Genomic DNA, 60,948 nt, shown 5'->3' with positions numbered 1-60,948 from the left:
TTCATAATGTGAAATCAAGTAAATGACTCGAAACCGAAACTTTACTAAGTCTACTTGGCTCTTCTGATGGGTCACCAGTTTGTAGCATTGTTTTTTTTTAAATGGTGGGTTCTCCTCTAAGTGTGCAAGTTCCCATGTTTTGCACGGTGTGTGGTGGTCCGTGGAGCCAGAGTAACCATATCTCACGGGGCTTGGGTGGGAAACGGGCATATAAGAACAAATTGGCCACAGAGCCATATTCCCCAACTGGACACTGTCTAGGTTGTCAGTGTTTGCTTTGGGCTACTTTTCACCAACTGCTTTACAACCAATGATAACTATTTAGAAAAAATACCTTGTGGATTGTAATATAAAAGTATTTAAAAAAAAATAAGCAACCACTGATTTTAAAATATCTTTATAGATGAGCCTTTACATTTTTATTTTTTTGAGCATTATTTTAAAAAAATCCATTCCTAATAAAAAGTCATAAAATCTGCCAAATTGTACTGATAATTCTGTGGTATTTAATGACTTATTATATTGAGTCATTATATATGAATTCATTATTATATTTGTATTTTTTTTCTATAAATGTTTTTTTAAATTAAAGTTTTTGTTATTCTCTTTCTTTTTTATTTTATCCATTTAGTCTATTGAGTTCCCCAATTTGTAGTAACTTCTTTGGCTACTTTCCTCCTTGTAAGGGAGCCATCTAGTGCATGGTTAACATCAGAATGAGGACACACAGGCCATCTCGTCTCTCAGTTCATCTTCATCTTTGCAATGTATTGATTCTTCGTCGCTGTAAAAAAGACCTTGGTTGGTCATGTCCTCTCCACTGGGCCGACCGGTACTCCCGGCCCAACTTCCTTTTCGACTCTGGCTGAGCAGGTCGCTGGCTGCGCTCTCCATTTCGTCTATAGTCATGTGACAGGCATCGGCAATCTCACGTTTGGCAAAGGCTACAAACTTGGGGTCTCGTGCGTACAGTCCCAGGCCCTCTGATATCAAAACCTGTCAACACAGAATTCGTTACACATGTCGTATTCTAGGTTCCTTATTACCTACCATTCCCATTACAAGCTAGGCCTCTACAGGGAATGGTATATACCAGGGGTGTCCAACCTGTGGCCCTCCAGCTGCTGCAGGACTACATCTCCCTTACTCCTCAGCCAGTCCCTTAGCTGTAATGTAATCATTTTGGTTTTATCTCTACTCACCGCTTCCACCAGGCTGTCAGCACTGCCTCGCTTTTCCGTCAGCCTTGGCCCTGGCACGTGGAGCTGGGTGTAGGTGCAGTAAGGAGACTTGCTCTCCTCCTCCCTGTACCAGTGAGTGCATGGAATCGGAGGCAAGCTGCTGTCCTCTTCCACCAAGATCAGAGGGGCATATAGAAGGCGCCCGCGTTTGGGGGGATTTGCCCAAGAATGAGTACCGGTGGAGGTGTAAGTGGTTCTATCCCAGGAGTCTGAACTTCCATAACCCTGAGGACAAACGTTCATGCAGATTAGAGTAGTAGTTAAATTGGTTACCAATCTTTTATACCAGACAATATGTTATACTAGGTGTTCCAAAATACTTAGCCAACAAAATGCAGGTAACTATAGATAAATATAGATTTACTCTATACACCATAAGTTAAACAACTAAAACAGTATACTCATCACATACAAATCCGGGAATTGCCTTATAATCTTGCTACACAATCCCTGCCATCATACCTGGCCTCTTGTTCTGCATGGTGGAGCATTTTGATGATATGTTCCTGGGATAGGGATATCATCGCAACTTCCTTGTCTCTTTAAACACTGGATACCGAAAGCAGATTTGCTACCTGCTGGGAAAACATTTTTCTGGAGTAATACATCATTGAAGAGTTTAAATCAATTGTACCGATCATGGTGACATTGGCAGGGATGATTAGAATATGAACGGTATGACTTAAATGCTACATACCTGGAGTGGGAGGCAACAGTCTCCTACGTGGGGGTGCTCTTGCCTCCAGGGTGCCATTAGCCTGTTGTCCAGATAGAGAAGATGTCTGTGGGGCCGTGGCATTTATCCTGTCTTCTGGTGATGCTGAACGTTGTAGAATGTCTTCGAAACTCTGCTGCCTGGATACAGAAGGAAAGAGATGAAGGAAGAGAATAATAAAGAAAACAATAGATAGGATGAGGAAATTGAAACAACATCTAAATGGGCCAGTCTGGTATGTGGTAACATTGGAATTCAAGGTGTATTTTATACTGTAATAGGTGAGAAGGGCCATTGTGGTCATTGACGGATGATGTATTTGAGAGTTGCACTTATCATAATAGTGTTAAAGGCAGCCAAAATGTAGGTGTCCAACTGTTGTAGAAGTTCACCTCCAATGGGCATTTGTCAGCCCTTGGTTGGATGAGAGCCCTTGGTTTGATCATGGGGGTTGCAGTTCATCAACAGCTGGAGATGTACCTGTTGGCGAATCCTGACATAAAAGCTGTCTGTAACTGTTTGACAAGAGTCTACATCGCAGCTCCATGATGGGGTATGAAGGTCAGAGATTCCACATCTCACAACCGAGCCTGCCAACCCTCATTCAGTGTCATGTGCATGTCACTAAACCATGATGAATATTCGATTGGCTAATAGATGCCAAGCTTAAATAGTATACCTTTCAGTTTCATTGCCGGGGTGCAATACAGGTGAAGAGGTCTTAGATCTTTGCTCATCCTCGGTGGCAGTCTCCTCCTGTTCATGTACAGTCGGGGGAATACAACTCCCATCTGAGCTCCTTCTAGGAAAAAATAAATAAAAGCTCTGTAAATTTACTGGATAATAGGCTGTAAAACAGCATCACAAAGTCTTGATCTACCGGGCACATTACATTGGATGACTCTATGGGGGGTTTTGTGTGCAGAATGCTAAAGTGGCGTATTTGAAGCCTTTTGTCCATTCTACCAAGGTGTTCGCATGTGGTGTATGGCAACACATGTATGCCAGCCTCGGCTCACCTGCGTGTACTCTGTTGCCTTTTCTTGCCAGTTGTCATATTGGGTGGAGGTGGCAGCAGGCTGTCTCTGGAACCTCCACCAGAACGGTTCACTAGAGATGATCGCCTAGATGTTGGAGGCTGCGCATCTTTTCCTCCTATTCCGGTGGGGTTGGTAAGAGACAGTAGAGATCCAGAGGATATATTTTCAGTGCCCAGCGCTTTCGTATTTTCACAGACACCATCCTCTGTAACCTAAAAACACAACATGAAGACATAATTAATTTGCGACGACCTCGATGTGATACATTTACTGAAAGGGAAAGTAAATTGGCAAAGAATTATAACACTTATTTCACAAATGCTGCCTCTCCTGTCTCTTGAAAAACATGGCACCAGGGCATTGACTTGCTTGCAGGGCCGGCCCGACAATGGAGCTGAGTGGGGCAACCGCTCCAGGCGGCACTTTTGAAGGGGCGGCACTTTGCCGCCCCACGCCCTTTTTTTTTTTTAAAGCGAAAGAGAGAGAAAGGGGCGCCGAGTGGTTTTCGCTTACCAAGCTGTCAGTACCCGCTCGGCACCCCTCTCTTTCTCCTCTGCGGCGAGTCTCCCTGTTCGGTCTCGGTGCCGGCTTGTAATGCTGAGTGCCGGAATGAGTGCCTCAGACTGAACAGGGAGACTCGCCGCAGGACTGCTGAAAGGTAAGTAAAAGGGGGGGGGGGCAAGGCCTAAATCAAGGTACCAGATAAAAAGGGGGGGCTCATAGTTTCAGATTGACGATCCACTCAGGTTTTTATCTCTCATCATATTTAATGCCCTTTAAGCAAGACCAACATCAACACGTCAACAGAAATGGTCTTCAAAAAAGGTACCAGAATGTTTGAGCAGCAACCTCTGCTTACCTGGCGTCCAACCTCTCGAAAGGCAGAAAGATCGTCTTCTTCCAGCTCACAGGATAAAGCTCTGCGAATTTCAGAACCAAGATCCTGCAGGCTCCGCAGTCCGGCCTGTGAGAAAAGTGTTTTAGGTAACACATTCATTGTTATAGTCAACTGACTGGAACACGTGACTGTAGAAATGTCTACGGACCAATGTTAGTATTGATTTATTAGGTCCCAATATATCTCGATTAGACAATCCGAGGGCGCCCACCTGTAATGTTGTTGAATTGCTTGGCAAGTTCTCTGTCCCAAGGAGACCCTTCTCTTTCCTGCGCCGAAACTTACGAAAGTAATCTTGGATCAGGAAAGTGGCATAAAACTTTCCCACAGTCACCTCCTCCTCTGGGATATAAAATAAACACACAAAATGTATATAAAAGCTGTATATAAAGATTTACTCAAAGTATGCATGATGAAAGACGAAACAACGTGAATATGGGGGGACGTCTTTTGCATTCTGCAGTCCTTGAAGTTTGCCGTCACAAGCTAAAATCAAGTTACATTTTATTTCTTCTGCATATTATCCGTGGACGTTTCAATCGCATCCCCAGAGAAGAGTTAGGCAAATTGTGCCTAATACCCAGCAGCAATGGGCAAATTACAACTCCACTGATCATTGCCAAAGCAACTGGATAGCGGTGGATTTCCCAAGGGTGACACAAAGTATCCACTAATTGGAGTCTATTTCATACTTTGGACTAAAGATAAAGGGTGAGCTGCCATATTCATATTATTATATACTGTACCCAGTCTTAACATTTCACCTAGAAATGTGCAATATACTGGTTTTGGTTCCTTGGAAGGATATGATGCTGCAGCGTTTACAATTAAAGAATTATTTCTTTGTTGAAATACAATTTCCCTGTTTGACTGTAAAGTCCTTCTTTGTCGAGGCCTGAGTGGGACTGTTTTCTTAATCGCGCTCCCGCCCTCTCCCACCCTCTCTCACTGAATTTCTGACCATTACCACCCGCTCCCGCAATGTGTGTGTTCCACTCCTGCAACATATGTGTCCAATCCCGCCCCCTCCCGCAAACATCATTCAAAAACATTAATTCACTTATTCATATACTCATTCATTCCCTCATTCATAGATACTAATCATTCACAGATACTCATTTAGTCCCTCAATCACGCATACTCGTTCATACAAACTCCCCCACCCCCTTACCTGAACTGCAGATTTCCCGCGCACTCCTGCAAGGCTGCCTTCGAAATGCTCGCACACAGCGTCTCTTCTCTTGTCCCTCTGGAACACAGCAGAGTCATGTGACGTGATGTAAATTCACGTGACTCCGCTGGGTTCCTGGGCGAAACAAGAGAAGAGATGCGGTGTGCGAGCAACATGAAGGCAGCCTTGCAGGAGTGCGTGGGATTACTGGGACATGCAGGTACATTGTCTGACTGCCAGCTCCCACCCGCAACACCCGAAAAACCACCCGCACCCACAAGTTTTTTGACGCAGTCCGCTAACCTCATTGACAACTCCCTGTGACATCTAAAAGCCATATGCCGCGTAAGATTATGAAAAGCTACATACCCTTGATCGCCAGACACACACAGTGAGGTAATTGAGTGTCTTCCTAAAGCAGATCTGATTATGAGTCCCTATTTTGAACTGACCTTCAGGAGGTGGGATAACCTCATCCAGTATCTTCTGCTTGGTCCTTTTCCAGATCTTCTTGATTACAGCTCTCAGTTCCTCATTAGCAGCATCCAGATTTCCTAAGAAATAGAAACTTATGATTTTAGGACAAAGAGGAGCTATAAAAGTGCTAACCATAGTCTGAATGATGGCTGAGGCTACCAGTGAGTTTACAAACACTACCCTTCTAGGCAGTTAGCAGGCACCACTTAGCTTCAGGTCTCTTCTTCTTCTTTATCTGCTGATAGTAGTTTTGGTTTACACTGCACTGTCCATCAAACCTGACAGCAGGTTGTTTAAATGGGCTATCCCAGCTTTGGGACTTTGGGACCCACACCGGACCTCCATAGTGAGCTGATGGTTGACTAGAGTTGACTATGGAAACTTATCACCTTTGCAGACATTACTTATAGCCAGTGCTTCTAAAAGAAGAGCTAACAATATTAAATTGGGGCTTGTACCTTCAGTTTTGATCCTTAATGAGGTCCGGACTAGGGCAAAAAGGGTGGCATTAAAGGTCACAGTCCCATCCGAATTCAGAGGCATATTCATGGCAACCAGTCTCTGGGGAGGCAATATAAGGTGGGTTATAAACACGTGTGAGAAATATACTTAGATTAGGATGAAGTAAATATCTATGAGCTTATATGAATTTTGGAAACAACCATACAGCACAGATGTACAGATCGTTTGGAGATGTACAGGTCATTTTGGAATTATATATCTAGCCATCAACTTTCATAATCCAAAGGAAACATTTCACAGTTGGACTTCGCCTAATAATTGTCCCAAGGATCAGCTCTTCCATGCACTTTTTCCTGTAGCGTCGGGAGTTCACAGGAGGTGCAGCTGCAATTTTGCTGTCACACACAGATGCCTCAGATCTGTAAGTCATTTGATGTGGCAACAATGCCATATCCCGTCACCCCGTACACAACAATGTATGAAGATCTGTGTTATCAGATGCATTAAGTTCCCACTCTTGAACATCAAAGGTGCCTCCTAACCTCATTTCACCTGCTAGGAGAAGAAGGGAAACCGACCAGCTAGGGGTCCTGCTGTAATAACCTACTGATAGCATGTATTCCGCCAAACGAGATGCACAATCAGAGCTTGTAGACCTCACCTTACATGCCACACGATGTGGGCACAGTTTGCCAAATCCAAGAGGAGGCTGAATCCTGCGCAGCAAGGTAACCACATCCAGGTGTTTGATGCGGCCCCTGGGAAAAGAAGGCCACGCCACGATTAATCATTCCTTTGGAGAATGCAGGTGATGATGGGTATACAGTGTGAAGAAAGATTCTATTCTTGAGATCTGATGGTGGGGATGCTAGGAGTTTGTAAGTTGTGATGGCGTTATTTCTTAGGTACCACTTACTTGGCTTCTGGGTCGTACTCAGACCAGATTCTCTTAAACTCATCCAGATGATGAGGGCCCAGGATAGACCAATCTCTCGTGAGGTAATCAAAGTTATCCATGATGACAGCCACAAACAAATTTATAATCTGTGAGGGAAAAAAGGACTCAACCAACATAAAGCGATACATAGCTTGTACTTAAAAATATCTAGATACAATTTTATTTTTTGTCCGGCACTGACACTTTACTTACGGAGTGACAAAGCGAATGCCCCAAACACTCACCAGAAATGCGCAGAGCATGAAGAAGCTGATGAAATACACAATAGCAAAGTTACTGCCACATGTAAATTCCTCTTCCGGAGCAAAGTCAGACTCAATGTCACATCGTTTGCCGGGCAAACTGGCCAACATGATCTCCTGCCATGCCTCTCCAGTCGCACACCTAGGAGAATGTGAATGCACATCTGATTGAGCTGTGGAAATCTGTCTGAAGCACAATTGTTTAGTCAAGTGTGGGCGCCAATCTTTTTGTGCCTCATAATATCCTTTTTTTTGTTTTACATTAAGTTTGGTAAATGCATGGAATCTCTATGTCATTCTCTCCTACAAAAATGGCCTCCAACCATTACAAGCAGCCATTTACAAACATTTCGTTGACTACATAGGGTCATTGGCTGCACAAGGAATACATTTAAATTAATTTTTGAAGGCCTAATTATACCATTGGCACCAGAAATTTGATTGTCAACCACCTTCCAGCCTGGGAACCATGATTTTACTGCTTTAAAACACACCGCAGCTCACAATAATGTGTATCGACAGCTGTCAACATGCACGGTGGTCTTTATCCATTACAGGTGTTGGGAGGGATCTACCTGAGATGGTTCGGAGAAATACACAAGGATAATTCAATACTGCATGGCAGACGCATGAAACGACCATTTGTAAAAATGTCTCTGTCTGTAACAGTAGGCTTTTCCAAAACTGACATGTCTCCATTACCATGAAGTCAAAAATACCTGAAGAGGAGCAGAACGGCTTGGGGGAAGGTTTGGAAGTTGTTATTTCTGTTGATTTGAGTCCCATCTTGCATGGCGATTTTACCAAATGTCTGTACGTGAGGAAAACAAAGAAGACTTGTCAGTAAAATCGCTGGCCTTTCTACAGAAATCAATAATATAATGAGGATAATTTTATACACATGCCAGTTTTTAACACATGGAATGAGTAGACTAGTCACTATGTAATCACATTTACCTTCCATCCATTCACATGAAACCATATTGTATAGTATGATCAAAGCCATTTGGCTGTCTGAGATTGCTGCCTAGTGGTCCACGACAACATGTCACAGTATGGAATATCATCAATGATACTATGGTCAGACTCAACAGAACATGGATGGCTCACCTGCATACCGATGACGGCATAGATGAAAAATATCATAGCAATTAGCAAGGCAACATATGGCAGAGCCTAGAAAGAGGGAAAGGAGGATCAGTCACTAGAAGTCACGAGAAGCAAAGACACAGCTGTTGGCCATTAGTGCCCGGAAGAGAAATGTGTTCCAAAAGGGTTAATAATGTGATGAAGGCATGTTGGTGTAAGGGTTAATTGTTGAAGAAAGATTGCATAATGTTTTTCAGCTATTCTCTGTATAAAAGTATAATAGGAGCTTTAAACCAAAGGGATGTCATATAGAATGATACCCCGTGCTGCTGAGCACAGCTAACACTGACCTTGGACTTGGGTATCAGGATGTTGACAGGAGATGGAGAGCAGTATCTGATTTTTCGCTAATTAATGGATTTATGAGCATGTAGACTGATAAATATATATAGTAAATGTTATATATGGGCGACCCTTCCAGCAAATGGTGAGACTGTGCCATTGGCTATTCTTACCTGGTACTTATGATAAGAGGAGCTAGTAGTAGGCCCAATATACCCCATACTATAATGTCAACTTATGGGTACAACCATGGGGCCAATCGATCCTACCCAAGCTGGTTGAAGATATTGCACCTATAGTCATATGAGATGTAAATTTGGTCCTCATTGGAGTACTCTGTGTCCTGTCTCTTACCTGAAATGATTTAATAAATGTCCACAGCAGGGTCCTGATACCTTCTCCTTTACTGAGCAGTTTCACCAAACGCATCACACGAAACAGACGGAAGAATGTTATGGAAATTCGGGAGCTGTCCTCGGAAGTCTAGGAGTAAAGTGGTAAAAAAGACATACATTAAAAATAGTGGGGGTAAAAAAAAGAATATGTGGTTGGTGTAGAGGTGCATATGGTGAATTTAAAATAGTAGGAAGTTAATTATACATGATATCACGGCTTCATAATGATCAAGGGCCATGTGTTTGAGCATTAAAACTTTTGGGTATTAAATTCTACAACTGATTGTTAAAACCCTGAATAATATGGTTGTTAATTGAGGAAATGTCAAGCTAAATCATGTTTTAGGGGTAAAACCAGTTAAGATGTGGAATTGACACCCAACCCAGTTTTCACATTGGAGTTGATATATTTTACAAGATTAAGACACTGATTTAGAGGTTTGGGAACGCCGATAAACTTATGCTCCCAACGGAATGTCAGAAAGGATTATGACGTGTTAGTCGCCTAATCACACTATATAATAGATCTATGACGTATTCAGTATACAATGATGCAGGCACCTCTGGTTTAAATGGTAAGTAATGCTGGCACATACCTCTCCAACATGCCATCCATTCTGAGAACAGACAGACGTGGACAATAGATGAAGGTGGGATGTATCATAAATTCATGACAATGATGAGTCCATGGATGCACGAGACAGGAGAGCAAGAACAGAAACAGAATTTGCTGCTGCAAAAGCCTTTAATCATTGGGTATTTACTTATTAGCAGGGTGTAGAGACACTAAATGGATAATAAACTCACCCTGAGTTGATCTGGTGACACTAAAATAATCACAAGCAGAGCTTGGGGTCCAAAGTTGACCTTCTTCCTTGGGACCTTACCAATGTCAATGAAAGCAGCTCTGACAGCTCCCCTGCGTAACTCAGGTCAGGGAAACCGTTAACCAATGCAGGTTTAGCAGGTGGACCTTTTCCAGAGCCGTAGAGGCTCGCTTTCAGTGAATTTGGGGATAATATTGAATGGGAAATACACACACGTTTAACCAACAAGGAGCTTGGTGTCCTTAAGATGAACCGAACACAGATATTATCTTTCCCCACAATGTCATATTTTTCAGAAATAAGTAAAACATATGATTTAAAAAAAAACCACAACATTTCTAAGCTGGAAGTATCCATTATCTGCTGCTGCTATGAGTTCTAGCTGATTCTATTCCCAGCCTTTTCAAATACCCAGGGACTTACATTGACCTCAGTTACTGCAATATCCACAAGGCTGCCCACCACAATGAGAGCATCAAACGTGTTCCAGGCATCACAGAAATAATGCTAAGGGATAAAGACAGAGGCGAAAAAATTCAGAGAGAGAGACCCACATAGAAAGGAAGAAAGCATGAGAGAGCGAAGATCAATAGTGAGGCAGGATTAAAGAAAATACAGAGGCAGAGAAAGAAGTGGGATAAAATCGAGTCGCTAACAGCACACATTGCCGCGATATACAGAATACTTATTGTATTCATTATTAATAATCTTATAGATAGTGTTTCAACTACTTCAGATAGGATACCTTGGCCTAATATCATTCTTGAATGTATCTGTTTCCAGGTTTAGTTTTAAGAGTCGATACTATTTATTTGGGTGATGGGTTGGTGCATGCAAACCATGCAAAGAATATACCTAAAGGATGTTCAAAATCAGGCCATGGGATTCCAGAAGAAGCTGGGCGTTGTGGCCCCCAACTGTACAGAAGCTTCTGGGGCTATATATAAATTAACGTAATGTAATGGCAAAAAAATTGGTTTCCTCTATAGCCAAGTAATTTCACAATAAATGCTTCAGCTGGCACTGATAGCTAAAATGGCTACACGCCGTTACACACGCATATATTAACACATATACAATGAGCTTGTTTAAGCTGATTTGTATATTTAATAAGATGTAAGAGGTTAACCACGTAACGGTCGTACAAACCAATCTAGATGCATGCAGCGGGCGGCAGGGCCATTTAGAAGTCAATGGTGGACCAGGAAGACAACAAAGCAAAGCTCGTGTCACACCCAACGCAAAACAACTCTTATTAATGCAAATCCCAGTGAACCCTCAGAGCATTTATCAGGCGTAGAGAACATATTGTTTAGTTTTGTAACATTTATCACTGAGGGCAGGGAGATGTGACCCGGCCACAAGCTCTTCCTTCCTTCTTTCCTTCCGATCTACAGCTCGAAATGCCAAGGACATGCTTCCAATGATTATCATAAAGCCACACGTTTCCCTAAAGCTCTCGGATTTCATATGAACAAAAAAGTATCTAATTTATAATTCATAACAAGGTACATATTCGGAATAGGGGTTCAAAAGTAGAAACCCTTAGTAGATACACGCTGGACTGCTGCCTCTACCTCCCCTTATTACAGACACATTAAGAACTATACAGCCACGACCAAAGATCGTTCATCCATCAGCCAGCCTGGTACTGACCTTGGGTCTGAAAGCGATGAGTTTCAGCACCATCTCTACGGTGAAGAGTCCAGTGAATACCATGTTCAGAATATCCATGGCATAATTAAAAGGCTTTGACTGTTCATAATGCTAGAAGAAAGCATAGGACACAAGGGCAGTGTTACAGGATGATCGGTTCGTTTATAAAACCATCAAATACTTCAGAGCATACGTGATATAAATCACTCTCTAGACAATATCGATACCCAGAACCCGGACTGCTTCGCCTAAACAAACTAACGTAAGAATAATCGGAAAGCAGTTCAATGTCAATATATCAGCCGAATATCCAGAACACACCAAATCCATTTACATTGCAAATCAATTTAATAAATATAAAAATATTCCAGAAAATCACATATTACACTGCATCACACACATAAAATATATTACCGCAATACACACATTAATCAGCGATACACTCAACACAGTATAGACAAAAAAAGCTCGGAGGCAACCTGTGAAGAAGTGATAAGGAGTGGAGACCCGGGATACCCCCCGACATTTCGGCAGAGAGCCTCTCTCTCCTTATCTCTACCTTACGGGTTGCCTTTTGAGCTCTTTTATATACTGTGTTAAGAGTGTATCAGTCTCTAGTAGAATGATAAAGGGAAAGAACTTATGGCTGTAAGATAATTCAGAGCCACCATCGTGTTGATATATAAATATATATTTTTTATATTATAGTGTTAGGATTTTATTTTTTTATTTATAATTAGCGCTAGGGGCTATTGACAATTAAATACATACGAAGGTCAAACACAATAAAAGTAAATTGACATATCAAAATTTAGACATTGTTTATAAAGAGGTTTATTAATGAATTCATGGTCGGTGTCTTTCATGGAAAACAGACACGTGTTCAGATTCAGAAGGTCTTACCTGCATGGCAAGGGCGATTGTGTTGAGAAGAATGAGCACAAACATGATGTATTCAAAGCCGGTAGAGTTGACCATGTACCAGACCTTGTACTGGTATTTCTGCTTGGGGATGTATCTGCGCAGGGGCTGAGCCTTCAACGCATATTCTACACACTGACGCTGGGGAGCGAGAGAACAAAGGGGGAGTTAAAGGATTACTGAGCTGAGTGTACACTCACAAGACTATGAATTAAGCAAATCAAGAACTCTATGGATGGGGAGTAGGTGGCAGAGGGATATATGGAATTGGACATGCCAAGGTCATACATACTTGCCTCCTATGACTGAAAAAAGTGATTTATGAGAAATCCAGACCTGGCAGAAGTGAACTCATGTTACAATAATACAGAAATTACAACACATGTTGGCTAATAAAATGTATGTATATCAAGCTATAGCCTAAAGTCAAGAAAAAAACTTTACTTATCGAGTAACCAGATGTAGTGGAAAATAATATAGCGAGGGGATCGTGTTGGACAGGGATAGAACCTATTAAGCCAATGGCTTATTCTTATTGATAGTCTATAATGGATTAATGAGGTCAATATGCTGTTCTGGGTGACTTGCTTTGCGAGTAGCCAATGTTCAGTTTGTAGCAGACACCTGGTTCTTGTCCAGCTCGCAGTTCTTATACTCTTGTTCTCCTTGAGCTCTGAAGGTGATGATCACAAAGCCAACGAAGATGTTCATCATGAAGAAGGCAATAATGATAATGTAGACAATGAAGAAGATGGAGATCTCCACTCGGTAGTTGTAAATTGGCCCCACATTCTCCCCGTTGGCATCAATGGCTTTGTACAGAAGCCTAAAAGCAGTAATTGAAAGTGAATCTCACATTTATATTCCAAATTCATAAAGCAGCTTGATGCCAAGGAACACTCACAAACCTTCAGGTGCACTAAAAATATTTCTAAAAAACCAGAAGGTCTGGTTTTGGAGAGGTGAAAGAAATATCTGCAGTCCCAGTTCCTCACCAGCTGTCGTGTATTTAGAAATACAGAGTCCTCCACATTAAGCAACCATAATTTCCGCAGAACTAAACTGAATTTGTTCTGTATTTAGCACTCTCCACCACCATTTCTCCATTCTGTCTTGATGATGATGGCCCACACTGATTTGGTTTGCCAAATGACCTAGTTCTCCTCCAGATGTCTACTGCAGACGCCAACTGACCTCTTCACCACACAACAGCCTCTCTTACCCTGAGCCCCGACACTAACTGCCCCACGCAGACTTACGCTGGCCAGCCTTCGAAAGTGGACACAGTAAAAAGCGCCATCATGCCAGAGAGGACATTGTCAAAGTTGAAGTCACTGTTGTGCCAGATTCTCTCCCGTACCATGGGATGTGTGACATCCCCATCTTTATACACAATGAAGGTTCCCCTGTTAAAACACAAGGTGAAGATCCGTGAACCGGTGTACATTGTGCAGGCGCGTGCAGATGGGTGGTGTTGTGGCAGGGAACTTACTTGCACTCCTCGGGACTGTGTTTGGCCTCATCTGTGCAGCTGTAAAACTTTCCCTGCACAGAAATCTCAGGATTAATACAAGTTCCCTTATGCAATTAGAGCAACTGATCATTCTTTGATGCAGGAACACAAAGAAGAATTATAATATAGGGGAGCACACCAGTTACCATGAAACAACATATAAAAGAGCGGAGGATTTGATGAAGAAATAGCCTACAAAAAAAACCCTCAAAACTACATGAAAGAAAGTAAGAACAAAAAGAATAACAAGAAGCTTTTGGCTACAACACAACTATACCACTACGGGCTGTGCTGTGTCACATAACTATGGAACAAACATGGACATACCTACAGATAATGGATTCGGGACATGTACCCAAGCCTACGCTGAGAGCTTTGGATTTAAAAAATCAGCCCTGAGAGCCACACATTAGTCTCACCTTAAAGAGCTGCACACCTATACAGGCAAACATGAACTGCAACAGGGTGGTCACTATCATGATATTCCCAATAGTGCGGATAGCAACAAAGACACACTGAACCACGTGCTGAGGAGAGAGAAGATTGTACGATGGTAACAGTGTCAACAATAGAACAACAAAGACACCACAACCAGCATGAGGCACACACATAAAGAAATCACTCAAACAAAGTCTTATACACCTTTAGGATTCTAGCTCTGTTTTCACAGCAATGTGTACGAGATCTTAGAGATGGTAGTGGTCACACTTTACATAATTTAGGGTTTTTTACCTTCAGACCCTTGGCTCTGTTGATAGCCCTGAGTGGACGTAGCACCCTAAGAACTCTCAGTATTTTTACAACCGAGATGGCACTGGAGCTGCAAGATAGTTAGGATACATACATGGTCAGGGACCCCAGGGTACAAGGAGACAGCATGTTCAGGATTATGTTAGTTCTAGCCTTTCTACAAGTATGAGAGTATAAAACTAGGTCCTAAGGAAAATGATGACAGTTCCTGACTCACTGAATCCCAAAGGAGATGAGAGACACGCTAACCACTAGAAGATCCAGAAGATTGAACCAGTTCCTGCAGAAGGAACCCTTGTGCAAGAAGGCACCGTATGCAGTCATCTGGAGAGAAGAAACCAATAAGTGAGATCATTAAAGGCTTGGAGGTAACTCAAAGTGAACATTGTAATTAAGAGGGACACAGAGACTGAGAAAGTTACTCACAGCAAGAGAGAGAGAAACAAGAGTGTTATTAGTCAAGTTGATGTTTGACTTCAACTACTCTTTAAGGTAGGCGTTCTATGAGGGAGTGATGATTGGGATGATTATTCTTAATTATTCTTGCCCACCGACAAGGGATTAAAGAAAGAGAGATTTGTACTATTGAGAAGCCATTCAGAACCCAGTTGTAGGTCTATTCAGTGACCATAATAATAATCTCAAAATATTTATCAAAAGGGGACACAAGTGGACAGTCACTACATGTTTTTACCTTGCAGGTATACATAGGGTGTGCTCTAGGGTTAGATGTAGCCAACTCGCTATAGACATTTACTTCAATAAATAATCCTTTCTGTACTCTTTGTATAGGCTTTCTATGAAGTCTGCTCTACTAATAGACAGGATTGTCTAAAACACATTGTCTTCTTTTATTACAAAGAATCAAAGAGAAGGGGCAAACTAATAAAATGGAAGGTATATTACCTTGGAAGGATGTGGATGCAGGAAGGGAGGAGGGACACTAACTGAGGAGAGGACAATGAGGGACACTTGGTATTATCACCTTCAGTAAAATCTCCACTGTGAAGATGGAAGTGAAAGCGTAGTCAAAATATCCCAAAATCTGTAAACACAGACAACACGTAAGGCAGATAGATGAGCGGTGAATCCTGAATCTTAATATAATGTGTCATATTTTGCACTCACATGGTTACGGAAGGAGTGCGCTCGGATCGGATCTTCGGCTGCCAGCGAGATGCTGCTAAGGATGATGAAGACCAGAATAAGGTTTGTGAAAATATGGTGGTGGATAAGTCGGTGGCAGCCTACACGTAGCCTGCAGAGATGTGGAACAGAAATGTAAAATGAGACAGCGGGGGGAAAGTCAAGGCAGATAAGGGAAAAAAGAGGAAAAGGTCTAGGTTTTCAGGTATAGTGTCCTGTGTTTTGAGATAACTTTTGTTTGCTTTCATACTTAATTAAACCCTCATAATCTTTAATCCACCCTAAAAACGCAGAATTTTATATACTGGCAAATTATGTATAAAACTCAGTTTTGAACGCTTAAGGAGTACATGAAATGAAAGCTAAATATTAGAAATAATTAGAGAATGGAGAGAAGAACAGGAGAGAAGAACATGTAGCGGTGCAGAGAGAAGAGTGATGCAGAGGTACTCACAGGTTGGTGTTACTGAGAATGAAGAAGGCGCTGCCCTCTGGAATTGGAAGTACCTTCTCCTTAGGGGCAAACTCTGCAAGTTTATCCAGGTGAGAATCTGGGAGGCTGCCCTCCTCATCCTCCTCTTCCTCAGCTGTGAGATGCGGGAGGACCAGAGTTACAGACGTTGGGAAAACCCTTCGCTTTTTAACTGCTTCCATGTCAGATTCACACACTGCCTTGTTTAACCCTTTCTATGGCAGATCCATGTGGATCACAGATAACCCATCCTACAAACTAATATACATAAAAACAGATGGCTGGGAGGTGGTCTGGTCATCCCCAGGTATGTAGAGAATGACCAGACTCAGTATATATATATATATATATATATATATATATTGAAGAGGAGCAGCGGCCAGGAAGGTAGGTATTGCCACAATAAGCATTGTAATCCGAAGACCCTAGAATTGGCCCAGCTTGCAAAACATAAACCCTTCTCTGTAGATCTATGAACGGTGATGCTATTTCCATCCCAGATCTATGCCACGTATTGTCATTAAACCCCTTCATAGGCTTAAAGCCCTTCATTGTGTCTACTATTCTCTGGTGCACTCACATGCATCACTACCCTCTTCATCCTCATTTTCCTCCTCGCAGGTAACCTATAAAATAAGCACAATGGGTACAGCCATGGAAATCTTGTGAATTTCATTATGATTGTATAAATGGCAGATATAGATTTAAACAACCTTCATAAGTAATGTTACCGAATGAGGGACAACTGAATCCTGGGACTTAAATGCCATATATTGTCAGTGGGAAAAAATAAACCCGGAGGCTATAGGTCTACTGATACTACACCCTTAATAACGTAAATGTTATTTAATTTGGTAAAGCTTCCAGATTTTTACTATATCAACAGAATGTGTTACATATTGTAACACCATTATAAGTTATCAACGGTTAACAAGGCAGAATTCCTAGCAGTCAATACTGTACTTTCACGATAATAATGCTGGGCATTCGAAGAAGAACGGTCAGGTGATCTTAAAGGTGCTGTTCCACTTAGACAAAGTCCTAAGGTCACATCACTGGCAAACTGTACCCATATAACTATAATAAAAGATCTGCTCTTGTGAACATATAGGATTCCGAGTGTTACCTTTACAGAATTTTCTTCCTTTTTCCCTGTTTTCTTTCCTCCCCTGCAATAACAAAACAAATCACAAATTATAGGGCATCTGCAGCTTCCGCTCTACATTTTTTTTTTTGCATATTGACCAAAGCTGGGAAAAAATGCAACCTGGACCGCAAACACAGTGAATTTGAAAAAATGTTGAAAATTAAAGGTTTCCTTAATAGATCGACTTCTATCACAAACACCACACTAAGTAATAACTAAGCTTTGGAATAGATCCTTGGAAAAATAAGTACATACTATCAAAGTCAATATGGTTTCAACTCAGCAAGCAATCACTCTTTGGCTTAGTGAATAGGACCCAATATAAGCTCTCATCTCATAAGGAAGAAAGAAAATCCTTTGAAGGTGAAGAGAGATGGACCTGATTGGTGGTAAAACTTTGAGCAGTCAGTAATAATAACCCATAAATCATATTTGTTTAAAGGAAAATTTAAGCTTTGAAACCTAATATCTATATTTCAGGCTGACATCTTGGGAGGCAGCAAAGAGATGATGGACAGAGATGTTGGACAGATTGTGTTCCATGGACAACAGACTACACAGCACCCTACAGCTGTAGATAAAACTTTTTGTAGTTTGCTGTAGGCTGCATAGTAATAAAATAATGCAAAGATATACATGCGCAATGCATGCCGTTGTTCTCACTTCTTGTCCTTGCTGTTGATGTTGTCACCATCGGCCAAATTGTCCACAGCGATAGCCAAGAAGACATTCAGTAGAATATCTACACAGGAATGTCAAAGAAGTAAATAAAGAACGTAAAAACATTAAAATTCTAAGCAAGGGTTACAAACCATGCCTCCACTCGGATCTTGCTTTGGACAAAAATCGATGCAATTATTGAAGAGTAATATAACGTCAAAAAGGATACAATTTCCGCATATAAAGAGGATGATGAAATAGACACAGACGAGCATTCCCGGAAAAAATGGTCCTCCGTACGCCATGATTCCGTCATACATCACTGCGTTCCAGTCCTCACCGGTCAGGATCTAAGTGAAACCAGATCAACAGAGATGGAGAAAAAGAAGTTCTACGTCCCATGAAAATTAAATACATCTTTTTGACAGGGTAAGAAACAGTAATTATGTGCAGTACTGATGATCTGAGTACAGATCTAGAAGTGGTCATTGTGGGCAGCCATGTGATACTTTGGGTACACTCCAAACGCAAACACCACTTTGAGCTGATTCTTTATGGCAATGCTAATGAAGTCTTACTTATGCTAATTAAGTCCCTTTCCCTGTAGACCTTAATTAGTCAGAAGAGATTGTAAAGCTTTTTGACAAATGCTAGAAAATAGATGCTTACAGTAGAAAGAGAAAATTATCTTCCAGTGCCAGTAAAGTCCAAAATAGTCAGATTTCATTAAAACAATCAGTAACATTTCTTTTCATTGTATTGTTAGTTATTTGTTACAAAGTTTCTTTGAACTTTATCGTAAGTGATAGGCTTAACAAATGGGCAGTTATAAGTGTTCAGACAGCTTTTAATGGAAGACTTGAGAATTCTGGGGGTCATCACCTGGAAGACAGTGAGTAGAGCCTGGGGAAATGTGTCAAACGTGCTTCTCTTGGTCTGTGTCTCATCAAAGTTGAATTTCCCCCCAAAAAGTTGCATGCCAAGCAAGGAGAAGATGATGATGAAGAGAAAAAGGAGCAGCAGCAGGGAAGCAATAGACTTCATAGAGTTCAGTAGAGAGGCAACAAGATTACTTAACGATGCCCAGTGCCTGTAGGGTGAAGAATGAGGAGAAGTAAGACGAAGAAAGACATCCCATGCGATGTAGATACTGTATTCTATTCACACTTGTCTAGAAATGCCAACATGGTCATATCTACACACAGTCCCACAAGACAATATAATGTCAGGGAGCTTTGTTGAAGGATAAATATTAGCATTTCTCCATTGACAATTTAAAACGGGTCCCCAAACTCAATTCTTAAGTAGATACTACAGTTGCCAGTAAACATGGTGGCTCACTGGTGTCATTATGAAGAGATCTAGTGCCATAAAGAGCCCATGTACTAAGACTCAGATCTTATGATCTCCTGTGTATTATAAGATGTCTGACAATCATGAGGAATTACCTAACAATGGGGGGCATCTCTTATTTTGCTTGTACCGGTTATATGTGTATTGTGCTTTATTTTACATAGATGTCTAGCAAGGACAGGCAAAGTGTTCGGCTGACCTTGTGACTTTAAAGATCCTTAGTAGGCGCACACATCGCAGCACGGAGATGCCCAAAGGGGACATGATGTGAAATTCCACGAGGACTGTCTCCAGAATCCCACCGCACACCACAAAGCAGTCAAAACGATTGAAGAAGGACATAAAGTAGGCATGGAATCCTAAACTGTACAGTTTGAGCAACATCTCCAGGGTGAACAGTGAAAGCAGGACTTTGTTGGCATAGCCTAAGCACAGAACAGACATTTATAGATAACTTAGACAACTCTTTGGGGATTTGAATGGTACAAAGCAGTCTGGCGAGATAAAGAGCTATATAGAATACTTCCATGGACCAGAGTATTGTGGGCTGTCTCCATAAAACAGGGACAACAGGTCATCATATCGTTCCCGCATGCTTACCTTGTATCTGAGTCAGCCATTCCGGCTGGAGGTAATGTTCAGATGCAATAGTTAACGTGTTAAGGAAAACTAAAATCAGGACCATCCAGTAGAAGGTGACGGATTTAACAGCCTGGCGACACTTCCGTCTGAACGCCCGGTTCCAGCGTTTGAACCTGCGGCTGTGAGCAGAGAAGAGGCGACAACTGAAATACTGCCTTCTGAACTGCAGCGCCCATTACTACAAATAAGTTGGCCACCATTGATCTATCGCTGAATCCCCGCCGATCATATAAAAAAACACTCACCAGCATCCAGTCTGGGAAATCTTACTCCTAGGGACAGAAGCAAAATGATGTCAGGAGGACCATGAGGCGGAGGAGGAAAATGCTTCATTATTTTAGTACATAGACCATATATGTTGGATTCTGCTTCATAAAACAACAGGTGAGCAGAGCTGGAGTTTTATAGGTAGTATTAATACTCACATGGACAGGGAGCAGAGCTGGAGTTTTATAGGTAGTATTAATACTCACATGGACAGGGAGCAGAGCTGGAGTTTTATAGGTAGTATTAATACTCACATGCACAGGGGCAGAGATGGAGTTTTATAGGTAGTATTAATACTCACATGCACAGGGGCAGAGCTGGAGTTTTATAGGTAGTATTAATACTCACATGCACAGGGGCAGAGCTGGAGTTGTATAGGTAGTATTAATACTCACATGCACAGGGGCAGAGCTGGAGTTGTATAGGTAGTATTAATACTCATATGCACAGGGGCAGAGATGGAGTTTTATAGGTAGTATTAATACTCACATGCACAGGGGCAGAGCTGGAGTTGTATAGGTAGTATTAATACTCACATGCACAGGGGCAGAGATGGAGTTTTATAGGTAGTATTAATACTCACATGCACAGGGGCAGAGATGGAGTTGTATAGGTAGTATTAATACTCACATACACAGGGAGCAGCAGTTTGTATGTTCTTCGTCTATATTCTCTGTGTTAAGTGAAGTGGTTTCACTGGCAGGAAGGCTGGCTGGGGTGGGAAGGCGAGAATAAAAGCATTGATTATTAAGGCTCCTCTGTTCTCTTCCTATTGATTGAAATGAGCTGGGAATTTAACGTATAGGAACACGATCAAAAAGACAACATTTCTCGTGGGATAATCTGGCTAAATCCATATTATTAAGTATTACCAACTAAGCCTCAGCTGCAGTTCAGCTAACTCCTACTATCTTCAGTAACAGTTCTTCACGGAGAATCCCACCCTTGGGTTACAAAACATTCTAGCAAAACCTCCGGTACTAAACCTCCTATCTGTCTTACCATTTAGGCTAATTTTGGGCGTACTAACGTTGTATCTCTCCTAATATGTGTCGCACTCCAAAACCTGTTTATCTGTTCTATGAAGGTCATTTTTTTAATGAGAAACCTTAGTGAATTACCCAATATTGGGATCTCCAGCCCAAAAAAGCATTAAAACATCGGCAAATTGTTTGTTCTTTTTATCTATTTACTAATTAAATCCCATTACACCAGTCTTGATTTTTTGGTTTGCTGAGCATCAAACTAGGTTTGGTGGTGTGTATCATTGCTGATCAACAGCAGGCCCACGAGATGGATGTGACCCTCATGGAATTGGGTGGCTTTTGCCCTGCTTTAACGGGCTATAAGTTCTTCTGTATCGAATCATAAATACGTACTCTCACCAAATTTCAGAATGGAAGACAGATCTCTGCATTAAAAAATGGAGAGCCCTTCCATATGTTTATATAGCTACTGTGTGTATATATCTTTGTTTGTAGACATGCCCCATTGGTATGGGGAGATGGGTGATACATCCCACCCTATCCTACTAGATTCATTTTGGAGTCATTGTCCTCTTTAGTACATATCAACACAATTGTAGCTGTAGCTAACACTACTCACAAGCGCCACAGCGACACTGAACACACAACTAGGACGATTTAAAGATCGCTGGGTGAAAAGGGAAGACAGTAAACCACGGCCAACAGAACCAAGACGTCAAGGTCTGCTGGAGGGCGCTAATCACAATGCAACAAGTCCACAAATCACAGGGCACACGAGGCAGAAAGTTACTGTGGGTCTCGGAGGAATGGTTAGGATGCATGAACCACTGAAGTCTCCCTTTCCTCCTGCCAGTCAAATCAGCCAGAGTGACGCCTGTATTTAAGAGACAGATGGACAACTACAAGTGAGAGACAGATGGACACCTGGCACGCCACAAACAGGCGGATAAGACAAGCAGTGTGCGGTGATACAGAAGGATTAACAGATTCGTTAGTAAATAAGATAGCACAAAGTACATGAGACCCTAAAACAGACACCATATATACGTTTTGCCTGGTCTCACGTCAACGATATGAGAAGAATGGACCACATAAAGAATCACATAAAGGTGGTGGCATTTGTCCTCATAGTCCTTCTGTGGAGGAGGAGGTAAAACTGTCAAAAGCCATACATTACCCTGTCCCCTTACTTAATAATACATTTTCGTTCAATGCAGATATACGTTTCCATGAGGTTCCAAGCCCCTTGGCTATTGTAAGCCATTCTACTAATTATATTAAGCCGTTAAACCATAACTAATAACGTGGCTAAAGCAATTAGAATTATATTTCCATCCTGGCGGAACGGCATAGTGCAATTTTTGGGGCAGATTTTGTAAGTATTGATGAACGAGTGGTTTAGAAATGTTGAGTTTTCCACGTGCGCTCATACAGAGACAGACATTTCAATTCAGCCACCGCATTCATCAAAGTTGATATAATCAACATATTTTTATCAATATTTTTTTTAACATGCCTTTTCGTTTTTGACCGCGAGCAAATCACACAAATAGAAAAAAACTAAAGGAAACGTTGTATGAGGACGGTATCCTTCTGGCGATGTCCCTTTAATTAGTGATTATCTTCATAAGAATATACATGTTATACAAATTATGAGGAAAGCAGGTAACGTGGCAACAAGGATTTCAGACCCCCCCCTATAAATATAAAGAATCAGACAAGATGCTGCAGTTTGAGGCTATAAAAATCTCAACGCTAATTAACACTCAGAAGGCAATGTGAGAATCCAGCATATCAAACGGGTAAGTCCTGGAGAAACGTTAATTGGTCCTTTATATAAACTATCCGATTGGTATTATAATTGCCCTTAAAAACTGGGTACAAAAAAATCATTAAAAAAAACAACTTAATGTAAATAATGTAAATAAATGCATTATTAACAAAAAAACTGCTGAATTGTACTGGACAATCCACCCTCTGTATATAAACAAAGTAAATAAAATATGCTTTTTAATTAAGGCGTGCCAAAAGAACCCTTTTTTCCGAGTCCAAAACAATGCTTTTAATGGACATTGAAGGAGTCTAAAGAGAAAAATGCAAAAAAATGACACATGGTCGGTCATGTTCTAATTCCAACAGGCGAACCCTAATGTAAACACAAGATGTCAGGACAAGCGTATGACATTGACACAGATTGTCATAGCAATTTTCTGATTACCCATCTTCTAAAGTGCATTCAACTCTTCACTCTCCCTCGCCGCCTCATACCCACATAGACTGTGATATACTAACCTGTTACAGCTCCTTTTAATGATTCTTGCGGGGCAAAAGAAAGCTACAAATATCTAGGATGGTTTCCCCAGTTTCTTTTGATGTTTGGAAGCCGCTCACAAAGCTAAAGCATCCTTACAAATACGTGTTTGATGAGCCCATAACTCAAAGATGATTTTGACTAAATTAGTAAATTGCCCAGGGTGTTACTCCCGACACTCACGGTTGTGCCTGTCGTCTCGCTCATCTTGTTCTGGCTCGATGTCCTCGGCTTGTGTGATCCAGTCCAGATAACCTTTTAGATCTTCCTCCATTTGTTGTTTCTCTCGCAACTTCTGGAAGTCCCCACGTGCTTTGGCTTTCTCTCTTTCCTTGGAAAACTCACTGCAGCATGGTTGGGATTTACGAGACATTTCAATGCTATTATTTAACAAAAGACCTAACATACGGTAATTTCCACCAAAAAACAAGATTGCATACAGGCATCCTACCAACATAACCCCTCGGTACTTAGAATTCTCTGTTCACCTGAGACTCTGGAGATTCTGCTCAGAAGTTGAAAACTTCACAAACTTGAGGTGACCCTTACATTTTGAGAAGCTTCCATTGTACTTTACACTGAACTCACCAGGGTTAACACAGTTTTCCGGGGTGGTGCATACCCAATATTATTCACGAAAATGATCATCTCAGGAATGTTCTTGTCCAACCTAGAAACTTGTGAATACACTCAAGTGGAGGTCTTTAAAGTTAAAGAGTCCCTAGTCAGGTCTTATGGGTCCTCCACAATTTACCCAAACATCCCACCTCTGGGACCCACATACTCTCTCGCTACGCCTCCATCGATTACAGCCTCTTTTCTTTATCCACCTTCCCTAAACCTCTTCTTTTTGCCCCTTCCACCTAATTCAGGCACGAAGGCCAAGTGATGTGGGCTCTATGCATCTGCCCCCTTTGCCCTACCTTTTCATTTAACACAAATTGTGAAAAATAGAAGACACTGGCATATAACGTATAACCATAACATGCATTAAACTTCATAATTCATCTCATTAAACATTGGGGAAACTCACCCGCTCAACACACCCAAAACAAGGTTCAAGACGAAGAATGATCCAAAAATAACTAAACTGACAAAATACACCCAAGGAAGCTCATGGCCCATTGCGTCCTGCATCTGAAAGACAAAATGTATGAAACTAACACAAATCTGTATTTATACGAGGTTAAAGAAAATGTGGATCAAGATTTCAAACTGTATTAAATATGAAGACTTCACACTTTGTATATTATACAGACTAATCAATGCCAGAGATCTGAATGAACAGCAACATCCTTAGTAAGTGTAACTTACCCAGTATAGGACATCTGTCCAGCCTTCCATGGTGATACACTGGAAAACAGTCAACATGGCGAAGAAGAAATTATCGAAGTTTGTGATTCCCCCGTTGGGTCCTTCCCATTTGCCTCTACACTCTGTGTTGTTAGCGTGACATTCCCTCCCATGTCCAGAAAAAGCACAAGGAGCAGGCTCTTCCTCAGCGATGATCTCTGGCATATGGTAGGAAAGAAGGAGACAGATGAAAGGGACAGAATTTATTTAACTTTGTCCGCAGTTTGCAGTAATATCATAAGCAAACTTGGGAACATCATGTACAGAACGGGCACATTGTCCTACTGTGGACTACTATGTGAGGTCCACGACCCTATTATGTTACATGTAGAGTTGCAACATTTCCAGTGGAATGTCAAAAATAAAATTTTGATGATGTCTAATAGTAGGGTGTGTGAATAAACGTTACAAAGTCTTTCCTATGAGGGCATCTAAGATCATAGTCGAATATCAAAGAGAGCCAAGAAGAGGTGGCCAGTCAAATAGCTGATGATTGCAGAAAATCACCCTATTAATTTGTTTTGAGCTGAAGTCCACAGCAGCTGGACATCCCTGTTCCCTGTCGACTCGGTTCTCTGGCCGTGGAACTTACCCGTGCCAATGTAAAAGCATGTCTTGTGCATCCTTCCAATGAAGAGCTCCAGACCAATAATGGCATAGATAATGATGACAAACAGGACAAGCAAAGCGATGTGTAACAGAGGGACCATGGCTTTCATTATGGAATTTAACACAATGTGTAAACCTACAGGAAACAACATAGCATTAACACAAAGTAGCACATCAGTTCCAACTCAAAAGCTCCAACATGTTTCACATCAACTGTGTTGAGGTTGTGGGCCCCGGATTGTCCATTTACGTCTGGCTTCCACTTAGAAGCCAAGACCTTTACAATTTTATGTGGCGGCCCTTATGATAATTAGTTAAGGTTCTTAACACTAGACCCAAACGTTTTCACATTCAGCTGTTGAGTCTGACCAAATGGGGCTTTTAATGGAACCAGAGCTACTGGGGGTTTCTTGAATATAACCCTTAGTGGAATTGTGGAACAACCCTAGTTGTTCTCAAGCTTGTCCAACATAAAACCATTTTCTGCCTACAGAACATCTTCATTGTGTATCCGATGGTTTTAAATTTAGCTGTAGCCACTTATGCTAAACTCGTACCACCACAGACCTGCTTTAGAATCTGTTCACCTTACATTAACAAAATATTCTGTTCTTACTTGGGACACCGGACACCAGTCTGAGGGGTCTCAGGACACGAAACGCACGGAGGGCCTTCACATCAAACCCCCCTGGCTTCCCGCTCATGTGGTGTGCATCTCCTTGCTTGTGAGAAAACTGCTCCAAAATTACACTGAAGAGCCTAAAAAAAAGAGAACAAGCAACACATCCCAAATAGGACTGTAAACATATGCCAGTCCGTGACTGTGTACCCTTCATTTGCCGGTAGATTGGGACCCATTTACACATCTGGCACCCCTAGGCATTTTATTCTGGTTATTTTTTGGCAGGATAAAGGGCTCCCTTTTTAAGATACCATCTCTTTATGATGGTGGGGATTCAGTCTGGAATAATTGTATTCAAAAAGAGATCACACCTTCAAAACAGAAGCCTTTTTCCCGCCAAAAATTACTCAGCAGAAAATGTTACTATATTTGCTGACATTCAACCATTTTTTAAATATTTTTACTTAACAATTGTTAACAATTGTATAGTTTATATATATATATATATATATATGTAATTTTTTTTTCTGCTTTTTTTTTGTGCTTTCATTCATACCCAATAACGACGATGACAAAGTCAAGCAAGTTCCAGCCGTTTCGGATGTAGGCACTCGGGTGCATGACCAGCCCATAGGCAATGATTTTCAGAAAGCTCTCCACGGTGAAAATGATCAGGAAGATGTACTCCACTTGTTCCTAGAACAGAGTCACGGAGGCCATTCATATGGTAAATTAATACGTTTCAGTATTCGTCCAAAAACAGGATCATCACTAAAATATTAATACCCATAATGGGTTGAACATTGATCTGACCAAAAATATATCTATTTTCATGGACAGGCATCTGGTATCCTCCAGTAGAAGGATATCAGCTGATTTCACTTGGGTAAATATTAATCTATTTAATATGGAATATTACATTTTCATGCTTATGAAGCCAGAATTTATCAACTTGTATCAATCTAGTAGTATAATTACGTCTCGCATTTTTGGGGTATTTATCTCTTATGGTTGCACACCATCAATGTTTATATTAAAATATACCAACCGCCTGAAAGTTGGAAAGACAAATCTGCATTAATGAGGCCAATGGAAGCAGCCCATTTAATTGCAGTTTTGTTGAAATTTGTGAGGGTATGTTAGTAATTTAGTCGTCCCCCCCCCCCCTGCAGATTTTATATAAGAAGGTATTACTTCACTGAGAAGGTGGTGGAGTAGAATAGCCTCTCAGCAGAAGTGGTTGGAGTAATACACTTCAGGAAGACTAATGAAGTCGGTGAGAAAATCAGCTAATCAACTAAGACCAGATGCCAAGAGAGCGCTCGTCTCTCACTGCTGTGAGAGACACTGGTTTTGACTCCCAAATTGATAGAGGGGATAAAGTTAAGATCACCTCTATCAGTCAAGTTTAAAATCCCATCACTGTCGAAGGATTGAGTAACTGTCGGAATTATTGTCTGCCGACAGACAGAGCCATTCTCTTCGAGAAAGCAGCTCGCAACTTCTAAAGAACAAGCTGCTTTCTCACAATGCTTTAGGCATCGAAAAAGTTACTATATAATTATATAATTTACCAGCACTGGGATAAGCATCTGGCCATAAGAAAAGGTCAACGACCAAGTGAGGGTTGAGGTTTTATTTCAGACATGATGGGTTGGACCATTATCGGTCAAATATATACATACATATCCTACATACAAATCATTGGTTAGGATACTTTACTCATTTTGGATAAATTAACACTGTTAACTGTTTTATATAATTATAAAAAAATATAATTAACAGATTAACATGTCAAATTCCAGCAGAAGATTTTTTTAAATGTTTAAAATGTCATAAGTAATAATTTAACTCCTCTCATGCTTAATGTTATTCATAAGAAGGAATATGTTAGCGCTCTCGCTACAGTCTGTAGCCTTCATGAGGATTATTACGTACAGCGCTACGGAATTTGATGGCGCTATATAAAACAATAAATAATAAATAATAATGGGCACATTTAAACCAAATCCCAGACAGTTACTAAAAAACTGTACTTTCTCCTCATCGGAGATGGGATTCCCCTCCTCCTGGGAAAAGCCCAGAGTGCAAGATTAGATCTCTTTACTAGTTGAACGATCTAAAATTAGCCTTAACCACTGGAAGATTAGAATGTCAATGAGACCGAGAGGAAGGAAACGGAATCCAGCTGTCTTCTCCGCGTCTGCTTCTCAGATCTCTGGTTCCGCACAATTTCAGACCTTAGCTTTTGCGAAAATTAAGTTTCTAAAAATAGAGTTACCAGATCTTGATAAGCGAGGACATGTTCCGAATTAAAAGAAAACACATCTCAAATAATACCTGTTCATAGTCTAACACTTATATACAACACGTTTGTGGATTATTTACTAAATGCAGAGAACATGGAGTCACATAAGCCTTCAGGACTTCTGAGGTCTCTTCTGCCACCTAAAGAAGAGACCACAAGGTCCTGAAGGCTTTTTTGGGATAACTAAGAGAAAGAGATATATTTTTTCTAACGGAAACATTTAATTGTTTCTTTCTTATTCGCTCTGAAGTAGAGACCTCTTAGGTTACCAAAAGGTTGTGTGATGGTACCTTTTTTCCTATGTTATTCCAATCAAAAATATCATATTCTCCTAAAGACCTCAATTTTCTGTATTAATATCTAAAGGAAGATTGTCTAAATGAGGACTTTGCCTCGTCGTAAAGGGCCAAACCCAGTAAGCTGTTCCTGCAATAATGACCGAGCCGGCCCTGCATTAAGCAATAAGAACATTCTACTTTAACGTCATCTCGGTAATGTTTCTCTTTTTCACTTCCCTGAATGAACGCGGTAATATGTTCCAGTACATGCTTAGTTCTTCTCAGAATCTATGGTGTAGTTTACCAGGTTGTGGTTGGCCACGTTGGAGTCATCTTCAGGGAAGGGTATATATACACCCAACGCTACACAGTTTGCAAAAATGGTCATCAGGATGAGGATATCAAAAGGTCTGATGTAAATTGGTTAAGGAGGAACATGGAACCTTCGGAGCGCATGGTACACTATGGTGACAGATGACTCTCGACCAGTGAACATAGCTTATAGTTGGAAGTCAGGTCGCTCAACTCATATGGCTATGATTGAGCAACTCATCTACTCATTAAAGCGATGTTCATTGTGAATTTGGCCACAGGCCAAGTTCTCTCAACCTTTACAAAGAGTTGCTAATAAAAAGAAAGCAGCCTGTCTATTTTCAATAAGTGGACTTTGGGGTCAAATTGAAAAAAGTTGAAAAAAACTATAACTAGCTCCATAGAAGACTAGGACTTACAAACTGGATGATCAATTTGCCTGGTAACGCAACCCATGACTCGACTGTCATACTGCGTGATAATATATTGCTTTTGCTGATTGAGGGTATGTGTGCAATTATAAGGCATTAGCGCCTATAACCTCCAGGTAAGGATACTTCCACTCCACGATGCTGATACAAGCCCTGCGGATAGGGTTGTTGAGGTACAGACAAAAGAGAGCCCTGGGGTTCCTGTGTACCCCACTTGCTCCCTGGTTCTTGTGTTTGCTGTAATGTTGCCTCTTCTTCTGAGCCTGTGAACTGGTGGTAGAGTTTAGGGTGTCCGTTCCGTTCATCACCACTCCGTCCATTGAGTAACGCCAACAGGCCAGCGCGGCCTCCACACCTTCTATGAATGGCTCCGCTTCCTCGCTGGAGTATGGTGGAGCGGGGCCTAAGAGTACAACACAACAGAAACAATTGACATATTATTACAACAAAAACACTGGTGATATTAGGTAGGCTTGATGCACTAAGGCAGCCATAGCTAGTGAGGGTCATCTTCTCACTGTGGAGACTTCTTAGCGAGTGGAGACGAGGCTCACTGAACCAGTTCGGGTTCCCAACACTTAAACATAAGCAGCTCAACGTGAATAATATAGCTTTTCAAATTTGGGATAATCTCTTTGGGAGGTCTCTTGGATGTCCTGATGCTTGGATATTTTTAAAGATAATATATGCAGCTATATTAAAAGTGTTATCGGCATTTTCAGAACACACCGTGCTCACCTTTTTCATCTTCCACCGATTCCGACATCCTCTGCCCAGGTTGGGATCCTACAGGTTGGATGAGTTGAAGGAAGCGTCCCTAAACGTTATATTCCCGTCTCTGTATTCTTCGGCAACCTTTAAATTCGGACTACCGGCCCCCAGCATAGCAAAGCCTCCACTCTTCCTGGATCCAAGGCTGGACAGAAGACAGATCCTGGGAGATTAGCAGATGGACAGATGCAAAGACAAAACGACGGACGACGAGCGACCAAGTGTGGGGGGGAGATAAAGGGGGGCTTTTGTGATACTTGCCTAGGGGTGGACCAGGTACCAGTTACCTCCCCATGCTTTGCTGTTCCGTGCCAGGTTGTGCCCGGTTTCCTGATCTCCGTCATCCCCTCCCTTCATCAGGGGATTACCAGAGATTGAATGCTGAGCCTTTATAACAGGGTGGGGGGAGGGACCCGACGCATACTGTGAGATAGGAGATGTACATGGAGGATGCAAACATACATACACGCTAACGTCATGTGTAAATCAAAGAATTTACTCAAATGTATGAAGGTTGGCAACAGGGGGGTTTAACATGAATGGTGGATGTCTTATCGGGCCATATGCCGACATTGGTGGGTGGGAAATTTAAACAGAAAAATAGGCAGGGGGGGTAACACGGCATTCCCGGGGGGCACAGGCCATCTTGGTGCATGACTGGCATGATCTGGTGCTGCCGTGTGTGGCCAGCCACACGCTACGTGAGCATAAAAAAGGAACATGCGGCCTCCATATCCAGCCGCCGGCCATAAAGTGCCAGGGCCGCCATGTCTTCACCAGTCCAGCCCTGACTGCTCCATTTGCAGCTGGGGCAAATAACATCTGCAATTAACCCTTTCTGAATATATGGCCTTGTGCAAAGTATCTGTTATCTCCATACCTGGGAACTCTGAGGGTATGACCCTGAATCTCTGGCTTTTTGCCCCAATCTCAGGGTGAAGGGGAATATTCTCAGGGTCACACAGTCTGGTACTGACCCCTTCTGATGCTTTACCCACCAGTACGTTATAGTTGATATCCCTGCTTGAATGCAGGTTATTCAACTAAGTGTATCTTCAACTAATTACTTAAGTCAAGGTTTCCACGAGGGCAGCTATTAGAGCCATTTGGGTAACACATTTGGTGAGTCGCTACATAGAATCATCACCATGGGCTATTAGAGGGTTAATAATTAAAGACTGTCAGGGTTGGCCAGGTTCCCAGGTACAGTCAGATCGCTGGCTATTTTTGTGCAAAATTGGCACCTCGCGATTGTTTTATTACATTGAGATAACGAGGAGGATCCCGTATTCTGCGTGACGCCACAGAAAAGGACTACAACAAAATTGGATCCGTAGGCTCATGCGCAATGTGGCAGAACATGACGATGCTCACATGTATTGTGAATGGAGAATTATATAAGGTCACATTACTACCACGTAGTGCGGTTGGCGTAGTTACATTATTACATTTACTCTCAAAAACACGACTTGTCTCAAATACACTGAGACTTATTTACAGGGTAGCATTCTCCGGAAAAAACAACACGCTTGAGGTAGAAGCCGCAGCCCTGCTGCTGTCCCCTCCTCTATTTGATGATTCTCTCACTGAGAATCTTCTAGAACAAGGGTGTCCAGCCTGTGGCCCTCCAGCTGCTGCAGGACTACATCTCCCATACTCCTCAGCCAGCCCCTTAGCTGAAAGAGCATTATGGGAGATGTAGTCCTGCAGCAGCTGGAGGGCCACAGGTTGAACACCCCTGTTCTAGAAGCTGCCAATCAGTGGCAGAAACGTGCTGCCATTGAAATCCTTGGGAGCACTTTATTCGCATGCACACAGGGGTCTACGGTGACCTCCGCCCGCTTCGTCCGGGGCCACGCAGCTCTCATGAGCACTAATGGAGTGTCCCTTTAATCACCAGGGAGTGACACATATATGTATACAGTACATGTCAGCACAGAGACGCACAATGTACCTTTATTGTTTATTTGCACTATTTTGTTTCCCAAACACATTTGATACAAATTTATAAACATAGATGTCTGTTTATAGGACTGCAGAATGAGCAAGTCCGCGAAACAAGCTGAACCCCTGGAAAAAGGGAAATAAGAGGAGGAAAGAGGGAAAATCAGCAGAGGAAAGAGGGAGATCAGAGGAGGAAAGAAGGAGGGGGGGTATTTTGGTTCTTCCTCCGGCCCATATGTGTCCACAATTCTCTCCGCCCCAATGATGGCACCTTTAAAACTAAGATTCATTTAAAATAACCTTTGTGCATGTATGTATGTGTGTATATCTGTATATCTATCTATCTATCTATCTATCTATATGTGTGTGGGTGTATGTATGTATAGTTAGCATTGCCCAGGTAGGTATCCCACTGTTTATCACATCTGATTCCGCACTACATTTCCCGGCGTGCACGGCGGCTAGTGATGGGCGGAAGCATCCTTCCGGTCACTAGGCAGTTCAGCGCATCCCGCTATTTGGAGCGGAGGAGTTGGCCCGCTAGCTGGCGCAGAGGATTCTGGGTCTTGTAGTCTGGAGGTGAAGGGTTTCCTGTGTGCTGTAGTAAGAGTAAAAGCTGCTCTGGATACGGGGAATGAAGCGAGACACGGAGTCTTAGCTGGAAACTGACACGAGTATTATAGACACGGGCACCGGGACTGCGGCACACAAGCAGTATTATAGAAACCCAGATACATGAATTTCTCCACACAGCCGGGCGCTGCGGACACTTCATATACAGCAGCCGTGCCATGGAGGAAGTGGATCGGATTCTCATTCATACTTTGCGGACCTGTGGCACGTAAGTACCCTGTGCTGGCACCAGCCCCGTGTAACCTATATAGGCACAGGATCACGTGACCTGCACCCCATGATGGGACTTGTTCCTTTATGCACCCCATCACATGACTGGCTGTCTCCTGCACTCCATCACATGACTGGCTGTCTCCTGCACCCCATCACACGACTGGCTGTCTCCTGCACCCCATCACACGACTGGCTGTCTCCTACATCCTCCTGCACCCCACCATCTAGTTCATCCCGCACCCCATCCTAAGCCTTGTCACCCCCTGCCCGTCATGTTCTTCCACACGCAGTGAGTTGCCCCCTCCTGCGTCTCAGTCACTTTTTGCAGCGTGCTGTGAGCCGTATCTTGTGACATCCTCCTCCTCCTGTTAGCTGAATCATGTGACGTGTGTACAACATGCACCTCGTCATGTACCATCTCATCATGCGTGATGCTTCATGTTGTTGTGTATAAAGCGCTTGACAAGTTGTTCCCGACATACCCATCATCCGTGGGATCCCGTGACGTGATGCCTGCATCCACTCAATATTACAGGTCACGTGACATGCTTTCCCTGCCCCGCCGTTGTCTGCCGCCACGTGTCGCTGAACCCCGGTTTCCAAGACCATATAAAGTAGATCAACCTGGAACTCCAAAATTTCCCAATCCTCTTACATGATCCATTCCCCCTCGTGTTAGTCATGTGACACCATTCATCATACACTTCCATGTGCCACATATGTGCCAGGTCATAGGACACGCTTCGGCTCTGCTCGGTTAAATGAGATGCTTTTGCCCACATGTTGTGGCATAAGGCTCCATACATTAACACACAACCAATGTGTTTCTTGGCCTGTTGATACTAATTCTAAAGCATAAGCTATTCCTTACATATAGTTCCCGGCTTAGTGTTCTGGGAGTGACTAATGGATCCTTTCATAGCTGGCAAAGCTAAGTTCACTGATTTTACAGTAAGTTTAACCAAAAAGGATAGCTATATTTATCTAACATGCTTGCAGATCTTTTTGTGGACATTATGTTGCCCTTTAGGAGAGGTTGAGACGTGGACCTCCGTGCTCGCTTGTACCTAGAGGGATACCAACAGCCCCCCACCGACGAGGCCGATGAATGCCAAAACGTACGACTGGAGTTGTTGGTTCCCTCTCGCGTTTTGGTTCCGACGGCCCTCATGGGCCGGATCAGGCTGATATGTCAGTGGAGGTTTTCCCCTGTAATACATGAGGGTGGATGTACTGTAGATATCATTCAGTACCTCGGACCAAACAGATGCGCAGATTTAAAGGTCCACATGGCCAACTCAATGTAGGACATGTACGTAAGGGTTTTCAGGTTGTAGCCTCTGCTGGGGATCGGACTGCTTGTGTCGGCAGTTACGTCGCGGGTCACGAAGTCTACTCCTTGGCTAAAATGTCCATTTATATCTCTAACGCCACGTCCTATGGGCATCAGCTAGAAAGCAGCGAATATAGAACATTCCAAGGAAGCTTTCTGTAGACTGTTGAAAAGAAGGTCTACAAAACATTAGCAGGTCTATGTTGGAGAAGATAAAGAATAGTTACTGGAAATGGAGAAAGTAACAACAATCTTACGGTCCACACGAGCTACAAAGGTGATAAACCAATGACCGCTCCTCTTTTTAATCCTTTTTTCCCCCCGTTCCTACAGTGAGGTCCCAGAAGACGTACAGAGCGTGCGACAGTTCAGCACCGAGCTTATTGTAGAGGCCGTGGTGAGATGTCTGCGAGTCATAAACCCCTCAGTCGGGGCAAGTCTCAGCCACATGCTCCCCCCGGGCATGTCGGCTCGGTTCCGCATAGGCACCAGTTTGGCTCAGGCTTGTCAGGTGAGCCGGCCCCTCCTCCTACTCGCCCCTCCTCCTACTCGCCCCTCCTCCTACTCGCCCCTCCGCGCTCTCGTTGCACTGGTTTTGTTATCATCGGCACACTATGTTATTTAAAAAGTCACTAAACTTTATAAAATAACCTTCTCTTGAAGAATACGAAGTTATTTTTAGAATTTGCTCGGAATTCCAACAAGTTACAAGTTTCTTTCTCTAAGCCAGCAGCTCGTATTTGAAATGTTAGGCGGAAAAGTAGGCTTTTGGGAGAGGTAGACACGAAATGTCTATTAAAGGTGCTGTTCCACCTACTATTCTGAATGTGATTGCCTTGCTTTTTTTTTATGGGAACACTTAGTAGCCACGTGGCACAATATTTTGTCTAAGTGGAACAGCACCTTTAAATGACAATTTCTGTATGCTTTAGCTCTACAAAATCAACACTTTCACTAAAAGCTGTGTGTGTTATTTGTATTGCCGGTCATTGCCGGTCATGTGTGTGTGAGATAGACAACTTTAGCCCAAAATTCTTTAGAAAAGTAACTAGCGTGTTAGGACTATCGTCATGTTTTGAAGTCGGTGAAGAACGAGACGTTTCTCAGGTCCCGAGGTATTGCTGATGTTTCAAAATCTGTTATTCTCCCAGGACCTGGGATATTCTGGGGAAATTGGTTACCAGACGTTTCTGTACAGCAGCGAACCCGACATCCGAGCGCTTCTTATCTTCCTGGCAGAGAAGCTCCCCCGAGACTCGCACGAGGACGCTCATCAGCCAGCAGGTACCTTCTAAAGGACACAGAAAAGACTCGCTGGTACATTTAAAACATGGAGGAAGATTATTATTATTACTATTATCTTTTACACACAGTGATTTATTTAAATTGTACTCACAGAATTATTACTGTAACTATGCTGTGTTATTGTTAAAATAAGTTTTTATTGGCTATTTCATATTTTGATTATATCCAAAAAAAACGTTCTCCTTTTGCAGGAAAATCTACCATCCTCCAAAGAGACATTGCAGCCAAAATAAAACAACAGATGTCTCTCCCTTGGGTGCCTCCTTTATGTCGAACTGCCTCTCTACAACGATCTCAGGTATGTGCTCCCGGCGACCACAGGGGGGCAGTAGTGCTTCATAAAATAAGTCCAGGGATGTACATTTTTAGGACTTACAAGAAGGAGCGTTACATGGGAATCTTAAGAAAAGTATAGTTAAAATGATACCATTTATTGGCTAACTGAGAGTTTAATTGCAAGCTTTGGAGGAGACCAAGTTGTTAGGTCCCTTCCTCGGGCATTAATGAAGCTAAAACATGCCTGAGGAAGGGACCTAACAACTTGGTCTCAAAAGCTTGCAATTAAACTCTCAGCCAATAAATGGTATCACTTTAACAATACTTTTCTCAATGCCTAGCATGGTACAAACCCTTTTATGATAGTAATTTTATACAGAGTTATAAATCTTTGGTTAAAAATCTGTTTTCTGAAGTTTAATAAAGTCTGGGTTGTTTTTTTTGCCATTTCAGAGCTTGTACCGGTTGCATTGTTTTCATTCCCAGCCTCTTTCTTTGGCTGGAGATTCTTCCATGAAATCCGTCCCAGCTGGTAAGATACATGGGTGTCTTAGCTACAACATTCAGGAATCGGGAGGGATGGACACGTAGACGTCTTGCAACGTGTTGGACCTCTCAGCCGCTGTTGTGTCTCTTTTTTTTGTAGAAAGGCAGGAGTATTGGGCCAAATACCTCCCGTTTGTGACTGCACAGCTGCCCCATGTCTCCTCCGTGGCTGCGTCCCTGCTGGAAAGGAACACTGCAGAGATCAGCGCCGTGCAGGAATGGGAGGCCGAGTGGAAGAGTCAGGGCTTGGCTTCTCGCTTACCCCCCGAGGTGAGTTACCTTTAAGGTCCTTTAAACCAGGTCTCTATAGCTCACCTCCATTTTTGTATCGGAGCCACGTCTCCCACCAGCGACCTGCGCAAAGTCCCCCATCCCTCACGAAGTAAATGCAGTGAGACATACTTAGCCTGTACATCTACCATTACCATGCGATTACCATTTGGCTTACAGGTGATGTGGTTCTGCTACATCTGATGGTCTACCTTTTGGCCAGCCCTGTTTCATGCCACAGATCTCAGCTTTCCTGGATGATTCCTCCAGTCCACCTTTAAGTCTGCCTCCCAAAAATAGTTTTATCACTTGTCACATGTTTATTTGTCTTGCCTGCAGGATTACCGCAGTAAGAAACGCCAGCGACTTCAGAAGCGAATACAGGATCGGCTACGCAAGTACAGCCAGCTCCTGGTAGAGAATCAGATTCCAACGTCTTCCTCGCAAGACCTCCTGGACGTCTTGAGGGCTTTTAACGTGGAGGGCGCAGCGGATCAGCACAAAGGGTCTAGATTCACTCATGCCCAGAAGTTCACACACCAACAGGTATCTCTACAATTCAATCAAAGGGAACACGTGTTAACACTCGAACATTCATAAAGACTCAACGTCCAAGGGTTTACTGTCATAATTCTGAGTCTTACCGTAGAGTAGCTAATCAAGAGCAGTTAAAGTTTTACGTGTCTTCTCTTTAAATTATACTACAGATGGGATTAATACCCTGTTTTTTTGCCTGTTTCCATACTAATTTTGATGCATTCATTAACAGGATCCTCAAAAACTGAGAGAGCAAATGCAAAGAGCTACAGAAGTTCTTCCCAAGAAAGACACACAGGTAAAGAGATGCTATAAGAGACGTATTTGAGGGATAATAGCGGCAGATGGTCTAATGGCTGATTATATGGAGTTTCAGGTGACGGGTTCGCTAAGGGTTATGAAAAAACCCTAAACTACAGTAAATTGTGGTCACTATGTCCCCAAATCATGCATTTGCAGAAATGTACGTTTCTAAATTCTGTCTTTCCATTTCTGCACTGTTAGTTTGGTTCTTACTTTGACCAGGAGCATGCGCCGTTTCTTAGATTGTGTCCAGTTTAGGAGTAGCCAACGTCTCCGGCGATACCCGTCGGGGTTGACTCCCTGGTCGTCATCACAAATGACTTAAACGTCTCTGGGAATGGTTATGTCTGATTGCTTTTTTTGAAGTGTTGTTTGTTTTGGACAGTAGGTAAGACATAGAGGATCTTTTGGGCTGCAGGGACTGTAATTTTATGTTATTGACCACCTCTGCCTATTGCCAGGACGAGGATGCAGAACAGCGGGAGTTGACATCTTTGCAGCAACAAATTGATGTAACGGAGAAGGAGATCCAGGAACTCACTGAAAGCACCAAACTTCTCCAGCTGACGTTGACTCAGGTGAGTTGATTCACAAGTGTTTATTAGAGAGAGGCAGGAACCTCGCGCTGAACGTCTGTGGCTTCTCATCTCATTCAGGTTGGTGGGGAGGCCGGTGAGATGCAGCAGCAATGTGAGGAGAAGGAGAAGGTGGTCAGAGTGAAGAAAAGAGCCGTGGAGCTGCTTCCAGACGCAGAGAACAACCTGACCAAGTTACAGGTAGACTGTAAATGAGAACCACCAGAGTCAATACACAATTATCTGGACTCACTAACCAGCTCAATCTCAAAATGACCGTCATGATAACGTACGCACAGAGCCCTAAGTCAGTAGGGAATCACAGTATACCCTAGTCTCTATACTACTTGGCGTATGAGTAGTGATCTAAATTTCTGCTCTGTCAGTGTACATAAAGGGCTCCAAATTACTAGCCTGTCAGTATACGCGCAGAGCCTAAGCAGCTAGTGTGTCAGTTTAAAGAACCCTAAGAGGCTGCATGGTGTGTATGACAGATCAAGGTACCCGCAAAGCCACAAAACAGAAACACCAGAAACTTAGACTTCATCTCCATGAAACGTTCATTGAGTTGCATTCAGAATGGATGAAGCTGCTGTGTCCCGTTGTTTTATCCAGGCTCTGGTGGACAGCAGTGCTCTTCGGATGGTTAATCTCGTGGGGCAATGGGAGACTCACCGCGTCCGCTTGTTGGAGGAATATCGAGCTCTAAGGAAGGCTCACCAGGAGCAGGAGGTATGTCGTACCGTCCCTGGTTCTCTCATTAGGTTAAACTCAAAGGCCCTGTGATTGTTTTGTATGTTAAAAATTGTATAAATGGAGGGCAATCCTGTCTGCTAACAAAATCCAGTCGTTAAAAATCTGCTTATAACGTGATCTCGGCCGCAGCTGTACAGAACCCAAGCAAGGATCCCCAGATCGATGTCTCGTGGATCACGGGGTCCATCTAAACTTGGTGGTGGCAGTGTTTGTCTCCGACCAAGACATTCGTTGGCTAAACTTTCAATAACATAAAAACACAGCTGTATTATATACATTACAGGTTATGTATCGTCTTCTCCCTTCCCAACATGTCAACACGGAGTGATTGGTGAATCAAACCGCAATCATTGTCCTGGGCATCATGCAGCCGTCATTTCCAAACAGAGGTTATTGACCTGTCTACCTTATCACCCCATGACCCTATTTAATCAGAAGCGCTGGGTGTCTGATACGCTCACACACATTAAGTGCTGGTGAGCAAAGTCAATTTGGTCAAGGAAGGAAAATTAGAACGGCCATTTATTTTTTTTTAAAGTAGGAGCTGTATTTTGGTCACACTCCTTTGAGATCATACTACAAGAGTGAGCCCCCTAAGCAAGTAAGCTGTCTGCATTGGGGTCTTATTTGCTGAGCTGTGGTTAGATCATCATATTTGCCAGTATGCACCTGACCATGTCTTCCCGCTGCTCGGTGGTATCTGTGTAAGCGGTTTTATAACGGGGGCATCGTGCGACTAGGAGGGTCGGATTTGCACACAAATTACTAATACAAATTGTTAAAACTCGTGGATTTTTTTCTGTTAAAAGTACAGAAATGCAAACTTATTGTTTCATTTTATGTTAAAACAGGGTTATTGCCTTTTCATGCAAGAGAACATGTATTATTATGGTATACTTTTCTGTTCCACTGACTCCATTGTTATTAGAACAGTAAATAAAACTAATATAACAGGGCCGATAAAAAAAACCCAAAAAACAATATAATATTTAAAAGGGCCAAGAAGCTGAAATGTGTCGATTCTTCTTTTTATTGTCCGTCATGTCCCAGGATGAATCCTCACGCTGGATGAAAGAGGCTAAAGATTTGTACGACAAGATTCGCGGAGCAGCCGACGAAGCCAAACGCAAGGAGGAACTCTACAAGCAGCTGGTGAGACATTCTCTGCTTCTGGGGCTTTACTTATCGTAAGCCTGGTCCCTTTTGGTGGTGTTCTTCGTTTCTGGGGCTTTACTTATCGTAAGCCTGGTCCCTTTTGGTGGTGTTCTTCGGTTCTGGGGCTTTACTTATCGTAAGCCTGGTCCCCTTTGGTGTCGTTCTCTGTTGGCTTCTCAGAAGGGTTCACCCAAGGAAAGAGTCAAGACTCCCAAGGACCAGGTCCCCATGACTCTGACTGGTTTATATAAAAATGTATAGCTGTGTCTCCACCGCATTTTATTACATGTATGTACAGATACCAGCAGGTTCTGTACGCTATTACAATGATGTTAAAATGACAAATTGGCAATAACATTAAACCCACGTTGAGACCTCGTGCAGAAGGAGAAGAGGGCCCTTAATTTGTTCCTGAAAGCAGAGGACTTCTTAAAGTTTTGGCTCCTAAATCCCATTTATGAAAAAAATGTGTTCCCCTTCTTTCAAAAATCCATCATATTTTGTTGTATTGTCTTCATTGACTCCCACGGATATAAGTTACAGTTTTCTGTATAAGGATGTCCTTTTCTACTTCAGCTGCTTGTGTCCCTTACAGATGTCCGAGTACGAGTCTCTGCCCAAAGAAGTTTCCCGGGCCGCATATACCCAGCGCATCCTGGAGATTGTGAGCAATATAAAGAAACAGAAGGAGGAGATTACCAAGGTACGACACGGACTGGGGTTACAGTTTTGGATGTTTTTTCAGCACATGGACCTCCTTGGAGTATAAGAGGTCCCTGGGGTCACGAGTTAAGGAGACTGCATAGAATCCGCACAGAAGTAAAGGGTCAGGTCAGGTCATAAAGTCCTGTCCCTGTCTTAATCTAGACACTTTCTGGATAAGTGTCAAATAACAAAATAAATTTAATTTTTTATTCCAGATCCTCTCGGACACCAAGGAACTACAGAAGGAGATTAACAGTCTGACTGGGAAGGTGGACCGGACCTTCGTGGTTACAGATGAGCTTGTGTTTAAGGTACAGTTTCCTCTCCAGGTCCTTCTTTGTCCTCCTTGCTTCTGCCTAACACCTAAACACTAAAAATGCCAGCCTAACACTAAGTTTTTGTTACTTAGGATGCCAAGAAGGATGAGCCAGTCAGGAAGGCTTACAAATACCTGGCTGCTCTTCACGAGGTAAGAGGTAGAAGTGGGCAAAGTGTGGACCTTAACGTCCGTTTAAATTCACAGTTTTTCAGTGTATTATCAAATAAAGCTAAGGTTGTGTCTGGCAAGCGCACCTGCACACTTTCGCCTCTTGGTGGCAGTATTGGGTTGTCTGTTTATTCAGATGCAGGATGATAGAGAGGTGGCACTTTTAAAGAGACCGCATGTGTCCACCATCCGTGACACTTCTTTTAAATGAAGAGTCACGGATGTTGCTTCACTGATTGTGTGCGTCTTTTTATTTCTCAACATATTTTGGCGATCCGTTCATGCTTGCATGTGTATATTTCTTATCCCTCCAGAATTGCAGTCAGCTGATCCAAACCATTGAGGACACTGGGACAATACTTAGAGAAATCCGTGATTTAGAGGAGCAGGTATGATAGTAGTATTTTTTTTTTTTTTGGGAGGGGGGGTTATTGTGAGAGCTGCTTGGTCTTGCTTGAAAAAAGGAAAACATAAACCCCCCCTGTAATGGTTGATTTGGTAATTAAGTTTTATGTTCTCATAATATCTGTGCACAGTGTGTCTTAGTGTAATGATTCCTGAATGGATATTTGCGTATACGACAATAATCACCCAACCACCCCAATTATAGTTGTGGCCCCGGACAGCATACAGAAAAATCATACGTTAAAGAAGAACTCCCGCCATAATATTTCTGTGATCTGTTCTGACTGTGTTATTGTAGCCCAGTGTACTAGACAAACACCCTGACTCCCTATCATGACACCCTTACTTCATGCGGTAAACAATAGAATGGCTCAGTCTTAATGCCCCATTTGGACTTCCTGGCTAACTAAAGTCTATGGAGGAAAAGACTTCATTTGCATTGCCAAAAAAATATCGGCTCAATGTGGTGTTTGAGGTGAGAGAGTCACCCAAGATAACACATGATCCACATATATGACCCTCCCTGCTCTTCCTGCAGATAGAGACAGAGACCGCCAAGAAGACCCTGAGTAATCTACAGAAGATTTTAGAGGATTATAAGGCCATCAAACAGGAGAATGCCATTTTGCTGGGACGTGTCAAGGAGGCCTAAAAGATTTCATTCCACGAAGCCCCGTCTTCAGCTTTTTATAGCCGAGGCTAAGCGGGGATCTCATTTATACGTGTACTGGCTGCGTAGCGGGCATAATACTCTATTCTTCAGATTCATTTGTAACACAGAAGGACTCTCCGTACTAAATAAAACACATCTAGGTAGACGTGTATGTATGGATTTTTTTTATTTTCACTTCTGTATGTGATCTGCCAGGCCGTACCGAACAAAGAGAGGAACGTGGGAGCCGTCGGTGAAACGAGACTCCAGGGCTCCTGCGCCATTTAATTTAGAAACTGGTGGAGACGCTGGGCCTGAATGCACCGCAATATACATAAAAAGTATTATAATTCACTTTAGACAATGGATCACAATTTGATTCCTAACCATATCAATAACCAATTTCCATTTCAAATAGCTTGTTATTTTACATGGCAGAATCACCGCAGGAGATTATGGATAAAAACACGCTTTCTTTTCAGCCTTTTAACACATCAAAAAACACTCAGCTGTAAGGATCATCGCTGTCTGTGCTGATTATCTGTAAAAGGTTTCGAAGGCTTCAGTCTCTTACTACAGCTGTAGTGACTGCGCACGATGGGATTTGTAATCTTACAATAGATAGAGTACACAGAATTATATATTCCTGATACTTTCCAATGTAGCCGTTTCCCCCGAAAAATTAAGCTTTATAAGTGGCGCTTGATGTGTATTCAGGAATACAAGCTCCCACCTGCTGGGATAATGCATTATAAAATGATGTATATTATTCTGTACCGACTTTAATGCCTTAATGGCAAAGCCCGTACATGTACGGGCTCAAAATGCATTGTTTTCAATGGGTTTAGGGACCGCCCATTGTCCTTAAGGGGTTAAAACATCTTGGAACCTGTTCAGATATATGCTGTATACAAATGGTAATGATTCTTCTGCAACTGTTTTGTAAAAGTTAAAAGAACGGCTAGAATCTATTCCTGCATGCAGGATAACTTGGTGACGGTTATTCTTTTTAATGAGAAAAAATAGCATGTACTGTTCTTTCAATCGCTGCTTTTTTCAGTGATTTATACCCATTCCCAACCCAGAAGTATTTTTCTCACCTATATTTTAAGAAAAAAAACCAGCATTAAACATTCATAATGTTACATGCTGTCAGACCAGTGCGTTTTTTTAAAATGTATTTTCTAGGCAAAAAACACACTTAGAGCTAGTCTGAAATTAGCAATACATTTGATAATATTCCGTCCTATTACATTCTCGCTCTTATAGATCTCTGAATCCCTCTGTCGGGGTAAATCTCTCCCTTGGATCCTTCGCTCTAAGCACTTAGCACCACACTTGGTGTTACGGGCTCCTTCATTCTGGAAAACACAAAGAAAGTGAGGTGGGTTGTGGGAGATGGGTCTCTGTTTTTTTTTTTAAATTCCTCTGTATTTATTAAAAATAATTTTTTTTGTTAAAAAAAAAAAAGACACAAACATTTTATCAGTAGATTCTTCCTGTTAGAGTTATTTTTCCATGGGCTGATAGAGCTACTTTTTCTAAAACAAACAAAAAAACTAATGATTTGGAAAGGAGAGAAAATAGAGAATATTAATAAAAACAGTATCATAATACTATGGACAATGTAAATAACTACTGGCCATTTATTCAGAAAACAGAGAAAGTATTTCCCATGTAAACCGATGCTGGTGCCATTTACAGAGAGGGCTGTAAAGCTCAGGCGTTCACTGCCTTGCATGGCGGTGATTGTCAATGGCATTGAGGCCTTTATGAGTGGATAGAATCCTTTTTTCCAACATCTAATTATCCGGAGATCCCAATACCGGCCATAGCTGTTGGTCGCCGAGGGCAAAGCCACGATAAGGGGTGGGGCCACAAAGAGTGGAGCCTCATAAGGGGCGGAGCCACTCAATGTTGCACGGAGAAGCACTGATTGCCTGTCACGCATGTCTGGAGACCCCACTCCTTGTACTTATATCTTTGAAGTAAAGACAGTGATTGAAAAATGTTTTGATTGAACAGATGTCCATGTCTCTCTATTTCTCTCTCTTCTTTCTCTTTATCCCTCATCTTTTGTCCCCATTCTCTCTCCCCTATCTCCTTATTTCTAGCCTTATTTTCCCCTTTCCCGTTATCCCTCCACCTTTTAACCATCTCTCTTCTTTCTCGCTATGGCCCCCTTCTCACAGTCTCGCACCTTTTTACCCATTGCGCTTCTTTTTCCTTATCTCCTCTTCTCTCTATCCCTCCCCTTTCTATCACCTCATTATCTCTCCCTATATCATACTCTTTAGCTCTCCATTTTCATACTATCTTTCCCCTTCTCCCCATCTCTTAACTTTCTGAAGTCATGTTGTGTCTCTGTGTCTCTGACAGTCCCTTTTTCGGGCCCAAAAAGCCTCAGTCACTATTCCTCCCCTGTTGCCATCTTCTCGTAGCGCCAGAGGCGTAACTAGAAACCTCAGGGCCCCGGTGCGAGAATCTGTTAAGGGCCCCCCCACCCCAACCCATCTATCCCTTTCTCACTATCTCCCCTCTCCCTCCCTACCCTCCCTTCTCACGATCTCCCCTCTCCCTCCCTACCTCCCTTCTCACAATCTACCCTCTCCCTCCCTACCCCCCTTCTCACGATCTCCCCTCTCCCACCCTAACCCCCCCTTCTCACGATCTACCCTGTCCCTCCCTACCCCCCCGTCTCACGATCTACTCTCTCCCTCCCTACCCCCTTCTCACGATCTACCCTCTTCCTCCCTACCCCCCCTTCTCACAATCTACCCACTCCCTCCCTACCCCCCTTTGTAGGTCACTTACCGTCAACTCCTGTGTTGGGAGTGTGAGGCGTTTGTCTCGGGTGCCGGCGCTTCACTGCTGAGCGCCGGCATATGACGTCATATGCAGGCGCTCAGCGTGAAGCGCCGGCACCCGAGACAAACGCCTCACGCTCCCAACACTGCACTCTGGGCAGCGCTGAGGCAGGCGGCGGCAGCAGCGGCGGGGAGCAGAGGAGTCCTGGATTTCTGTCAGTCAGGGGGCCCCAAGAGTTGCCGAGCGGTCGTTTTCAGCAACCGCTCGGCACCCCTTGGGCCCCCCTGACTGGCAGAACTCCAGGGCCCGGTCGCAGTCGCGACCCCGGTAGTTCCGCCACTGCTCCAAATGCTCACCTCTGTATCTGTTCTTCCATTTCAATCTCTAAAAATGACAGAGAATGAAGACACATTTATACGTTTTTCATTCCAATCAATCTGTTCTCCTGATATTTGTTACTCTTTTATTAGATACACAAAAAAGTTACGGCAAATAAATCTGTTCCACTACAAAATCTTTTCTTTGATAATATATAGTGTTCAGTCTGTTTGTTCTTAGCTTTTGATAAAGGACAGATATAACTTTTACATATTGCTGACCAGCCCAGATAACATGCTGTCCTGCAGTATGGAGAAGGGAAGGAACCAACTAGTCAGATATGCATCCCCCATACTGCATGACAGCATCTTATCTGTGCTGGCGGCATCAATACACGGGGGGGGGGGGGGCAGCTGTAGTGTAGTGTAGTGGACGCTTGGTAACATAGAAAGATAGATTGGATGACCTACCGTATTTTGCTCGATTATAAGACGAGGTTTTCTTCAGAGCAAACGCTCTGAGAAATACCCCTCATATTATAATCGGAGCCATCTTATAATGAGACCTCAAATAGGTCCGACTGTGAGACTAAGATCCAGATCCCCCGCAGCGCTGCAGGGGACCTGGATCCTCCTGTCTTATGACCCCCATTTAACACCCCCCCAAACTTACCGGTGCTTCTGACTTCCAGGTGCGGGGAATTCTCTCTGACAGTCAGGGAAGGTCTGCGCAATGGACGCAGACAACCCCCGCTGCTAACCGCACCTCCTTCCAGCTGCAGCGGAAGTTGCCTACGAGAATCGCGTAGACGTCTACCTGCTGCCCAGACAACACACCGGGAGTCAGAAGCACTGGTAAGTTTGGCAAGCCCCACCATGCCATAAACCAGTGGTGTACTTTTTTTACAGCATGTACTTTTAAGAAAATGTCCAAAAATAAAAAAATAAATATTTCGATGCCATTTCATCTGTAGAAATGCCTTACACCCCCTATATGCCACTCCGCCCCACAGATATGCCTTACACCCCCTATATGCCACTCCGCCCCCGGATATGCTTATACCCTATATTTGCCACTCTGCCCCCCAGATTAGCATTTTACCCCTATATGCCACTCTGCCTCCCTGGTATGCCTTATACCCCCTATATATGCCGTGTCAATGTTTAATGCTATATCCATGTATCATGCTATGTCCATGTTCAATGCTATGTCCAAGTGTAATGCTATCTCTGTGCAGGGCCGGCCTTAGGGGTATGCGACCTGTGTGGCGCACAGGGCACCATGGCAACAGGGGCGCCTGCCCGGGACTTGAATTAAAACATTAGGGGGGGTTGTTTTTTTTTTACTTTATTTAACATCCTCCATGTTAAATAAAGTGTGTTTTGTTTTTTTAAAGGATGTTAAATAAAGTTAAAACCAAAAAAAACGGTGTTTTAATTTAAGTCCTAGGCAGGGGCGCCGAGCGGTCGCTCGTGAAGTTTTCAGCAACCGCTTGGCGCCCCTCACTCTCCGAGACTCCGTTGCGGTGCTGGCGTTTCATGCTGAGCGCTGGAATTATGCCGCACCGCGGCAGAGCGGGAAGACGGCTCCCATTGCAGGACTCCGGCAACAAGGTAAGTAAGGATAGGGAGAGGGGGGTAGATAGTGAAAAGGGGCAGAGGGGGGAAGGCAGTGAGAAGGGGCAGAGGTGGTAGTGAGAAGGGGCAGAGGGGGAGTTTTTTCCTTTCTTTTTTTTGGGATGGGGGGCGCCAGAGGAGTAGTCCGCACAGGGCGCCAGAACACTTAAGGCCGTCTCTGTGTGTAGTGCTATGTCCGTGTATAATGTTATCTCCTTGCGTAATGCTGTGTCCATGTGCAATGCTATGTCCATGCTTAATGCTATTTCCATTTTTAACGCTATCTCCATGTGTAATGCTATCTCCATGTGTAATGCTATCTCCATGTTTAACGCTATCTCCATGTTTAACGCTATCTCCATGTTTAACCCTATCTCCATGTTTAACCCTATCTCCATGTTTAACGCTATCTCCATGTTTAATGCTATCTCCATGTTTAATGCAATCTGCTATACACAAAACAAAGCAAGAATTCAGCGCATACCCAGTAAATATCATTCAAAAAAACCTAAAGAATATATATTGGGGATTTCTTTATACTATATGGCTATATCTAAGGCTGGTTAGACAGACTCGTCCAACTTGGGGTATTTTGATGTAGTGGCAACTGAGCGTTATATAGCCATATAGTGTGATGGAACCCCCAATACTTACTCCTCAGATCAGTGAATGATATTCGATGAGTATGCGCAGAATTCTTCTATTGTTTTATGTTAGTGTGTGTGCAGGCATGTTATTACTGTGTGTGTCTGGGTATGATATTGTCTATGTGTGTCTCTCTGGGTATGATAGCATGCATTTGTGTTAGTGTGAGTGTCTGTGCATGTGTGTTAATGTATGGGCCTTGTTGTGTTAGTGTGAGTGTCTGTGCATGTGTGTTAATGTATGGGCCTTGTTGTGTTAGTGTGAGTGTCTGTGTGTGCATTAGTGCTGATTGTCTGGTTGTGTTAGTGTCAGGGTGTGTGTTAATGTATGGGTCTGGTTGTGTTAGTGTGAATGTCTGGGTGTGTGTATTAGTGCTGATTGTCTGGTTGTGTTAGTGTGAGTGCCTGGGTGTGTGTGCTTTAGTAAAAAGATTGTGAGGAGAACCGGTGTGTCCCAAAAATAGTGTGTGCTAAATAAGGAAATCTCTAAAAATACTTCCCTTTTGTTTTCTCACAGCTGCCTCCTTAAAAACAACTCTCTCCAGGTGTTGTAAAGTATAGGTTCAATTTCAATAGGGGGCGCTCATGTAAGAAAAACAAACGAAACAACAATAGTGTAGACTGTTCAGACGATACGGTGTTAATTATATTGCGTTAGTTGCACTCACAATAGTGCTGAAGATTTGTGTCTGTTTCTCATTCCCGTCTCATAGCAGCTCGTGAAAAAGGTAGTAAATGCTTGCACTCACGGAATCCAATGCACATACAATTATGTGCAAGGTGCACTCGGGGGGTAGGGGAAGCCCACGGTGTCCAGGATCCCTTCTCCAAATGTCGTGGAATTTCAGGTCCAATCCCCCGAACGCTGTGATACAGTCCGGCAACTTCTTCCAGCCAGGGAGCGGGAAAACCACCCCCAGAGAATAAACAACTGCTGCTTATATTTAAAAATATAGATTTATTATGGGAATATCCCTTTTATTTAAATTTTAAAAAAGTACTTTAAGATATATAAAATATAAATCTGTAAAAGTCAAACGATTAAGTGAAATAAAAAGTCTTTCCTCAACGCGTTTCGGCTTTAATGGCTTCCTCAGGAAAAAAGTATTTGATCGCTTCTTCCACTCTTTTTATGTGTTAATTCGTTGTATTTTCTTCCATGTACGCTAGATGGCGGTGCAACGTTGTTTCCCAGAACATGAGGACGTGTTGTACGCACATGTGCACTAGGTGGCGCTGTTACGTCATTCCACAATACGTGAGGACGTATTGGAGGCTGGATGTGCGTACTGGCGTCATTCTGTTTATACGCGTCCCCATAGAAACGGCTTCTCCTTCTCCGTAGGGCTGTCTCTTTTCTTGGTGTTGCATCGGGTCCTAGTGTCCTGCTGTGCTGTGAAGTGCAGATGTTAAGCAATGACATTTGAAGACGGATTAACATGAAGGTAGTATAAACGCTATAGGATGTAAACGTTTAAGGATTTGATTGCATGAATGAGAAAACATTAAACGTGGATATATGAACTATAACTAAACATACTATGGGTTTTGTTTATACATAAATGTCTATATGAATCCAGGGAAAAGAGAGCAATAAGGGTGGAAAAGTGCCAAACAATAATACAAAATACGAAATATTGGAATTATGTATAATACATATACAATGTCTATTCCCATGATTCAAAATTGATTAATTGAGAAAACAGGACATGAATTACAGTATCGCGGGACACCGTGTTTAATGCTTGAATTCTTAATGTTCCCAAGATGTTCCTAAATTCTTCCTTTAAGTGGTCTGATTGTTCTTCCCCCATACTGTGCACCACATGGACATTGTAATAAATAAATTACAAATTTGGTGGTGCAGGTGATGAATTCCTTAATTTCGTATGTAGTCCCTGTCCTATTACTGATAAAACTGTTCGTTTTCCTTGGTAGGTAGGTGCACATCTTGCACCTACTGCATGGGAAAAAACCAATGGGTTTCTTGCCCAGAAAGGTATTAAAATTAATTTCTGTTTTCTTTGTTGGGAGGAAAATGTTTTTCAAATTATTTGTGTTTTTTTGTATATGATTTGAGGTTTTTCCAGTAAGAGGGGACCTAAAATGTCATCGCTCTTCAGGACATGCCAGTGTTTCCGCAATACCTTTTTAATGTGGTGAGCCTTAGTATTATATTCCTTAATGAATGAAAAACTTAAATCTTTCTTGTTCATATTATGTTTGGGCTTTCCTTTTAGTAGATGAGATCTATCCATTTGTTCCACTTTCTGTTGACTTCTCGCTAATAACTCTATTGGATAGTGTTTCTCCCTAAATTTACTTTTAATATCTGTGGTGTGTTTAATAAAGTCCTGGTCCCGTGTACAGTTCCTCCTTATTCTCATCATCTGTGCCGTGGGGATGTTATCTAACCATGCTGGGTGATGACAGCTTGTGTAATCAATGAAACCATTGGCATCGGTAGCATTTTTATAATTTCTGGAGCATTGCCTTCTGTGAATAGTTCCACATCCAAGAATTCAACACTTTGCTTTAGTATGTTGAAAGTAAATTTTAGGTTGTATTGGTTCTAGTTGATGTATTCTATAAATTGATGTAATTTATCCAGTGTTCCCCTCCATATAATTAACACATCATCGATATATATCTCTTCCACAGCACCAGGTCTGCTTCAAATGGATTGTTGTGCCATATCTGTTCTGCTTCCCATTCGGCTACGAAAAGGTTGGCGTAACTCGGCACGAGCCTGGCACCCATGGCTGTCCCGCATGAATGGCGGTAAAACTGGTGTTCACACCAGAAATAGTTATATTTCAAAATAAAATCGATACATTCCAAAATGAAATCCTTCCGATGTGTTGCATGTTATCTCCATGTTTAATGCTATCTCAATGAGTAGTGTTATGTCCATGTTTAATGCTATGTCCATATTTAATGTTATCTCTATGTGTAATGTGTGACAGTGTAAACCCCAGGGAGATGCTTAGTGTGGCATTTGGGTACAGGTGCTATCCAGATCGTAAATATGGGTCCCTAGGGTGGAGCAATTGGAGAGCAGGGTGGGCCAATGCTCCGTTTCCCCATGCTGTGGAAATGCCATGCCGAGTTTTCCAGGAGGCAAGAAATCTGCAGGATCCGGTCCGGGATTCCAATGGGGCCGGCATCAGGCACAGGTGCTGGACATTAAAAACCCCTGGAGCTTGATACTCAGAGAGACTGTTGGGGGAAGAGGAAGTTCCCTGTGCTCCCAGGGCAACGAGAGGCCCTGAAGAAGACAATCCCTGAGCCAAGTGAGGCAATACCTGCCTGGACGTTTTGTGTGTTGTCTGGGGGAGGTTTTCCAGAGCCTGGCGTAGCTGGGTCTGGCTGGGAGGTTGAGGTAGTGGGTGATTAGGCTGGTCAGTCTGCACCAGCATAGTTCAGTTAGAGAGGGCTCCAATAGGGAGCTAGGTTTTCTTTTGCAGGTTTCACAGATATGCAATACTTTTATCCAGCAAAAAGAAACTTCACGTCCGGATCATCAATAAGTCGTCACAAACACATCAAGGCCATCCTCCATAAGCATATGTATTTCAGCCAGCAATACACAAGGGCACATACCGTGCAACAGTCAAACAGCGGTTTTTGGGGTTTAAGCGGTTAAAATAAGGAGGAAAAAAAACCAAAAAACCCCCCAAAAAAACAAAAAAAAATGAGCTGCTGTTCCTGGCTCTAATTGCCCTAGAGGACTGTGCTTAGGACCCCTAAAAGTGACATGTATGGCCCTCATGCTATAGGGTTTGTCACATATGGTGGAGGATGCGGGCAAAGCACTGCTATGGTCTGTGGGCAGAAAGCAGGAACCAAAAAAAAAAACGAAAAAAAAAATAAAAAATTGAGCTGCTGTTCCTGGCTCTAATTGCCCTAGAGGACTGTGCTTAGGACCCCTAAAAGTGACATGTATGGCCCTCATGCTATAGGGTTTGTCACATATGGTGGAGGATGCGGGCAAAGCACTGCTATGGTCTGTGGGCAGAAAGCTGGAAACAAAAAAAAAAAACAAAAAAAAATAAATAAAAAAAAACAAAAAAAACCGCTTTATTTTAACCACTTAAACCCCAAAAACCACTGTTTGACTGTTGCATGGTATGTGCCCTTGTGTATTGTTGGCTGAAATACATATGCTTATGGAGGATGGCCTTGATGTGTTTGTGACGACTTATTGATGATCCAGACGTGAAGTTTCTTTTTGCTGGATAAAAGTATTGCATATCTGTGAAACCTGCAAAAGAAAACCTAGCTCCCAATTGGAGCCCTCTCTAACTGAACTATGCTGGTCCAGACTGACCAGCCTAATCACCCACTACCTCAACCTCCCAGCCAGACCCAGCTACGCCAGGCTCTGGAAAACCTCCCCCAGACAACACACAAAACGTCCAGGCAGGTATTGCCTCACTTGGCTCAGGGATTGTCTTCTTCAGGGCCTCTCCTTGCCCTAGGAGCACAGGGAACTACCTCTTCCCCCAACAGTCTCTCTGAGTATCAAGCTCCAGGGGCTTTTAATGTCCAGCACCTGTGCCTGATGCCGGCCCCGTAGGAATCTCGGACCGGATCCTGCAGATTTCTTGCCTCCTGGAAAACTCGGCATGGAATTTCCACAGCATGGGGAAACGGAGCATTGGCCCACCCTGCTCTCCAATTGCTCCACTCCAGGGACCCATATTTACAATCTGGATAGCACCTGTACCCAAATGCCACACTAAGCATCTCCCTGGGGTTTACACTGTCACAAATGCTATGTCCATGTTTAATGCTTTATCCATGTATAAGGCAGTGTCAATGTTTAATGTTATCTCCATGTTTAATGTTATCTCTATGTGCAATGCTATGTCCATGTTTAATGCTATTGTCAGGAACCACTTTTTCGTTGCCTGAACCATGGCTTTTTTTTATACCTGTGGTGTTTAAATCTGCTACCACTAGTGGCCGCCCTCTGGAGCACTCAGAACTCAGGTGTGCCTTGTTACCTGGGTTGAGCCCTAGTCAATACATCCAGCTGGGCCTTGTTACCTGTGATTACCCTGCCTTTATGAACCTGCCCTGCCCTTCAGTCAGGGCCTTTGTATTGAAGTCTATGGATCTTACTGCTGTGGCTTGGTACCTGTACTGTTCCTGGTTCCCTGCTTTGTGTCCTGATCAAGCGGACTCCCTGCTTTGTGTCCTGATCAAGCGGACTCCCTGCTTTGCGTCCTCATGAAGACCATTCACCTACATCTGTTACATCACCTGAGAAATCCAACAAGCCTGTTACCAGTATGAAAAAGGAATCTTCTAGGAAACGTGAACCCCTTACCACAACCGAATTGCAACAAAGGCGTGATGATGAGGCTTGCTTTTACTGTGGCAAAAAGGGACACTGGATCACCCAATGTCCTCTGAAACCTCCCAAACCCTCTGTACTGATTGAACAGTCTACGTCACAAGCACAGAGCTCTCCTAAAAGGGGAAGTAGCTTTATTCCCCAGGACAGTGAACCCATGGAGTATATACCACCCCTGGTGATTCCTGATGCTTCTCAAACTCCAGTGGATGTCCAGCTGAAGCCTGATGACTGTTCTGTGATGGAATGCAGCTTCTGTGATTCTACAGTCTGTGGCAGTGTGGGTTGCTCCCATATGGATGAACTTCCTATTGCTTTCTGTTCAGCCATGATTGCAACTCCTATCACTCTTACCTCAGCAAAGTGTGATGCACCAGAGACTACCATAGCCCCTAATATCTCCTCTGGACTGATACCAAAGATTCATGACCCTATTCCATCTCTGAGGAGGAAGGGGCCTTCCATCAGTGCTTCCCATACCAAGTCTGCTTCTCCTGTTTTGAACCAGTGCAGTTCTGGTACTACCCCCCTGCCCCCAGTAGTGCCCAGCTATGTGACCCCTGGTACATGGAAAGAGAAAGCACTGAATCATACCTTCTCATCAACTTCTTCAGCATCCAGTCCTAATTTGACCTATGATTGCACCACATATAACCTTTCCTTTGATTGTGTTATTACCTCTAATGGCAATATAATCAGAAATGAAGACCTGGAGATCTGTGAACAAGCTTTACCAGGGGCTGCTGTGGGTCATCCTCTCTTGCTACACCACTACTCTGCCTACAGAACAATACCAGAATCTGAGGCAACTGGTTCGACAGTCACTATGGCAGAGGGCTGTTATATGCCGGGGTCAGTGTCTTCCAAGCTCCGAACAAAAGATTAGAGACCAGCGGGAACTACGCATGTCATTCCTGGGACAGCAACCCCAGGAGCAATGGGTATCCGAATTGGACAAGCTGGTCCAACAGGAGGTAGAGCTGGAAAATTACTATAGGGCTCTGCAGTGGTATACAGAGAAGAATGTTCTCCAGAGGGCTATGACTTTGGTGGCCCAGGATTATTATGGGATAGTCTTCAGGATCCGGACTTCGGAAGTACAGCGGAGTGGCGGATTCAGAAGATGCCCTAACCCCAGCTGAAGCGCTGGCAACAGGGCAGGGCATCGCTGGCCTCTGCCCAGCACATACCAAAGCTGCAGGAATTCAGGGAGATACAGCGGCCGACCCGCCTCAGCAGCAGAAGCAGGGAGGTGGAACAGCCGGTCCATCTCCCCAGCGGCAGAACCTAATTCCGGGACAGGAGGAACCTGACCTCCCTCCTCAATGGCAGCAGGAGCACCAGGGAGGGGATGCAGGAGACATCACTCCCCAGCGGTACCCGGAAGATGGCGCAGCCGGCCCATCTCCCCAGCAGCAGCAGGAGCAACAATTTTGGGAGGGCATTGATGGGCCAAATGAACTGACTGACTACGGAGTCAACCCGTTTGGGGTTTCCTCAATCACTGGGACCACTGGAGAGGCCTAACTGCCAGCCTCCTCCCTATTGACTATGGGCCCTGGGTTTGTAAAGACTTTTGTGGCTACCCCCAGCAGTATCATCTCATCACTGGCTGAGGGGATTATCTCCAGCATACAGCCAGGATCTGCAACCAGGGAGTGACTGCCATTGTTTCAGTTTAATGTTGTATAAATCAGTCCGTCCCCCCCCATTGTATTGTTAATCTCGTTACTGCCCCTGTTGTCTCTGGGAGGCAGATTAAGGGGGGCAGTTTGTGTCCCAATATCTTATTTTATGTAAATGTGTGTTTTGATGGATATATCCAGCTCTGTGTGTCCGAAATAAATCAGTCTTCGTTTGGTTTTACCCTACACTGAGTCTCGGCTAGTGACTGGGGAACCGGGGAAAGTGTGTTGTCCCAGGCTAAGGGAGCACAAGACAGCGGAGGTAGTCGGTCGGACTAGCCAGCTCCGTGACAAATGCTATGTCCCTGCTTAATGCTATATCCATGTTTAATGCTATGTCCATGTGTATAATTATCTCCATGTGTAATGCTCTGTTGTCAATTACGTTTTGCCTTTTCTTTTCTACAGGTATAAATACACAGTTAACCTCTTAGTGTCCAGAGGGAAGGACAATCTTTCAAGCCATGGTTCCCCAGAGGTTTCCACCCTTAGGTGGTTTTTCTTCTCCTGCGTGCTGAAAGGTGACTCTTCGTGAGTCTCGAGGTAGCTGTCACCATGATCATTGCTTTCAGGCCTAATTAATTGGACTATTAATTTTGTAATTAATAATAAATAAATTAAATTACCATCAGTTTCTGTTGTGTTTTTTATACTATTGACTAAAAGTAGGTGTAACCATATGTAATAACAAAAATGAATGGAGTTTATCCAGACCAATGGTTCGGCCCAACCAGTGTGTATGCTAAAGAGCTGCAGGGCTGGCTTCCTCAGGGCCCTTTGCCAGGTATTTCATGCTTTATAAAAAAACACCAATGCACAGGTGTACAAAAAGGACAATGTATGAATTTAAAAGGTTACAAATTTGCATCAGTGCGTCTCATGTTTAGACGTCACTTACATCTTCACACACATCATAGATAAACATTTAGAATGAGTAATGTTATACAAAATACTAAAACCCCATATTTTTCATATATATCTAAACCCTCACTAAATCAGTTAAATTGACAGAACATACCCCCAATAACAATTCAGGTGTCCAGATTGTATATGCATTTCGAGCATTTTAATTGGGCTTATAAAGTGTATATTGCTGTTTTGGAACTGGTTTTTTTTACATTTAGTATGTTGGATTTGTAACTGGAAATTTTAAACAAAGAAGCCATGAACACCACCCAATCTAGGATATGTCACTAGTGGTTTCAGGACACAGTCCAAGCAGACATTTGGCCACCAATCACTGCCAAAATTAGCTATAGAAATACTTTGTTGAATTTTTTTTTTCACCAATGCTTCTGTGTTTTTTAGAATTTTTTTGGCACAGGTTATGAGTTATGGCAGAGAAATCCAGTATGTGTTTTTTAGATTATGGAAATACCCTACATGCATAGGTTTTTTTACATTATTTTTATTTTTTTAACTTGTCTGGAACAAACTTTTTGATAGCTGCGTAGAGTTTTTATATAGGTCATGTGCCATAAAAATACCCTACATTTTCATCTTGTTTTACTAAGTTGCAGCAATCCTACGGTTTTTTGTTTTTTTTATCTCAATTCAAATCTCCATTAATTCAAGGTATGCGTAAAGACAAGTTATAGTGTGTACATTAGAGGAAGGAGAGACACCTCCCGCGTTTGCACAGTAAAACAACGGTCCGCTAAAACAAATCGGTAAGCATACCAGGGTCCGAAAGACTCTAGAATGAACAGTGAACAAGACCAGATACGGAGAGGAGATCAATATACTGTGATCGTGTCAGAAAATACAGTATTACAAAAATACAGCAGTATTAATAAAAAATAAACATAACTAAAACAGAATCAAAACACTCCAGGATGTCATTGCAATCCTACTGTTAAAGCAAAAGCAGAACGATATATATATATATATTATTGAAAACATTTCCAATTCCCTATTTTTGTATGATACAGAGACCTGGTAGAGAGGCACAGGAAGGGCAGTGGTACCTAAGGAGTCCGTCCTAATACCTTTTTTATAGCAGACTTTTTGTGCGTTTGGTGGGGGGATTGTACAAGGAAAATGCCATTTTTGTCTTTGGATCAGAGGATGTTTCTCAAAATCTTTAGCTGGAACTGTAGAAAAGTGTAATTCTTTCCAGTTCCAAATTTATCTTAAAGTACCTATGTATTAAACACGGAAACTTGGGTCAGGTAGATCACAACTTTTGTATACCATGTTGTGGTCTTGCCTAACACTAGGTAGGGATGTTGACTTTGATCAGAAAGGTATACCCCACCACGTTTTATTGTTATTGATAATGCACTGTGGTTTTGGGAACTGTGCATCACCCTTACCTCTGACATGTACCAGCACCAAACTTTCATTGTGTATGGAGGAGAGAACATACTCTACTTGTCTTCACAGAGCTCTTTTGTTTTGGGTACACCAATTGGTGGATGGAAGCTTTTTAGGCTGGGGTGTCATATATATAAAAAAAAATTAAACAACTCCGGGCTGGTATCGGAATTATCTACCTGGATACCAAAGGTACATACATTTCTAGTTTCCTATTTTTCCTTCTTGCTACATAACCCTGCACCCACTGATCTTTATACTTTTTTAACCTGGTCCATGCTATAAGCACATAAGCTTTCTAGACCTCAGAGGTCTTTTCGTCACCATTTCTTCTGTAGGAGAGACCTCTGATGTCCAAACATACACCTTTCAATAGAAATCATACAACGTATGCAGTTAAGTGTCCATTCTGCTTGTGGAGCTCAGTAAGAACAATACCAAGACTTTGCTACACTTTTAATTTTATTTCAAATATTTTAAATACATGATGGATACCTAACATAGACACAACTGTACAATGGAACTGACAACATGTTGATATTGTTTTAAAGATACAACACCTGGCTTCTTCAAAATATACTTAAATAAAAATTCATTAATTCAATCTGAATCCCGTTATGAGCGATGTATTCCTGGTTTTCATCACATTGGTTACAGATCTTCAAGTGGGTCCAATACAAAAGCCCGACAAATGGAGATATTATTATATATTAGTTTTCTAGTGTGAACTCTTAATTCAACTCTTTCTTATTCATTTATTGAATATCAATGCACTTATTTCACTTTTTTCAATTGTTTTTTTTTTCTCTCTAATTAATGATATAATTCATTATGTTTACTATGTTTTCGACATGGTAAGACGTGGTAAGTGGTAACTAGGTACCGGATAATTTAAGAGTTCCTCTAGACATATATACAGTGCACGCCGTCCCAGTGTCCTTAAACAGTTTGGTGGTTTCATGGTAACGTGAAAGTGGCCATACCAAGTCAGGACTCTAGGAACGATTCTTAGAATCATGTTGATGCATTGTCATCTTTAAAGAGTTTCTTCTGAATCAATGTCATCGGGAAGGTTCATACAGGTTATCAGAGAAATATAGAGAAGAGCATCTCTGGATAGCTTCACCCTACTGATGGGAATCTCCGAGCGTGGTTTCTCCTTCTCTGTAACATAAGTTACATGCACCGGGCCTTTGAAGTCAGTTGTGGAGATGTTGTCATGTGTGTTCCGATTCATGTTGACACTTGAGTACTTCTGCGTACTCTTTGTAAGAGGAGTCACAGCCACCCCAACGCTTGTGCGAAGGACAAAGAACCATTTAAACAAGTGATATTCATAAACTGAATCGCAAATCTGATGTCATAATCCAACTCCATGAGTAAAATGACTACATTAAACTTATTGCACGGCTTAGGGACAGCATTAGAACTCTTTGCTGTGTGATATACATGTATGTTGTGCGGATATATATATAGGCAATAAAGCTTGCTAAAATTGTATGTAAATACCCTTCTGCCCTCAAGCGTTACCTGCAAGAGGAGTCCAGACCGCCTAGTATAGGGTTATAGATTTCCACATATCAACACAACTATTTCCAAAGCGGCCAGAAAGGTCGCTTCCTGCCATATACGTGCCAGCCTTCCTACCGCCTGACACATCGCATCTCTCCCCTTCTTCGCAGCACGGGCTGAACGATGACAAGCGCAGCGCACATACGAGGTTCTCTTCCTGGGTACAAATAAAATCTTAGCTGCCATTGGCTGCACTGTTCAGCTCTGGAGTTATTTTTGTATGATTGGTCAATACATAACAACTCCCCTGCAATGCGTGTGTTCTTCCTGTGTGTAAGTGTAAAGTGTCAGAGAAATGTATGCCCCGGGGGTATCCTAATCTCATTCTATTGGTGAGATTATTTCAAGTGTCACAAATCAGGGATTTGTATTGTTAAAGTGATGCTAAAAGGAAATTTGGGGCTTTAGTCATGATTTTGGCCATCTTGCCTTTGCTAAGGTCACAGACTCCAGCTTTTACTGACTATATCTCCCCAAATTAACTGGATCAAAAAAAACACCCATAAAAACTTCCTATTGCACAGGATGGTGAGTGTGTGGCTTTGTAAACCAGTGGCCCTCCGGGAATTTGCCTCGTATGCCAGATGACCAGTCCAGGCCTAGGTCTACTTCTTAAAGGGAGCTAGAACACATTTACAGAAGGGGGTACATAGAAAACTAAAACAAGTCACATAGAAAGGATCCAGTTGTTAAAGAGGAAGAGAGATAAAGGGGAGAAGAGAGAGCAGGAGAGATAAACTGAAAGGGGGAGAGAGATGTGGACAAAGGGTGAGGTATACAGAAAGAGGAAGTGGAGAAAGAGGAAGAGATGTATATAGATGGGAGATGTAGGGTGAAAACGGAGAGAAAGAGAAGGAGAGATAGGGAGAAAAGCAAGAGATAAACAAATGGGAGATATAATGAGAAAGGGGAGGATCAAAGAGGCGTCTGTCTTCTTATTTATATTTATAAATACTCCAAGCTCCAGCTCTTCCATTTTGTAACGGAGAAGGACTGGAAACATAGGCGCCATCAACGCAGGAGGGGGTGGCGGTTCATGTGTACGATGGGCTCACATGAGTCTGCCCACAAGGCGGCAACAAAATGAGGTTTTGCCTAAGGTGGCTAAAACCCTTGCCCCAGCCCTGAGCTGAACACATCTCCCTACATGTGATATACTTACAGCAAGTCAGCTCTAGCGCTGGATCGGTGAACACTGCAGGAGAGGGTCTATTCAGACCCCCATGCACAAGCACGATAAGCATTCCCATTGATTTGAGTGAATCAGTGGCAAACAGTGACCACAGACGAGGAGGGAAGCTGCAGCAACAGGGCTACAACTTCTAGGTCATATAAGTGCTCTATTGCATTTTAGTTTTGATGAAGGCATATTAAAGTAACCTTCGCGACAATGGCTGCTTAGCTATGATTTTCGTTTTTCTCATGTACTGTAACCACTCACATTATATATTGGGGGGGTTCAGGACAAGAAAATATGAGTCCATTATTTTGATCATATCATATAATGTATTAAAAAAATATATATAGTAAAAATTGAAAATGCTTTTTACTACAAGAACTAATGAAAATACCTGCTAAATAGATTTTAAAATTTGCCCTGAGTTTAGAAATACCCAATGTTTTTGTATTTTTGCAAGTTATAGGGCAATAAGTACAAGTAGCATATTACTATTTTTAGTAAAATGTCCCCTTAAGTTCTACACTATTCACATACTATCCAACATGTGATCTATGTTGGAATCTTGGACCCAGACTCGCATAGCTTTCTACCATTTTGTTGGTTGCATGTAGTTGCTGGTATGTTTTCAAAATCCAGGCCAATCTTCTGCCCCAATTCTCATGTTTGCAGGTGAACTAAAAGCCTGTGTGATACCTAAAACAAAGTCCACGTTAGTGACCCATTTCAATATAAATGTTTATATTAATGTATTTGCTAAGAACAAGACATAATTTATTATTCAGAAAAGAAACTCTCATTGCCAATATAGCTAACTTAAAGATGTGTGTAACATGTAACACTGAAGTTTTATTTGATAAAGAAGGAATGGCCATTTGAAGTCACTGTGCTTAGTCGAGTTTTAGCTGATTGTTAAGATAAACCAACTCTGAATTCATACTTCTCTCTATGTAAAACAAGCGGATTGAGAGTATCTTTTTAAGCATGTTT

At 42.6% G+C, this 60,948-nt stretch overlaps 2 protein-coding genes across 2 annotated transcripts; one reads left to right on the top strand and one right to left on the bottom strand.

Moving 5' to 3' along the window:
• Window positions 1–711: 711 nt before the first annotated feature.
• LOC149284857 (voltage-dependent L-type calcium channel subunit alpha-1D-like) lies at window positions 712–30,360 on the bottom strand. Its single transcript, XM_089496026.1, is given in 47 exon segments — window positions 712–996; window positions 1,203–1,466; window positions 1,704–1,819; window positions 1,939–2,096; window positions 2,976–3,208; window positions 3,856–3,960; window positions 4,106–4,236; window positions 5,518–5,619; window positions 6,001–6,103; window positions 6,666–6,762; window positions 6,921–7,048; window positions 7,187–7,346; window positions 7,924–8,015; window positions 8,315–8,380; window positions 8,990–9,118; window positions 9,627–9,647; window positions 10,281–10,364; window positions 11,514–11,624; window positions 12,417–12,575; window positions 13,059–13,260; window positions 13,694–13,840; window positions 13,927–13,979; window positions 14,367–14,474; window positions 14,680–14,767; window positions 14,915–15,021; window positions 15,683–15,742; window positions 15,826–15,955; window positions 16,298–16,430; window positions 16,905–16,941; window positions 17,442–17,484; window positions 18,099–18,204; window positions 18,352–18,472; window positions 19,005–19,212; window positions 19,675–19,900; window positions 20,076–20,236; window positions 20,363–20,389; window positions 21,015–21,096; window positions 22,161–22,244; window positions 23,865–24,025; window positions 24,715–24,818; window positions 24,996–25,192; window positions 25,627–25,779; window positions 26,260–26,402; window positions 26,822–26,961; window positions 29,156–29,261; window positions 29,721–29,997; window positions 30,333–30,360. Coding segments are annotated over 47 exon segments (5,976 nt in total).
• A 2,740-nt stretch (window positions 30,361–33,100) lies between these two features.
• LOC149284856 (coiled-coil domain-containing protein 22-like) lies at window positions 33,101–42,460 on the top strand. The gene is made up of 17 exons (XM_089496121.1): window positions 33,101–33,150; window positions 34,822–34,999; window positions 35,640–35,772; window positions 35,985–36,091; window positions 36,523–36,601; window positions 36,716–36,885; window positions 37,225–37,431; window positions 37,655–37,720; window positions 38,187–38,303; window positions 38,382–38,501; window positions 38,916–39,032; window positions 40,107–40,208; window positions 40,807–40,914; window positions 41,132–41,227; window positions 41,326–41,385; window positions 41,718–41,792; window positions 42,347–42,460. Exons 1-17 carry the CDS (start codon window positions 33,101–33,103, stop codon window positions 42,458–42,460), a joined length of 1,899 nt encoding a protein of 632 aa, XP_089352247.1.
• The last annotated feature ends 18,488 nt before the right edge of the window (window positions 42,461–60,948 follow it).

The sequence above is a fragment of the Sceloporus occidentalis genome, unplaced genomic scaffold (assembly GCF_023333645.1).
Source record: "Sceloporus occidentalis isolate IW3139 unplaced genomic scaffold, rSceOcc1.0.p SCAF_87, whole genome shotgun sequence".
Taxonomy (NCBI): domain Eukaryota; kingdom Metazoa; phylum Chordata; class Lepidosauria; order Squamata; family Phrynosomatidae; genus Sceloporus; species Sceloporus occidentalis.
The sequence above is the reverse complement of the archived record's forward strand: the minus strand, read 5'-3'. Positions and strand labels throughout refer to the sequence as shown.

What these genes read in the sequence shown, in the direction of transcription:
- LOC149284856 (XM_089496121.1), top strand. Translation starts at nt 33,101, where the DNA reads ATGGAGGAAGTGGATCGGATTCTCATTCATACTTTGCGGACCTGTGGC. An exon ending in ACAACCTGACCAAGTTACAG is followed by an intron (nt 38,502 to 38,915) that starts GTAGACTGTAAA and finishes TGTTTTATCCAG; the next exon opens with GCTCTGGTGGACAGCAGTGC. An exon ending in CAGATGAGCTTGTGTTTAAG is followed by an intron (nt 41,228 to 41,325) that starts GTACAGTTTCCT and finishes TTTGTTACTTAG; the next exon opens with GATGCCAAGAAGGATGAGCC.